Source organism: Pteropus medius, unplaced genomic scaffold, assembly GCF_902729225.1.
Source record: "Pteropus medius unplaced genomic scaffold, Ma_sr-lr_union100, whole genome shotgun sequence".
Lineage (NCBI taxonomy): Eukaryota > Metazoa > Chordata > Mammalia > Chiroptera > Pteropodidae > Pteropus > Pteropus medius.
In genome coordinates this window covers 8,843,734-8,915,822 of record NW_024344253.1, presented here as the reverse complement: position 1 = coordinate 8,915,822, position 72,089 = coordinate 8,843,734, and the positions used below count along the sequence as shown (strand labels likewise).

The 72,089-nt window shown below is 32.1% G+C and overlaps 1 pseudogene; it reads right to left on the bottom strand.

The window, feature by feature from the left end:
* Positions 1–35,238: 35,238 nt before the first annotated feature.
* On the bottom strand, positions 35,239–35,357 carry LOC120608030 (uncharacterized; annotated as a pseudogene).
* Between the last annotated feature and the right edge of the window lie 36,732 nt (positions 35,358–72,089).

The window sequence follows — 72,089 nt, the reverse complement described above, 5'->3', positions numbered from 1 at the left end:
AATTAGAGATGTTCTCAGAAGAATTAATAGGAGTCCACCAAGTTAAGGAAGAAAGAGAAGATAATAAGAGCATTCCTGAGAAAGGAAAAATATGTGCAAAGACCCTATGGTAGAAGACAGAATAGTACACTCACATATCGTGAGAAGGCCTCAGTAACTGATAAAGAGAGAACAAGAATACAGATCAGTAGAGACTGAAGAAGTAGGCAGGGATCACTTTACTTTGTCTTACTAGAAAAGTTAGACTTTGTTCCCTATCCTTAGAACAATGAGAGCCTTAGAAGAACTTTAAACTATTGGGTAAATTACTTGCACTCTGTTACATCAACTGGTCTATCAAAAAACCACTAAGACTTCAGTTTCATGTTCTGGAAAATATATAGTATATGAAAAGATGCCTACCATCATATATCATATACCAGCAATAAGAAAACAAACAACCTGATTAAAATATGGGCCACCTCACCAAAGGAGATATACAAATGGCAAATAAGCATATGAAAACATGCTCTACACATATGTCATTGGAAAAATGCAAATTAAAACAAAATGACATATCATTACATGCCTATTACAACGGTCAAAATCCAGAACACTGACAACACCAAATTCTGACAAAGATATGGAGCAACAAGAATTCTCCTACATTGCTGCAAAATGCTTCATCCACTCCAGAAGACAGTGCAACTATTCTTACAAAACTAAACATACTCTTACCACATCATCAAGCCATCTTGTATTTATCCACAGGAGTTGAGAAAAAAACACTTCACAAAAAAATCTTGCACATAGGTGTTCATAGAAGCTTTATTCACGGTTGTCAAAACTTGGAAGCAAACAAGATGTTCTTCAGCAGGTGAACAGATAAACTGTGGTACATCCAGATCATGGAATATGATTCAGTGCTAAAAAAGAAATGAGCTCTCAAGCCATGAAAAGGCATGGAGGAACCTTAAATGTATATTACTACTAAGTGAAAGAAGCCAATCTGAAAAGGCCACATAATGAAATTCTGAAAAAAAGCAAAATTATGGAGACAGTAAAAGATTAGTGGCTGCCAGGGTTTGGGGGAAGTGGAAGATGAATAGGCAGAGCACAAGGAATTTAAGTGCAGGAAAATTATTCTGTATGATACTGTAATGGTAGACAGATATTATTAATTTATTAAAACCTATAGAGTGTATAACTCCAAGAGTGAATCCTAATGTAAACCATGGAATTTGAGTGATAATGATGTCTCAATTTAGGTTCATTAACAAATGTACCACTCTGGAGGATACTATTGATAAAAGGGGAAACTGTGTCTGTATATGAGAAGGTGGTATATGGGAAATCTCTCTCTTTTCCAACCAGTTTTGCTGTGAAGCTAAAATTGTTCCAAAAAATAAAGCCTATTTTTAAAATGTACAGAACTTGTCATTTTATCATTTGCCTGTTTCATAATAGTATTGATGATTGTGTGAAGGTTTTCAGCCAAGTCTTCACCATTCTCTTTAAAATCATGATCTTCTGCTGAGATGTATTTGTCCCCAAAAGAGAAATAAATGCCTCTTTAATGTGAAAGGGAAAGGCTTATTTAGAAAGACACATTTAAGTTTTGGGGAAAGGCAAGCAGTATGTCAAGTTTCACGTCTTGAAAGAAGTGGAAGATGAATTTTTCTGGAGAGAATCGTGGAGAGGAAAAGCCTGCCAATGTTGCAGGCTCTTGGAAAAATGTAATATTTTCCGGAATTTGCCTTGAGTTAATTCCAATGCCCACAAAGAGAGATGACAGAAATTTGGAAGAATTAAATAATCATGATCCATTTAAGGACATAAAAGGAAGTTTAGCAAAAAAGAAAGGCTTAGTCCAAATTCTGTTTGAATTATAAGTTCCAAAGGTAAGAAGTGCTGTTGTATTTTGGTTCCCACAAAGGATAAATAACATGCATCTGATGGAGCACGAGTCATCAGCAGCTGACCTGAAAATGTCTATGAAACTAAGGGACTTAAAATGTTGGATAGCCTGGAAAGGTCACTTGGGGTCAGGACCAGCCAGGTGGACCAGGGCTGTCACATACAGACATTTCAACACAGATGTTATTTGGAATAAAGATTAAATGTACCCATGAAATTGAAAGGCTGAGGATGACACACAGAAGGTAAAGCCACAGTCAGAAGCTCTAAGGAGGAAACAAAGTAGCAACTAGGAGTGCAAAATGTGAGGAAGACAATGATAGTAGTTGTTTTTGCAACATTCCCTAAAATTCTCTTTTATCTTATTCAAGTTCTTGTTCCTCTCTCTCTCTCTCTCTCTCTCCTCTCACTGTTGAAATATGTCTAAGGGTGATATACTACAAAACACCAAAAATAATTTTTATTTTACTTCTCAACCTCCTCTCTTGCTATTCCTTCCCACCATCTTCATTTTCCCTTCCCCTATTTTTATTTCTTTGAGAATTGGTAAAAATATTTGCTTGACATATCCCTACCTTATCTGATTCACATAGAAACTTAAAGTACTGATATAAACATTTACTTGGCTGTAGAAAAAACTCATTCAGAAAATAATCTGGTGTAAATTAAATAACAATTTAGGTACAAAAGGTTGTTCTTTCTTCCCTCTGTACTCATGCGTCTTTTCCCTCCCTACTTCCAAATCCATTCCTATTTAGATTCCTGCTTACTTTCCATAATTTTCTGTTGCTTTTATAGGCGTTTACTCTTCCTCTGGGTGGAGTTCTGGCCCAGATTTGATAGTGGAAGTATATTTGAATTTTATTGTAGACCTTTATAATTCCATTTATGTATTTTTTTCTTCTGTCTAATTTTTAAGTTCTTAGTAAATCTGAGTTATCTGTCACAGTGATCTCCGAAGAAAGAATAAGAGCATTATTTCTAAGGGCAATGCCTTAAGACAACAAGGCGGGAAATGACATCAGCATCATTACATGGTAGGCCAGCCCAGTTCTTAAGGTGTCCAATCTCTGGACAAGGACCCAGAATCCAGGACACTGTTGCTCACTCTCCCTATTTAAATAAAATTTAAAAGGGATTTTCTTCAGAGAAAATAGATTTGACGATCATTATCTTTTAGGACATGTTTTGCTTTCTGGGCAGAAGTGCAGGGTAATTTAGGGTTGAGTGAAATTATCCTTTATGTCACAATCAGCATTCAACATTGATCTCAAAAGAAGACACATGGTCTAAGGTAGTTACTACCATTTCTTTTTGCTTTTAATGAGCATTCTGGGGGGTGTAAAGAAACCATAGGTTGTCCACACCAGTCAAAATTCTGAGGAAGCACAGAATATAATATCCCATAATACCTAGCTTTAAGGAGAAAAGGACTGATATCCTATAGGAAAAGTAAACCCTGTCTGAAATTCAGCAATGACAGAGAGTTTTATATTTTTACCTAAGACTAATGGTATCCACCTCTAAATTTTAGGAGATTTCTTTTTTCTTTCCCTCCCCTCTTTTTCTTTTCCATTATTGGCTAACACATTTTTGGAAATTACTTTGTAACTTTGCTATTAGTGTTAACTAAGCTGATTTCTGGTCAGACAGATTTTATTCCCTAGCTTAAGAAATAGAATAACAACAGCAATAACAAAAATATATTTCTTTGTCTATGGTATATCTTCATTAACCTAGGTCCCTACAGATGGACCAGCACTTCCTTGTCCAACATGACAGCACTGGCCATATGTGGAATATAAAATTTAAATTAATATTTACATTAATTAAAATACAATTAAAAATTTAGTTTCTTAGACACACTAGCCACATTTGAAATGTTCGACAGCCACATGCGGTGAGTGGCTACTGTATGAAGAGTTCAGGCATAGAACATTTTCATCATTGCAGAGTTTTCTTTTTTTTTTTTTTGCATTCTATCAAATTTTATTTATTTTTTAAATTTTTAATTATGTTTATTGGGGTAATATTGATGAATACAATTATATAATTTTCAGGTGTACATTATCGTTTGACATCTGTATGTTCTATAGTGTTTACCACCCAAAGACCAGTTTCCTTCAGCTACCATATATTTGATCCCCTTTACCCACTTCACCCTCCCCCTAAACCCTATACTTGACCTCCTTTACCCCATCTATCTCCCTCCTCCTTACCCACCCCACTAGTAACCACTAGCCTATAGTCAATGTTCATGAGTCTCTGTTTGTTTGTCCTCCTCATTTGTTGCTTTTAGGTTTATATGCCACATATAAGTGATATCATGTGATTTTCAACTTTTTCTGTCTAGCTTATTTCGCTTAGCATGATTAGCTCGAGGTCCATCCAGGTTGTCACAAATGGATAATAATAATATTCCATTGTATATATGTGCCACAGCTTCTTTAGCCAATCGTCTATCATAGGACACTTCGGTTGCTTCCATGTTCTGGCCACTGTGAATAATGCTGCCATGAACTGCAGAGTTTTATTATATAATTTTAGAGATTGCTGTAGTATTATTCCCACTTTGTAGACAGAGAAAATTGATTTACGGAATATAATCCATTTTGAAGGTTTCCCTACTAATAAAGGGCAACTCGGGGATTTGGACACTTTGATCTGCCTCCAGTGGCCTGCTCCAGACATCGAGACACCTGCTCTTCTAAATGAAGTGTAAAACTTCAAACTCTCATAGGAACTAGACAGGTAAAATAATGTGAAGTGGATCAGATATGAAGTCACAAGAAATAGTGAAGCCTGTGGTCACTCAGATATATTTATACAGCTCAAATCATTTATAAATAATTTAAAAAATAATCTCATTCTCCTGACCAAATAAAACTCATCTGCTGGCCTGAATTTAGGTCTCTGGTTTCCAAAAACTATTTTATGTGTTTACATATTAATTTAATTTCATGATATTTTTAAGGGGAATTGGCAAAGAGAGTAAGTTACTATCAGGTATTAGAGGAGTAATAGAAGGTAGAGAAGTCAGATCATGTTACTCAACTTAAAGATGAAATTAATCTGAAATGAAAATGGTATCCTAAACAGAATTATATTTTTTAAAATTAAACTAAAGCATGTTAAAGAAATTACATAGATAAAATTTTTAAAAATGAAAATAAAAGCTTTTCCTGAAAATTAGTTACAACAGGACTTGGGGTATAGGTGAGAATTAAGAGGGCAATCAAAGAATTCAACTTCTATTGGCCAAAACAAAAACAAACAAACAAAAAAAAGTTTTAGGTATCTTTCTAATATCCCAGTGGCTCTCGCTCACAAGAGAAAACCAGTTTGTATCCAAGGAAAGATATCACCTTCTATACTATATTAAAAAACACATGTTTTAATATGTTTAATAACGTAATTTAAGTGATAATCATAGTATGCATTGCTATATTATTCTTCTGCTTTTACATCCTGCGTCACTTGATAAGAAAATGTGTTCTCACAGTTCTTACCTGTTTCTAGACAAACCACTCGAAAGCATTTGGAGATAGATAAAAACATTGGACCTGTAAAGAAAAATAACTTCAAGTCCAGAAATGAAACACAGGAAATTGGGAAGTAAGTGTTAATAAGAAAATGTGAAGTACAAAGTCAGACTAAAAGAATGATATTCTACAGTTCAAATTCCAATTTAAAATTAGCTACATGTGAGAATAAATTATTTTGTAATCTCAAGTCCTTTTTTGAGCCATATTAATATTTTCAAATACCTTCCTTATTTCCTGAGATTTAGTTCATGGGGATTGTAAAACTGATGTTTCCCAGGAGCATCAAGGACAAACCAAGGACAGACAGCAGCAATATGCCACCTTCTTTATCTATACCTACCACAATTGGCTATTTTTGCTACAAAATATATTCACTCTCAGAATTCATGAACTCTTATTGCTCCTTTTATTTTTTAGATTCCTGATATTCTGAAGAATTTCCCTAATCCACTTTTTCCCTCCTTTTTACCAGAACCTCTGAAATATATACAATATAGAGAGATAGACAAATGGATGGACAGGTTTTATGTACCAAGGCCTTTCACCATAGTTGTAGTAGTGAGTTACTCTAGATCATTTACTCTTAGAGATTGACAGCCATTTTCCCTCCAGCATAGGTCAAGGGGTACCACTGAATGGAACTTTATGTGGCAAGGAGTATTTCTAACTCCTGTTACCACAGGTCCAGGTGACAAAGCCTTGAAAATCATCATTCTTCCTACATACAGGACAGCATGACAGCCTTAACTTTGATGCCTAAAGCTGTGGGCTGGGGTGAAAAATCACAGTAGTCCCTATACTCTATCACATCTTATTTGAGCTCCTTTGTCTCTGTCTAAGTTGGAGCCTAGTGTTAGGCCCCTAATTCATTCTCTCTCGCTTATTTGATGATCATGAATGGGTAGAGATTTGAAATCATGATCTAGGATGGCAAGAGAACATTTAGGAAGCCAGAATGCAAATCTCTATTCCAGCCTTGTGCTCATTAGCTTTATTATTGCTATTACTCTTGTCTTACACTCTTGTGTCTGTGCTCGTCATAATATATCTATTTGATTTCGTGGATACTACTCTTCAGTCTTGTCAGCTTAAAATACCTTGAAAACCTTCCAAAAGAATATGTTCTGTTGTATTTCAGCTTTTTCCCCAGATTCTGATGCTTTTGACCAATGAAATTAGCAACATTTCTGGTTAGTCCCTTGTCTTCATAATCCAGACTTTTCTATATCTGTTCATCTTTAGAGTCAAAGTGTTAAGAGTAACTAGAATAGAAATTGAGGACACTAGTCTGGAGTCTGCACAAGCTTCAGAGTATAATCAAATCTTCTTAGTTTTTATTCCTTTGTTTTAAATAAGTATAAAGTAAATCTCTCTCATTCTTCATTTCCTTATGAACAAAATTTTAAAAAAATTACAAACTATTTTCCTCTGAAGATGTGTTTAATTGATTTAATAGTGCATACATTTATTCATGCTTAGACTACACTATGTACTGGTGACAAAGAATAAAGAAAAAAGAAGTAATTCTTGACTATAATATGACTGTTTGAGCAGAAACCCCACCTTCTCTTTCTCTATTTTAATAACTTTATTTAGCTACCTTGTGTTTCTTTACATAGTGTCTGGGTTTCGAGAGTGTTTCAAAAGAACACTTCCCAATGTATATATGCTTATCAAGTAGCTTTTTGCATCATGCCTACTAAGTCCAAAATCAGTGTGGGAGGGAAATATATGAGGGCACAAATACTAACAAGCAAAAAAGTCTACCACAGCCACTTTTAGAAAAAAATATATGGGGTTCTTGGAAGATCTTTATGCTGACATAACATTGTTTCAATACAATTAATAAATGATAGAAATTAGTATTTTTAATAATTAAACAAAACATTATCAAAATTAAATTTTATATTTTAGTTTTGCTCAATATTACTCTTCATCTAGAAATAACTATCTCTATACATTAAATCTTTCTTTTATTCCTCCTGCATTTTTAACATAAGATTTAGGATAATATTTACTGTTAGACAACTTATATTTTAAATATTGTTAGCTATTTTTATATTTTTATTTGCTAAAATTAATAAATATTAGTGATGCAGCAAGCTACCATACATTGAAAAAGGTAAAAGTATAACTGTATCTTCTCAAAGAAAGTATAACCAATACATATGTATCTTAGTTTTTCAGACTTTTATACTACAACTTATTGGGTTTTAATTTCTTATAAAGTCTCACAAAATAAAACTTTTCATAATACTAAAACACACACAATTTTATGCCTACGACTTAAAAGCTCCTTTGAGCAGAGAAATGATCTATTTGAATGTCGAAATTGATGTTCACAAATCGCACATCATTCTAAATTAATGCCACAGTCAGATGCAAGATAAAAATTTTAAGAAGACATTACAAGTTTGAGACTAATTTCAAGTAAGGCATGATAATGGTGTTGAGAAGCAATGCTATTTCATATTTGAGTCAAATAACATTTTTATAGCACACAGATGTAAAGACAAATTCCGATGTAAGCTTACAAGGAGTAAGAAAATTCTAAAAATTTCTAAAACGTTGTCTGACTTTCTAATTATGATTGCAACAATTTTATGCCAGAAAAATAGAAATCTATATTTTTGTTTCAAATAAATCACTGAACTTTTATTTTTAATCAAAGTTTTAAATTATTAAAATAAACGTACACATTTATTAGTTAGAGATACTACAACATGTCGAGAAAACTCTAATAGATAATCAGTAAATCATCTATAACATAAATTTGTCATTGATTAAATTAGTTGAATGGTTCTTTTACTTGCAGTGTCAAATTACTCTATGTTTTATTTTTTCTCTTTTGTTCAGGTAAACACAGAATGAAAATCATAGAAAACAACAAAATCTTAAATGTACTTCTTTGATAAATTTACATAAGGTGAACATACTTGTAAAAATCACTCTGATCAAGAAATAGAATATTTTCAGAAACGAAGGTCTCCTTCATTTTCCATCTTACTTATTAATGTACTATGATAAAGCTAACAACTTTTCTAATTTCTATCATAATTGATTTGGTTTTGCCTATTGCATAAAATCATATAAACAGATCAGATACTCTATTGTGACTGACTAGTTTTCACTCTAAAATGTTTGTGATATTCATTCATGTTGTATGTACTAATAGTTCATCCATTTTCATTTCTCTATAGTATTCCATTGTATAAAGATATCATTTTATTTATCCATTATACTGTTGATGGGCACGTAAGTTGTTTCTAATTTTAGGTTCTTATGAATAACGGTGTTAACATTATCATTAATGCCACTTGCTGCAAAAAACAAATTCACACTAATCAGAAAAAAAGACACAAAGCAACTTTAAATGTAAAAAAAATCTTAAATAGTTACAAAATAAGATTTCCAAATGGTCAATAAACATGTTAAAATTTATTCAAAATAATTAGTTATTAGGAAAACATAAAATTAAACTGCAGTTAAGTATCATAATATACTCTAGTGAAAGAAAATAGAAAGTAATGAGAAATATTGGTAAAGGTGATGAGCAACCAAAATTTTCACATATTGCTAGTGATTATGTAATTTGATATAATAATTGTTTAATAATATTTAGTAAAGCTCAACAAATGCACTCTAAATCTCAGCAATTTCACTCCACGTAAATTCCAAAAAGAAATATGTTTAATAAAAGACGTGTATGAATACATTTATAGCAACACTCTTTCTAATTTTGACATTCACTTGTAGGGTATTTCAGGTCATTATAGTCTAGGCTGATATGTGCCGTTATCTTTTTTTTTATATTTTATACTGAAAGGTCAGTAGTTATTTATATTGTTTTCTTTGAAGGTAATTCATGTTTTCCTCATCTGTTAATTTGCTAGTTCAGTTTGTAATAATATTATTACCACATCTATCTATGCAGGCTTTTATTCCTAGGCAATATGTCTTCAAGTACTGCTTCATTCTTTCTCTGGAACTCCAAATACATGCATAATAGAAACATTCACTATGCTCCATACATTCCTTACTTTCTTTATACAACAATCCATGTTTTCCTTTGCTCCTCATTTGGGATATACATATATTTTTAAAAAGTGTTTTCCAAACTTTCCATTGTTTTTTCCCCTCTCTGAGCCTCAGTTTGGATATTTTAACTATCCTACCTTCAGTTTACTAACTCTCTCTTCTGTGGGATGTAACCTAATTTTGCAAACAGATTTAGTGAAGCATTATTAACATAACATAAATTCAGTCATTGTTATTGTCTGTCTTATTAATCGGAGCCATTTTAGTAGCACATAGTAGGTAATAAGTCAATATTGCATGGCTAAAAATATGGATGAATAAACTCTATGAAGAAAGTATAACCTTGATAAGAACATTTTATTAAAAATATTACTTTTACTTATGACTCTACTTGTTAAAATCCCAAATATAATATGACAAATTAGAAGTGCATAAAAATCACATGTTATGATCAAGCAAGATTATCCCAGTAGCTCAAAAGAAATCTAACATTTAATCATGTTCCTTGGCTAATCTTAGTACATAAATAACATTTTAAAGTGCCCAACTGTTAAGGGTGGAAAATTTTCAAGTGAGCCAACTAGCTAAGTCAGCTACAGGGAAGAAATATCTTTAGGTACCAGAAGTTGTCCTACTTGCTTGGGTGTGGTTTAAGAGGTGTATTGTATAAGATATGAAGATGGCCAATGTCTGCTTCTGTAATCCACTTACTTGTTAACCAGGGTGTGGTACTAGGTGATGTATTGTGCTAATGGCCAACTTCTGCTTCTGTAATCTGCTTGCTTGTTCTAGGCTTTATAACTGCCTCACTCTCAAACCCCGAGGCTGATCTCCTCTAATTCTGCGTGGCAGAGAGTCAGTCACTGGCCAGCTAATAAAGGCTCATAATTAATCTCAATTGGCTCTGTGAGTCTTAGAATCATTTGTGCCATAACACAACTTATTTAAAAATTATTGGTAATCGAGACAAAAACTCCATTATAACATAAAAGTATTTGTTACTATTTTATAGGCAATGACAATAAAATACAAGTATTGTCAAAGAAAAAAGATGTAGTATTATTTATATTCCTTGATCTTAAATAAATCTCCATTATTATCTCATACTCTTTCACTCTAAACTTTGATAAATCCAAACTACAACCTGATAGTGAAATTTCTATGCAAAAATTATTTAATTCTGCTTGTATATTTCTGGCAAGTTTTACACAGTTATAGTTTAGGCAGCAAAAGTTAATAGGCTATATTCAATCACAGTTATGTCATGACAATATTTTTCACATTACATTTTGAAATGTATATGTTAACATACTATAATTGACATTTTAACAAAACTTGGGAATGTTCACATATAAATATGTGAGAAGTGCACAAGATCACACTCAGACTCAATGATTCAATAGAAGGACTCATGGTTCACAGAAAAACTATGATACTCTTGGTTATGCTTTATTTTCAGTGCAAGGATATGGATTAAAATCAGCAAAGGGGAAAGATAGATGGAGTGAGGTCTAGGAGAAACCAGACACAAGCTGCCAAGTGTCCCCTCCTAGGAGAGTCACACAGGGACACACTTAATTCTCCCAGCAATGTCATGTTACTTTGTATGTGAAGTCTTGCCAACCAAGAAAGCTCATCTGAGGGAGTCAATCATGTGGATATACAGCACCCTCATGACCAACCTCAGCTACTCAGACTTCAGTCTTCCTACCTCAGAGTAAAAACAGGCATTCACAATAAATCATACTGCTAGAATAAACTTATCTAGTCAAACTACCACAGCAAGGCCCAAGGCTGCAGGTGTACAAAAACATTAATCAGGTGGAATACTTCGAAGAGTCAGAGATTGTCTCCAAGAAACTGGCTAAGGGACAGTCCAGAAGGCAGATCTTTCTTTGGAATGTGCAAGATGTGAACAAGCCAAGCCTTCTGATTTAACCCTTTTTTTGCCCAACAGATGTTTGGTTGTGTGTCTATAAAATATCATTAATTTTGATGATATTTTTGTGTATAAATTTTGTGTAACATATCACTGCATACTACATGTTACTTAGTAAAATATCAAAACAAGGATTTTAGCAATATTCATATTAAGTGCATGCTATTTTTGTTAGAGATTCTACTGATTAGAATAATTGAAAAATTCTAAATCATGGAACAAACAAACCATCCCTGTCTTCTGAACTTCTTCAAAATTTTATGATATAAAAAAGTATTTTTGACATAAAAATAATGACAGAAGCAGTGGGAAAGTACTTATCCACTAGAAACTGAAAACAAACATCACGAACATCATTCTTTCACAGAAATATTCTAGAGTCTAGAAAAAGACAAGTCTCTTTGTTTGCCATCACAGCTAAAATGCTGGGTTTTTTTAATACCCTGTAATAGAGCAGTTTTAAGTTAATAGAAAATTTAGGTGGAAGGAACATAGATTACCCATACAGCTCCTTCCCCTGCACATGCATAATCCCTTCCCCCATTAACAACCCCACCAGTGTGGTGTATTTGTTGCCTTTGATGAACCTACACTGACATATCATAATGACTTAAAGTCCGTTGTTGACCTTAGGGTTCACTATTATTGTTGTAATATAATATGATTTTGTAGTATCATACAGAATAGTTATACTGCTCTAAAAATCTTCTGTGCTCTACTTACTTATCCCTCCTGCCCCCACTAACTCCTGGAAACCACTGATATATTTTTTTTTTATCTCCATAGTTTGTCTTTTCCAGATTGTCATATAATTGAAATCATATAGTATATGGCATTTTCAGATTGGCTTCATTTTTTTAGTAATATACTTTGAAGATTTCTCCATACCTTTTCATGGCTTGGTAGCTCATTTATTTAGTGCAGAATATTTCTTTGTGCAAATATACCAAAGTTTATCTATTCACCTACTGAAAGGTATCTTGGTTGCTTCCCAGTTTCGGTAACTATGAAGAAAGCTGCTATAAACATCTGTGTGCTGGTTTTTGCATAAACATACATTTTCAATTCCTTTGGGTAAATACCAAGGGACATGATTGCTGGATTTATGGTAAGAGTATGTTTATTTTTGTAAGAAACTGCCCAACTTCCTGTATCATTTTTCACTCCCACTAGCAATGAATGAGAGTTCCTTTTACTTCACATGCTCACTGGCATTTGGTGTGTTGTCGTATTTCAAATTTTGACTAGTCTAATAGGTATATATTGGTATATCGTTTTTGTTTTAATTTTCATTTCCTAATTGCATATGATGTAGAACATCATTTATATGCTTATTTGCTATTTTTATATCTTCTTTGGTGAAGTATTCATTTCCTTATTGTTAAGGTTTAACTGTTTTTGTATATATTTTGGATAACAGTCCTTTAGCAGATATGTCTTTTGCAAACATTTTCTCTTTGTTTGCCATCGCTTTAATGTTCTATGTTGTCTTGTAATTACTTTCCAATAGACTAAAACATAATAACAAATAAGACTTTAAATACTGGAAAGGAATAAATAATCATTATAATTTGTGACTTATACAGCAGTCAACTGATAAACAATATACTGGTTGAAAAATTTTTAGGTATTATGTTTCAATTTATAAAACTCACTAGTTTTCTTATTCATCAGTACTAATTTAAAAAGGAAAAAAGAAAAAAACAAGTGGAAGAGGAGGTGCTTTACAAATGAAATAAAAGCCTATAAAAGACATAGTAATAAATAATTTGAAATATGCAAGCCCAAGGTGATAAATAATTAACGACGAACAACATCTCAGAAAGCTAAATAATGGAAATAACTGCCAAATTAATGCCTCAAAGTATTCAATATAATAAGTCTGTTTCTTTTTCACATTTAAAAAATGTTTCGAACACTTCAAGGCATTCGAAGTAAACTTCTAACTCTAGAAGAGTTATTTTATCTGGAAGAGAAAATGTACAAAGAATAACTAAACATTTTAAGACTAGTGAAGTTCCTAATTTATCAAGTTATCAAGGCTAATTAAAGACATGTCTTCAAAAGGAAAGAGCCTGCAAAGTGCTAAACCAAATAAAAGCACTTTTATTTATCAGATATCAAAATATACTAATAGCAATGCTAAATAAAACCACGTGATATTGATGCTAGAAGATACATATAGAAAAATGTAGTAGAATAAAATAACCATGTTAAAACTTAGATGATAGATAGATAGATAGATAGATAGATAGATAGATAGATAGATGATAGAAAATCTAGAGAGAAAGAGACAAAGGAACAGGAGACAGAGAGACAGAGAGAGAGACAGAGAGGGAAGCAGAGACAAAAACAGAGAGAGGTATAGTATAGGTTAAATGTGATATTTAAAACAATGTAGGAATGATGGGCTATTTAAAAATTGGCCTTGGGAAAACTGTTATATAACTGTTATACATATCTAGAAAAATTGAGTTAAATCTCTAATTCATATCAGACAGATAATATATTTCAGTTTGTTAAGGCTCAGATTATAAAACACAAAATTGTAAAGAGAAAAAAGGCATAAATAAAGAAAATACGAGATAAAAATGTAATAATATGGAATTAGATTTTATATTCTAAAAATATAAAACCCAAAACTTACAAAGAAAAAATGTACATAATCATATTTTAAAAATCTGCTTGACAAAAGAAACAATAAAAGGATTAACAACAAAAAGAAAAAGATAAAATCATTCTAAAATCGATGACAAAATTATATATGAGACAGTTTGGCAAAGGAGATGAATAGATAATTAAGAGAAGAATACAAATAGCCAAATTAACATGCATGAGCATATTTGGCCTCACTAGTAATAAGGAAATGCAAATTAAAGCCACAATAATATAAAATCATACTCTTATTATATGGGTCATAATTATAAAATACTGTAATATCCCCTGTTGGCAAGTATGTACTGAAATTATTATTCTTTATACATTAATGTTCAGAGAATAAATTAATACAATTATTTGGAGGGGAAGTTTGCAGTTTCCTTAACAATTAAAAAAAAATACATAGCCAGTTCCTGTTTAATACAACAAATAGTCCTCATACTTCCTTTTCTTGCTTGCTAAAAAATCATTGATATCAAAAGAGGGAGATGTCTTAAAAAGGAATAAATTTACTAAAGCACTGAAAATAATAAAAGATATTTCAAGAAAACAAATATTATAAACTTCAGGTTGAGAAAAAAGATTAGTGGAACAAAATTCATTGTTAATTCAGAGCTCAGGGGGATGGAGCACAGAACGTGTAAAGAAAAAGCTAAAGCAGGGGACTGGCAGCCAAAGTAATCTAACTGGAGAACTGACTGCAGAATCAATGTGGGATTTATCCCTCACTGGCCCCCAACACACACACCGATTACTTCCACGGTTAGCATTCACCCACCATTGGAAGTCAGAGAAATAATTTCTAAAGAAATGAAACCAAGTATTAGAGTGGGAGGGTGGAGGCTGGGACTCCCAGAGCCAGGGTTGGAGTTCCATCCATGCTTGACATGTGGGGTTGAAAGCTCATCTCCTCTGTCCGATTTCTTGTATTTTGTTCAAGTAAATTATAACCTGTCAAAAGATAAGAACCCACACACAGAGAAAGCTCCTCATCCAAGATGAATCTAGTAAAGTGTTTAGGAAATCAATTTTTAATGCTTTAATTAAGGAATTCTTTAAATATGTTCAGGCATCACCAGATAATTGAGGAAAATGGACAATAAACATGCAAATGATCAACATAAACAACAGAAAACTTGTCCAGACAATAAACGGAAATAAGTTACTGAAAATCAGAAAATAAGTATGACAACGAAAATCTAATTAGAATTCTCAGGAACATTTTAAAATATTGCAACCAGAGAAGAAATCAGAATATGAAAAGAAGGCAATCAGAGGTAAAGAAAGAAAACAAAGACGTGTAGTTGACTCATTATAGCCTTAAAATATCTGTCATTCTTCACTGGGCCTGCAGGACGTTCATTCAGGTCTGTTTCCTACCCACTAACTTCAGGCTTGGTCTTCTTTTGTGAATTGCTTTAGGCAATAGAATGTGAGCAGAACTGACAAATACCAAATTGAAGGAGAAACTGTGGTAGATATTGCATGAATCAACTATTGTTCTCTTACTGCCATGAAAACAGCCGGTCCCAGATCCTGGGTCTCAAAGCAAAGAAGAAGACACATGGAGCAGAGCCATAGCCAGTATGCAGCACTGGCCAAAACCAAACCCCAGTAGTGGTAGGCCATTAAGATTTTAGAGCTATTTGTTACTACAGTGTTAAATAGAGAAAGTTTGGCAATGTAAACATTTAAATGAATATTGAGGAAAAAAAGCCAAGCAAATCACCCAGAAAATAGGGCCAAAAAATGAAGAGATAAAATACATGAGAAAAAAGCTAGGAGTCATGGAAATTCAGAATCAATTCAGAATGCCAGTAATAGGGCACCACAGGGAGGCAACAAGGAAAGTAAAGAAATAACGTAGCGATTGCATGAAGAGCATTTGCCAAGGCTGAAGAAAGATATAAGTTTTCACATAATAAAAATCACAAAGCATCAAGTAGAATTTTTTTAATACTAATTTTCATAAAATTTCAAGGACAATTAAGGAGTGTAAAATCTTACAGAGAAGAAGAAAACAGGCTAATTACAGAGAGCAAAAACAAGATCGAAATGGCTTTTTAATATTAGATATTAGAAGGTAATGAACTAAGTCTTCAAATTTTTAGGAAAAAATATTTATAACACAGAATTCCAGACCAAAGCAAACAACAATAAAGCTTAGGAAAGTAATACAAAAAAAAAAAAAAGAGTGAGACATGGCACCCTAGATATGGTGGACCTAAATCTGAGAGTATAGTAAAATGAATTCGGAATGTGACAATTGTAAAGCAGGCTTAGAAATATCCTGTATGTACTAAACCATTTAACAAATAGGTGACAATACTCGACAGCTATTAATACTTGATATAAAAAAAATGTATTTTCTTTCACTTGCCTTTCAGCATGAAAACAAAAGACAATTAGAAGTACTAGAGAAAAATTATTATGCAAGAAAAGCATGTTCTAAATAGGAATATTAAAATCGTATGCATTGAAAAAAAGAAGAATCCATTCATTTTGATACTTAAAACAGCTCTGGCATGAAATTAGTTACATGATCATATTTTATTCTCCATGTATCTATTCAAAGTACCTTATCCTAAAGTGAATAATATTTATTAAAACAATATTATAATTGTTTCTTTTTATATATTTTTTCACTTTTAAAATTATTATAAAATAATTCAGAAAACTCAAAATTTAAAAAACAATTACATAACACTTCTATACCCATTATTTAGATTAAAATTCTAATAGAATTTAGGCCTTCTATGTACAAGCCTTTCCAAGCTCCTTCCTCTTTGCTACATTCTCAAGAGGAACCAATACCCTCATTTAGTGTTTACCATTTTTGCATACTTTTATAATGTATCAAATATGTATAATTCTATAAACATTAAATAATAAAAAAGTTTTAAATTCCATATAAATTATTCCATGCTGTACTGTGAATGTATAAGCTATTTTGCATTCCATATTGTTTTGAGAGATACATATGTTAATACTTATAGATTTGATTTATATATTTTAATAACTGTATAGTGTTGCTGGTATTAAAAAAAACAAAATTTATCTATATGTTGAGAGATAGGATATTTCCAAATTTTAATCACATCAGAATGAACATTCATTATGATTCCTTGCTCATATTCATAAAAATTTCTACGACTGGTTCCCAATTCAGTCAAATGAAACACCCTCTTTTTATAGCAACTATTTTGTCACATACCATTACTCTCTCTTAAAAATACTCATAGATAACATAACTAAACTTATACACATATCTGGAAATAATAAATAACTATATACAAGAAAAAATAAAACTAAGGTAAGCTAAAATAAAGAATATGTATTTTAATATGTAAATATTCAGGGACAATTACACTTAAAAAATAAAATGAAGTAAGGAGATAATTCTGTATATATATTCATTCTGAAAGAAACACGATACTGTAAATAAACATTGCTTTAAGTTGTAAATATACATTGATGCAGAAGAGTAATTATAGATTGCAAATATGTTGTAAACATACATTGATACAGGAAGATTGTATTAGCAGCTTAAATACCATGAGCTGTTTTATTATTGGTGGTAGTTTCAAAATGGTGAACGAAAGCATGGTAAATTTCTAAACAAAAGAAAATTCACTCCTAGGAAATTCAGGGTATATTAAATCGTGCAAAAATAATGTTTTATTTTTTAATGCAACATAGAGTTACAATCTAAGCTCAATTTACTTAAAACAGACATTTCACCTAGGTAAGTGTACAGGAGGACATTTGAAAGAAAATATAATTCATTATTGTATGAGATTGTCTGGTGCATTTCCAGATGTTTAGCTCTGGGTCCTACCCACTTTCTACAAGTAGCATCTTCAATCATTGTGGCAACTGCCAATACTACATACATTTCCAAAAACATAATAGATTGAGAACAGCCCAGATACCTTCTCAGGAGAACTTCTAAGGATATACTTGAATTGCTATGTATCTAGGAAAAGAATTGCTGCATCATAGGCAGTACATGCCTTCAAATTTCTAAGTAACTCTTAATATTTCTCCAGCAAAAGTATCCTAATTTACACATCAACCACCAGTGAGTTACCATTTATCCACATTTTCATCCATATTTAATGTGGGTAGAATTTTTCATTTTTGCCAGTCTGAATGTGTGAAATATCACATATTTTTTAAATTGATATTTCCATGATTGTCATATTGAACACTTATCCTGTATTAATCAGCCACTGAGTGCTTTCCCTTCTTTGAATATTAAAACACGATTTATAAAAATGTTGACAACATTTACCAATAGAAACAATTAAATAAATTATAACAATTATACTATGCAATTGTTAAAAATAAGGAGATAGAACTGTAAGAACTGTCATGAACAAATTGACTAGACACAGTGATGGTAGGAAATAAAGGTCCAGTATATTATGAAGAATATGAACTCATTTAGTATGCATACATATACCTGTATGTATATAAATTTTAGAAAATTTTAGAAAAAGTCTTAAAGAGATATAAGTAGTGCTATCTTTTGGCAAGAGAAATTGATTGGGTAGAGTGGCCCTTCAATCTTTCCTCTATATTGTTTTATTTGAAATTGATGGAAAATGTAATTAAGCATCACATTTAAATTTTAAAATAACAGTAATTAGAATGAAAGGAAATAAGCATTTTTGTTAAGAGTAGCAATGGAGTAAGAGAGAGGAAAATCTCAGCTTTTCTTTTTAGTTGTTATATATTCACATTCTTTGATGCATAAATGTTGGAAGTTAACTATAATGTGACTACATAGCTAAAAGGTAGACAATAGGATAAGGAATAGATGCGAGAAACCCAATAGTGGGTGCTAGTACAAGTCACACGTACCAGAGAGTCAAATATAGAAAGATAATGTTATAAAACAAACAGCCAGATAAACTTTCATATTCAGCTATAATATAATAAAAATATTCTCAAATTTCTTTATTAGAATATCAAGTAAAATTATTACCTGCTCAGTGTTGGATGATGCTACTACTATATTTGTATATCTTAAGCCCTCTAAACTCCAAAAGATATGTTTACATACTAAATAAGTATCTTTAATGGTGGTAACACATTCTCTTATCAGAGCAAAAAGTAAAAATTAGCAGAATTTTATTATTTATTTCCATAATCATTACTGCTATTGTGTTGTTGGCATCTGTCTTAATTTGAACCACTTCTTATATTATCATCTTGCCCAAGACTATATGCCTAGTGAGATGACAAAACATATTTATTATTTATTTATATTAAATTTATTGGAGTGATATTGGTAAATAAAATTATATAGATTTCAAGTGCACAATTCATTAATCCGTCATCTGTATATTGTATGGTTTGCTCATGACCCCAAGTCAAATATTCCATCACCATATATTTGACCCGCTTTACTCTTATCCATTCCCCTCCATTCCTTGCTTTCCCTCTGATAACCACTAAACTGTTGTCTGTGTCTATAAGTTGTCTTGTTCATTTGTTGCTTCAGTTTTGCATCCCACATGTGAGTGAAATCACATGGTTCTCAACCTTTTCCATCTGACTTATTTTGCTCAGTATGATTATTTCAATATCCAGGAATATTAGTCAGCCATAAGAAGACAAAACATATTTAAAGCCAATTAATTGGGCTGCAAAATCTTATTCCTGTTTCTTTCTCATCATGTACCTGGGGCATATTTCACCTCTCTGTGACCAACAGTTTGTAAAACTAATAGCAGGTAGTGCAGATAGTAAACATTTTCTTTTCTAAAAAATTTCAGGAGAGATATGTGTAATATTTAATAATGATACATATTTAATAACTAATATTTAATAATGCTGCATTATTACATATACTTCCATTAGTTTGTCAGTGTAACTATGAGGCTGTCCCTGGGTGGGAGAGGGTATATTTCTTTGATTTTCAGAAAAAAACTAAAGAAATGTTTTTCTGTCCAGTTCCTCTTTCGATGGGCATATTGTTTGTAATGATCTACCAAAAGCTCAATGACAGCAATATAAATAATAATTCTAATAATATTTACAAGACACCTATTATTTCCAGGCACTATTTCTAAGCGCGTTATAAGTATTGACTAATTTAAACCTCCCCAGGAAATGGATACAGTCAAATTATGTAACTTTGTCCCAGGTCACATGGCTGGTCAGATATAGAGCAGAACTTCAAAACCAAGCAACATGATCTAGTCTTCTTTCTTAACCATCAAACTATAATGCCCATAACTAAACCAGTGACTGCAATGCTATGCTATCAGGACTTTACTCTTTACAAGGCTGCTCTTTGTTTTTCTTTCTCTGGTGGATTCTCCAGTGGCTAATTACCTCTGCCTCCAAGACTTTCTTGAACAAACGTCGTTCAGGGACTTACCCACCTACTAGGAAGACTGCTGAATAGTTTAAGTAGAAAAGACAATGTTTAATTTTATTTTTTTCTGAATGAGACTTCGTGGAAGTTTTAGATGAGACAATTAATGAAAATAAAATATTGAAGCTCTTCTCACCATTCAAAAGGAGACTTACTCTATTTTCCTCGCCCACTTCCTGCTCCCTGGAAAGGAAACAAGATTGAAAAAGCTGACTGTTTTCTATCATAAAACTTGGCTAAACACTAGCCAGTTCTATGTCAATATTTCCTTTATAATATTTTCAGGAAAAATTCCACTTAAATCCTTATCTCTGATATTATTACGTAGGAATCATAATGACACCCCTGTACTTCTGCCAACATTCATATTATACAACTATTATTATTTTAGAAGTTGTTGTCTACTCTCTCCACTCATCATTTCAAGCAGAAATATTTCTCTGGAAAGAAGAGAAATTGAGTATGTATGGTAATCTTAGATTTTTTAACCCTCATTAATATTGGCCAAAATTACTCTTATACTTTATCAGAAAATAATTTTATTTATAGCAGTGGGAGAGCTCAGAACAAAAATGGTTTTCTTCATGACAAAGCCCATTATTATAAAGCAACAAAACTATACTATAGGGAATTATTAGAAAGTAGATGTGAATGCACATCCATATTTATTTCCTGTCTCTAAGATTATCATTTTCTGCTCGAACTGAGCTGTCAAATAGAAAACATTTTCATTAAGACAGAGTGAGTCTTATAGACATTTCTCTCCTAATGGAATCTGCTACTTTAATTTATTTTATAATTTTCTTAATGAACCCATCTTTCTTAACCAGGAATCTTAGACAAATAAGTTGATTTAAACTCAAGATACACAATTGATGATCATTGATTTGATCCACTGGGAATTACTTTGCATGCCAGCACAGATATCTTACTAATTCACAGAGATTCAGCTAGTTGCCTACACCGTGTACAAGCAATTTCTGTTTAGTGTGGCCAGCGATGCAATATGGTTATATAAAGTGCTACTGTTTATAATTTAATTTAAAGAATGAAGGAATAAAGGGACTATTCTATTGAGTTTAGCAATATTGCTTTTAGGTTAACTATGAGAGTTCATTGTCTCTCGAAACAATTTAAGTTCAGCTGACAGAGTAACTTTTGCAGTGGCTGAGGCTCTGAAGAAGTTGTCTCAACTATTTTAGATCCTAGAATATCATTTAGGGCAATGTGTCATTCATTTAATTGAGAAACAAATAATAATCTCACATTCATCAATTTGTACCACAGCAGCAATCCATCGATTTCCAAGACATGAACAAAGGGCTACAGAAGTGTTAAATGGGGTTTCTCACCTTTCCAATGGCATAAAAATACTCACACTTCAAGTTTTTAATCATCTTCTATATTAGAAAAAATAACTGAAGAATAAAGCAACACTTTAAACATGTGGGGAGTCATATTTATAGCAACACTCTTCCTCTAAATAAAAAATGGTGGTAGAGAAGATAGTTCAGACATCACCTTATTATACCGAAAAGCTTTCTCAAAGAATCTTAGTTTTACAATTCTAAAACTGACATCATCATTATAATTGTGATGATGCCAAAGATAATTGCATGGATATAATTTCCAGAATATAATTTATAAAATCGCTTTCCTAGATTCCACTGTAATCTTCCAATGTAGGCATATCCATATAACCTTTATTTAATGTCTCTACCACCCCTGTCAATTGCACACTTCTGCATATCAATTAAAAACGTCATCATCTATTCACTTGTAACTTCTTCTGTTCTCTTATCCCCTAAGTACGATTAGCCAGCAAACATTTCTGAGCCTCAGTTTCTGATATGCATCAACTATATTCTTTTCTCCCATTCTTCTTTTTGGCTCTCTTATCTTTAATTCTAAAAGAAAAATTCCTAAAATTCAAATCGTGCTTTTAGAATACAACTCTAAAGAACGAGAGTTACAGAGTAGCAATGGGCTTTTTAGTGGTTTAAGCAAGGACACTTCAGAAGTAGAATAAGCAGGTTGGGTAGCTTGATTTGGGGACTGCAAGGAAAAGAATAATTTATTAATGATACCTAGGCATAAGCTATCACATAACCATCAGCCCAAAGCAATATTGTGCTGCGGATGCATCATATTTGTTTTAAATAACTGAAAATTGCTAGGAAAATCCCAGGTCTTAAATCACAAGGGAAACTGCCAGTTTTTAATATGATGATTTGTGCATCTTCCAAGTTATTCAAAATTCTTCACCAAAACAGGCATGTGATTTTTCTACATTTGAAACAGTAGAAAGGCATTTCACTTTGACATACTTGTAAGTCATCATCCGAACTTTATCCTAATAGCCTTTTCAATTTGTTTTATAAGATAAAGATCTGTACTTTAAGTCATTTTGAAATGAAATACTTAAGGCTTGATACCTTAAAAGTGACTTGTCAATATTGATAACAGAATCAGTTCACTATTTAGATTTTGGAAGACAATTTATAATTTGACAACACCTAAATAATTACTTTTCAGTAAATCTGCAAGCCCATGTTTTCTTCCTTTGATCCTTTAATAATGTACTTTTATTTCCCCTTTCTTCTGAATTTTTATTATCTCTCTTATACTACTACTCAATTCTCTCCTACCTAAAGCCAAGGTTATTTAAGAACATGTGTATAAAAAGGAATAAAAGGAAGTAGTTTAAAATAGTACTCTGTGGTCCCCAGTGCAAGAACAAGGGGTGAAATTATGAGGCTATTAAATATTAGGACCAGGAAATCCAGGATTTTCTAAATATTATACCTCAGACCACAATCATATATCCCTATTTGTCCTTCAAACACACATTATGTTGCAGAAGTCACAATTGCTATCAAGTGAGAGAAAAAAAATGATCTTAGGCTGCAGCCATATAACTCAAAGCACAGAATATTATTGAGGCAGACTATACTATGCAAATTTGTCCTATAATATTTTAGACCAAAATAATCTCAAGCTCAAAAGAAAATGAAGACTACTCTGTCTTTTAAGAGCTGAACATTCACTGAGTATTGGGTCTTACTAATTCCAATAGTACAGCTGGGGGAGTTTGTGAGGGATCTCAACCCCTTTCCATGGAGAAACAACCCCTGGCCCTTATTTTTCCCTCATGTAGAAGGAAGAAATGGAAGAGAAGTCACAGCTATGTACCCTGTCCTTCTAATACATAGCGATCCCACCTACTTCAAAATGTGGACCAAACAGTGACCTATAATATAACCTAACAGAGCAGTGCATTTCCTCCTCTACGAGAAAACAGGATGCCTGTGGGAGGATGTGTAAGAACATCTCATATGCAGATCTTTTGACTTATATCCTGCTGTCTTTGTTACCTTTTACCAAAACCAGCTTCTATACTTCATTTAATTACCTGTTAAAAAACACAGTAGGCCTTAAAATAATGTTTCATTCAATGTCATTTCAATATGACATTGATAAGATGTCATAACATAGGAACTTAACTCTCATTGATATCACTTAGCCTGTAGTGAATTGGTTTTGTAATACTTGTTTCGCTTAAGGTCACATAAAGTATTGATGACATTAAATGAGGACTTTCTGATGCATTCAAGTGAGTTGTGGGAATAAAAAAAATTGCAGGCAGATACTATGTTTATGGAGTTGAATGTGTGAATTTTTTAATGCTGAACATATAAAGGATGAATATTAAGACTTGAGAGACAGATAAGATTACTTTTTATTTTATCCCCTCAATTTTTACATTGTTTGAATCAATGTCCTAGTTTAGGGAGAAATAACACAAAACAAATGGCCTTATATTAACCTAGTTATTTTTATTCCTTTGAAAGATTCCCTTTATTATACCTCTGTTATATTTTATCTTTCCCCGTAGATCAATTTTTCTTTCCTCCTTAATGGAAATCTAGATGTCTCCTCTGATATATAACATGGAAAGAATTTTAAAACTTTTGAAACACATATCGGCGACTGAATATTGCAGAACTATGACTTAGTTGTTGGTGGTAAACCACAATTGTTCAAAAGAAAATCTTATCTCCTATGAAAATAGCTCTGCCTGAACCTTTTTCTGTTTATTATGGGTTCTAGATTATTCTGGTGACCAGATGAGGAAATTCTGAGAGAAGTTAGAGAAAATAATTAATTTCAAATTTTATTTTTTTTAAATTAAGTTAATTGGGGTAACACTGGTAATACAATTATATAATTTTCAGGTGTACATTATAACTTGACATTTGTATATTCTATTGTATGTTTACCACCCAAAGTCCAGTTTCCTTCAGCTACTATATATTTGATCCCCTTTACTCACTTCTCCCTCCTCCTACCCCCTATATTTCTATAAGATATTTGTGAATGTTTTCTTTTTCTATACATTTTAAATAAGACAAATCTTATATCAATATTTCCTTTCAGTTGTCATGATATCAATAAAAGTTCCTGATATTCATTGACAAATAGTGACAAAACGGTCTTTAAAAACATTATGAGGAAAAAGATAAGACTTCTTTTTCAAAGAGATTTTAATGGCAACACCACTCACAACAAAGCAAAGCAAAACCTAATATTGATTTTGTGAAGAGGGTATCTGCTAACCTCATTAACTTTTCAACACAGTAAGATAAGAATCATATGTTTAACAATATTTCACTTTATACACCTAAAACAAACCCAGTTTTTATGAGCAATGTTTCGTTACTGTGGATAATTAATATAAGCAAAAGAGAATACTAGTATATAAAACTGAAAGAAGATATGGTTGTATTTTTTCTTCTTCTCAAACCATTAGTCATGTACTTCTGTCTTCATTTATTCTACTTCCCATCTGTAAAAACTAGACTTCTTGGGAAATACGTCTACATATTTTATAAAATCTTTAGAAAGATAAATGTTTTATTGAAGCACAGAAATGCTATTTGCATCATAAAGGTATATTAAAACAAATCTATTCATTCTTACCTTATTAACACAATAATGTGATGCAAATTCTCAAATCTAAGGAAGTTGAAAACAGACTATAATTGGTTTTATTGATTTTTGACCAATGTTCTCACCTCAACAGCCTTATTAGTTCAATTTTATCCTGAAAAACAGAAGATACAGATGTCTATTTGGTAAGTTAATATATCTATGTCTTATAAAATCTAGCAATTTTATTTCCATTTTATTTAAAATCCCTCCAAAGGAGCTAAAGTTAATTATCTTTACTGATCCTACATGATTTCAGTTATTTATTTTTTTTAGGTATTATTATAAAATCTCTGAAGAAAAATTATGCTGCACATTTTTCAGTAATAACAAATCAACACAATAAAAATGTCTTAGTTCTTAGGCTATAATCCTTAATCTATTTCTCTATTTTAAAAAATGAAAGAATATATCATTTTATCCACAAAACAATAAAATCTAATAAAGTTATAGATTTAGTTATTTTGACAGAACCATTTGACAAAAAACATGAGTTTTGTTCCAGAGTGATAAACATAACATATGACTCATCTTACTATAGGCACCATGATCTATTCAGTGTTCTAGTTTTGAATTACCTGAATTGATTTTTTTCTGTTTTCACTTTATAATCTTTTAAATTATATTCTTTAAAAATATCTTCAGTCTGAGAAAAAAGTTCAAATTAAAATGTAGGCCATATACCAGTAGATATTCTTGACAGAAAAATTTATAACTAAAATTCTAGGAAAACAAAGCAGAAAGGAATAATTCTTGGAGAAAAATTGTCCACTATGAGAAGACAGACTATTGCTATTTTCCCACATTTCCACTAAACAACACTTTTTTTTCCATTTGGTTGGGACCACTGAAACTTTTGAGTGTTCTCTTATAATGGATATGATAAATTACTATTTCGACATCTGTTTCTATCTTGGTGTATATTCCTATATTGCACATACTAGAAAGCTAAACAAATGAGGTGTATTTATGCAAGACTTGCATTAATTGATTTGGGGAAGAAAAAAGGATATTATATTCAAGGAATCACTTTGTTAATATAGAACTAGAATAAATATTCATGAAAGACCTCTGATCTCAAGATCAAGGTTAAACTGGTACGATGTAGTAAGGAGCAGTTGGACAGCAACTATTTGATTTCCCAGTTTACTGAACATGGTAGAGGTGGCAGTATTCTTGGTTAACAACTTTTGTGGTATTTTCTGTGAATCAATTCTGGAGGCTCAACTTAAAGCCTCTTCTCCAGCTATTCAAGAAATTTTGTAACAACAATCACTTGTATTAAATATTGTTGTGTTTAATATAGAACAAATATTTTCTGTTATCTGAACTGAAGTTTGAGTTCAAATAGAGTTAGAATGGATAACAATGTACAAAAACTGGAGCTGAAAGAATCTAATGATTCTATGAGAAGAATATTTAAGAATCCATCCTAGAAAATAGCTTGAGTATCTCCTGAGCCCAGGACTCATTGTAACCTATATTACTATTTGGCTCTCTCCTCTTTTTGAAAGATTCGACACTTGAAAACATTGTGTGTGTGTATGTGTGTGTGTGTGTGTGTAGACATCATATACATATATACATAATATATGTTTCATATATGTGTTTTATTGGTTTTGTTTTACTCTTTTTGTTAGAATAAAAAAAATCAAGTGATCTCTATTAAAAAATTTTTGACTATTCAACACTCATCTATTATACAAACTCTCAAAAAACTATCAATAAGAGGAAATATTCTGTTACAGGGCATTTGAGAAAAATTTATAAACTTTACATGTAAGTTTCACCATAATTAATGAGAAAAGTTAAATGTTTTCCAACTAAATTCAGGAAGAAGACAAAGATATCCCACTTCCCATGCCCTGTCAAGAATGTACCAAAGGTCTGAAGTGAGATAAAACAATGAAAAGAAATAATGGTATGCCTATCAAAAGAAGTAAAGCTCTATGTACAGATGACAAATTATTCTAAATAATTAGTCTATATAATTATTCTAAATATATTAATTATTCTAAATAACATATAATGAAAAGACTAAATCTAATATTGAATTTACCAAAGACAATGGCAAAAAAAAAAATCAATGTAGAAAGTCAAATGTAACTCTATTTTGTAGCCCCAAACAATTGGAAACAAAATAATATGAAAAGTTAATATAGAGTAATATTAAAAATAAAATATTTAATAGTGAACTTTTTAAAAATGTAGAAAATTCTAAATTAAAACTAAAAAGCATTGCTAAAAGAAGTTAAAGAGCTAAAGACAGAAATATACCATGTTTATGGGTTAAAACAGTGTTCTCCAAACTTTTTGGCACAAGGGACGGGTGTTCCTATGAGAATCTAATGCCTGATGATCTGAAGTAGAGCTGAGGTGGTGATGCCAGTGCTGGGGAGCAGCTGCAAATACAGATGAAACTTAGCTTTCTGGCCTACCACTCACCTCCTGCTGTGTGGCCCTGTTCCTAATAGGCCATGGACTGGTATCAGTCTGTGGCCTGGGGGCATTTAGGACCCCTGGGTTAAAAGACTTATTATTTAGATGTCAATACAATCTAGATGTTTAATGCAATCTCAATCAAAATTTCAACTCATTAAACTTTACTAAAAGGCTATAGTAATCAAAACAGGATGGTACTGGCATAAAAACAGATACGTAAATCAATGGAACAGAATAGAGAGTCCAGAAAGAAATCCATGCCTAGATGATCATTTAATCTATGATAAAGTAGACAAGAATATAAAATGAGGTAAAGACGTTCTCTTCCACAAATGGTGTTGGGAAAACTGGATAGATACATTAAAAAAATGAAATTAGATCACCTTTTTATACCATATACAAGAATAAACTCAAAATGGATTGAAGACTTAAATGTAAGACTCAAAACCATAAAACTTCTAGAAGAACACATAAGCAGTAAACTCTATGCTATTGCTATTAGAATTTTTTTTTCTGATATATCTCCTTGAGCAAGGGGAACAAAAGAAAAAGGAAAAAAGAAAATCAAACCAAAAAGTTTTTGCACAGCAAAGGAAACCTTGAACAAAACAAAAAGTTAACCTACTGAGTGGGAGAAGATATTTCCCTATGATACATCCTATAAAAGGTGACTATCCAAAATTTATAAAGAAATACAACTCAATGAGAAAACAAAAAAATCCAATTAAAAAATGAGTAGAAGACTTGAATAGATATTTCTCCAAAGAGAAAGTACAGATGGCCAATAGACATATGAAAAGAGGCTCAAGGTCACTAATCATCAGAGAAATGCACATTAAAACCACAATGAGATATCACCTCACACCTGTGAGAATGGCTGTCACCAACAAATCAAAAAACAACAAGTGTTGGTTAGGATATAGAGAAAGCGAATCCTCATTTGCTGTTGGTAGGATTGCAAATTGGTACAGCCACTTTGGAAGACAATTTGGAGTTTCCCCCAAAAAATGAAAAGTAGAACTACCTTTTGACCCAGCAATTGCACTTCTGGGTATTTATCCAAAGAAAACCAAAACACTAGTTCAAAAAGATTTATGTACCCTTATGTTCACTGCAGTGTTATATACAATAACCAAAATATGGAAGCAACCTAAGTGCCTATCAATAGATGATTAGATAAAGAAGTTATGGTACATAGATACAATGGAATATTACTCAGCTATAAAAAATTCAAAGTTTATCATTTGCAACAACATGGATGGACCTGGAGGGTATTTTGCCAAATGAAATAAGTCAGACAAAGATAAATGCCATATGATTTCACTTATATGCTGAATCTAAGGAACAAAAGAAACAAGCAAACTAAATGAAAACAGACTCACAGATACAAAGAACAAACTGGTGATTACCAGAGGAAAGGGAAGTTGGGGGTGGGGGAGTGAAAAAGGTGAAGGGATGAAGAAGTACAAATTGGCAGTTACGAAACAGTCACAGGATGTGGAGTACAGCCTAAGGAATATAGTCAGTAATATTGTAATGGCTGTGTTTAGTGCCAGATGGGTGCTATAATAATCAGGGGGATCATTTCATAAATTATATAAATATCTAACCATTGTATATATACCTGAAACTAATATAAAATAATTTTTAAAACTACAACTCATTTTTCTTTTAATTGATATGTTTATTCCAAAAATTATATGTGAATGCTAAAAGCCAAAATGATTTACACAATCTCTGTGAAAGAAGAATATAGTTTAAGCTGACTGCTCACAGACCTACAGTAATCACACAGAGTGGTATCAAAATACGAAGCGACAAATAGATCAATAGAACAGAACAGTATCCAAAAATAGATTCATATATAAAAAAAATTGATTTTTAACAAAAGTCCTAAGATGATTTTAATAAGGAAAAGAACTCTATTTTAGCAAATGATGCTACAATAACTAGATACAAAGATCTTAAGAAATTATGTATTCAGTTATTGGGTACTTTAAATATCCAATAAAATGGCTCAGTGTTAAAAACCTATAAAGTTTTATGAGAAAATGTAGAAGAAAATATTTAAGAGCTTTGGGGTAGGCAAAGATTTCTTAGAAAAAACACACACATACATAAACATTAATGAAAAAGAAAAAAGCAATAAGTTGGACTTCATTAAAATTTAAAACATCTGCTTACTATTAAGAAAATAAATCATTCACAATATGTATAGACATAAGAAAGGAATTGTTTCCAGAATATCTAAAAAAAACTGCAACAAAACAATATTTTTTTAAAAAAGAGAAAACAACATCAAAGGCATGATTCATGAAAGAAGTAATCGATAAGCTGGGCTTCATTAAAATTAACACTTCTGCTCTACGAAAGACGCCAACAGAATGAGATGAAATGCCACTGACTAGGAGAAAACATTTGTGAAGCACTTATTTAATAATAGACTGTTATCTAAAATATAAAAAGAACTCTTTAAACTCAACAATAATGAAATACACTCTATTAAAAAATAGATCAAAGACCTTAACAGACATCTCACCAAAAAAGATATGCAGATGGCAAATAAGTATGTGAAAATATTCTCTGTGTATTTAATCAGGAAAATCCATATTAAAACAACAAGGAGATACCACAACATACTTATTAGAATAGCCCAAATCCAGAACACTGACATCAAATATTGATGAGGATGTGGAACAGCAAGAAGTCTCATACTTTGCAGGTGGGAATGCAGAATGGTACAGCCTCTTTGGAAGACAGTCTAGGGCTTCTTACAAAAGTAATCTTACTCTTACCATATGATCCAGAAATCATTCTCTTGGTATTTATCTAAAATAGTTGAAAAGTTATATCTACACAAAAACCTGCACATGGATGTTTATAGCAGTGTCATTCATAATTGCTAAAATTTGGAAGCAACCAAGCTCTATTTTAGAAGGTGAATAAACTGTGAGACATCTAGACAATGGAATATTATTCAGTGCTAAGAAGAAATGAGCTATCGAACCATGAAAAGACATAGAGGAAACTTAAATGTATATTACTAAGTGAAAGAAACCAATCTAAAAAGCCTATATACTTAATGATTCCAACTATATGACATTCTGGAAAAGGTAAAACTGTGAAGACAATGAAAAGATCAACAGTTGTCAGAGGTTGGGGTAGTGATGAACAGGTGGAACACAGAGAATTTTTAGGACATTGAAAATACTCTGTATAATATTATAATGATGAATACATGTCATTATACAATTGTCAAAACCCATAGAATTTACATCACCAAGAGTGAACCATAATGTAAACTATGGACTTCGGGTGATTATGATATGTTATTGTTCATTAATTGTAACAAACGTATCACTCTGGTGAGTAACATAGATAATACAGGAGGCTATGCATGTGTGGAGGCAGAAGGTATATGGAAATCTCTGTATCTCTCTCAATTTTGCTGTAACTTAAAATTTCTCTAAAAAATATGAGTAAAATTATGGGTATTGAGTGAAAAGATTCATGAAGAAATTTTTTGAAAGATGGAAATTTTCTGTATCTTCTTGATAAAATAAAACATTGAATTGTACATTTGAGATCTATGTGTTTATCTGCATGTGATTTTATCTTCAAATAAATGATTAAAATAGAAAAATAAATTAGAAGCAGAAAAAAACATTTCTAATCCTAATAAGGGTCCTGAAAGGAATTACAGATATAGTCTTATTTATAATCTCCTTTATCATTTAGGTTTTATTTGTTTGCTTGTTTGTTTAACATAAGTGGTGAAGTTCATCTTTGAAGCAGAGCCTTGTGGTATGAAGACCAGTAAAATATTTGAACCTGATCTCATAATAGGAAGGAGTCAAAGGATATTCCCCAATGATCTCTCTCATATTTTGACTACTAGTCTTCTTCTGTTCAAATGACTTTTTACTTCAAACTTCAAGCCGTCATAGGAAATTTGAGCCAATGGAGTTCTAAAATGCCTTCTATCATTACAGAGAAAGCAGTGAATTCAGCTGCCTTTATGAAAGAATGTTGATTTTCACCTAGGTAAGGCAAGCAGAATGTATGAGGGCACTTACTTTAGAACAACCTATAGCAGTGCACAACAATCCTGAATAAAGAAAAAATGGTGCCAATGGATTTTTTTTAGTAAGAGTATATGCAAAGACAAAGATTAAACAAGAAGAGAAAAATCAAAAACTACCACTGAAGAGGAAAACTTTAGTTTAGGTTATTATTCCCAGAATTCTGGCTGCTGGTAATGGAAAGTAGCTCCCGCTGAACTAAGCCTACTGCACAATAACCATATGTTGATGATGTCATAAAACTTCTGTCAATCTAGGTCCCTGAAGGACAATGAAGAAAAGACCTTCCCACAAATATTTTCATGCTTTTATGTGAGCAAGAAATAAACTTGGAATATGCTTGAACCAATATTCACTTTGGGGGGGGGTTCTTTTTTCTAGTATTTATCCAACAAAAAAAGAGGAATTCATAGCATGACAAAAAAATAGGAGAGGAAAATACCAAAAGGAGAACTATGTCAACAAAGGAATTTGACTGGGATTCAAAGAGGAAGTTGGAAGGTTCTAGGAGAGTGACATCCTAGAATAAAAGGTATTCGATATAATGAAAGATATGAGTAAGGACTGAAAAATGTGAATTCATATTTTAAATATAAAGAAAAAACAAAACTGTCTAAGAAACCATGAAACCATGATTCAATTCAAACCTAGCTAAAAATGTGGATGGTTAGTCAGAAAAGTCTTTTTCTAAGGGCATGATACTTAACCTGTGACCTTAACAACCATAGAGATTTCAGAAATGAGTGTTTCAGACATGAGTTACAGCAAAGAGGGTAAACCTTAGCACAGTAACAAGCTTGCCATGAGATGTGGAAAAAAATAAATTTATAACATGTATAAGGCTTGTGTGAGTGGAAGACAGTGAATATGAGCTAGAGAGGCATGAGATGACGTCAAAAAGGTAGGAAAGAATAAATAGTCAGATTACGGAGCATGGTAGGAATTTTGTTTTTATTCTATGTTCAGTGAGCAACCATTTAAAAGATTTAAGCAGAGTGATATATATTTATCTTTTACACGGTGAATTTTCAGTACCTATCGATTAGATGAGATCCTCTTTTGATATCATTATAATTCTTGCTGTCAGATCCAAATATTAGTCATCTTTGATGTGTGATGCTATTCTGTTCCACGTCTAGTGAGTCACCAAGCTAACTAAAAAATTCCAAATCCTTCCTCTTTTCTCGGTTCTCACTGTTCTTTTACTGGATAGGGTCCCTATTTTCTTTTCTTAGGTTATTATGTAAACCTTTTGTTTACACTCTGGATCTTCTCTATCCAATTTATTTTTTCATGCACAATTCTCTCTTCAAAATCTTTCCCATTCTCAAAAAATATTGGCTGCCCACGGCCTATAGAAAGCCCAGAGACTGTAAATCTGAGCCCTCCACAGGTCATACTCTGTCTGTAAGCCTTGACCCATTAAATGAAATATCTCAGTTGTACTCAAATATTGGCCTAGGACTGTGGTCAAAGAGTGATGTGTTGTCCTATAGGAAAGACTGAGAGCCAAAAGGTGAAATGTACATGTAGGCAGATTTCAGCTCAGTATTCAAAAGATATTTTAGGGAAGTAGAACTATTTAATACTGGAAGAGATTGTCTCCTGACAAAGGAAAATTTAAGTACAATTCAGTGACACTATGTATGATATAACGGAAAAGGTCACCCTACTTTTATAAAAGAGGATAAATTTGATTAATTTGATTTTTTCCAACTAAATGTAACTTTCAATTAAACTTAAGAATTCAAATATCCTATTTTAGAGTTTAAGGAAATAATAAAATAAGCTCTTCATAATGCTTCTAATATAAAGTGTTTTCATTTTCAACACCCTATTCTGGCATTATTTAATTCAAACAAAAAGAGAAAACATCAGAATTCACAATACTGTGATGTGTGTGATAACATATTATCTACAGCCTTTGAGCTCTTTGAAGATAAGTTGTTGAATAATGTCACTACATTATTATTATAGTTAGAATAAAAATACAGGTTTAGCATCTTGTCAAAATGATGCAACTTTCAAAAGAGTACAAAGTGAAACATTCTCATGTACAATTTTAAAGGAGGTAATAAGATTCAAAAGATTAAATCAAACAAAAGATATATTGTATTTTATTAAATGAACGCTTTTTGTGGAAATAAATTATAGAAGTACACATAATTAGATAAATTAATTTAAAATTTAAGTTTGGTTGCTATTTACTTAATGGGAGAGAATGTTTTAAGTATTTCTGGTGACCTTAATTGAAATGAATTGTATAGCTGACTTATTTACATTTAGATCAATACTGGTATTTAAACTGGATTTTTTGGTAACGTTTATTTTAAAAGTAAAAATTGATCATACTAATAAGACTTTATGAGATAATTAAATATTATGCTCAAAATAAAAAAGACAATAAAATTTTAGAATTTTTGCATTGCTGCTTTTAAAGCAAAGCGATATTTTCCCAGGGTAGAGTCCTCTAATGTAGGTCATTAGGGTTAATCCTCAAAAATAAACAATTATTTAATTACCGCAAGGCACAGAATCCACACCACGAATTTAAAACATCGAAATGGGGAAAATATTAGTCTTTTGGTATAATTAATTTGTCTACTAAAAATTGGGCCAAATTGTAGTTTCTACAATTTCTACAACTCAGAGGCCAATTTTCATTACACTTCTAGTTTGTAGATGTAGTTCCAAAGATAAGTTATATCTTTACATTTACTGTCACCTGTGAAAACACGGGACAAATGGAAAGGAAAGCTATACTCAGAAATAGACATTCATTGCAAATTTCAGAATTGTTTATGCTTTTACAAACTAGATATGGCTTAAGAGACATAGAGCACTCGATAGGCATTTTTAAAAGCAGGCAGGTTTCTTTATACTGTACTTTTAATTAATAATGTTAACCACAGAGTTACTGAATACAATACAGAGCAAAAGACATAAAAATTAAAAATTTTCAAAATAAGCTTTAGAGAAAAAAGAACATTATTAGCAGCAGAAATTGATCATTTCACCAAATACCTGTTAAAATGATCATTTCACCAAATAAGCAATTCAATAAAAGATTTGTCACTACCTTTACTTAATTTAGTAAAGCACTGTTTCTTTTAACAATTTATAAATTTTATACCAATTCATATTTTATTTATTTATTTATTTATTTATTTTTATTTATTTATTTAGCAAAGCAACCCTTGGTTGACCTCACATATTGCAAGGATCTTGTCAGCTTACAATTTCTTATTTTTTATTTTTTTACTCTTACAGCACCTGGTCTTCCTAAGTGGTCTCCCATCCAAGTACTAACCAGGCCCGACACTGCTTAGCTTCCAAGATCATATGGGATCAGGCTTGTTCAAGGTGGCATGGCCATAGACTATACCAATTCATATTTTAATAACTTTTACAGGTTTTTGCAGTTTTCAATTCGTCTTCATAGTAGCAGTTTGAGAAATGTTTAATTTATCATTGCTAAAGGTGTTAGGTAAGTTTAAACTTCCTGTCTGTATATTTGGTATTCATAAAAACCTATTTTTTTCAACTGTAGGCTAAATTTAAGCATCATTTTGCAGAAATTTCAAGTTTTGCTAATCTATTTTGAATCATTTGCAAAATAATTTGCTGTTTGTGAGCCATGTATCATGATCCGGATAAGTTCTCCAATTTTTCAAAAAATATGTCAATCTTAGTTTTTCATGTATACCATTCAGAAGTGAAAATTCACTGCACCTGGTTTATTTCTTACATATGAACTATATTTTAAATTTTTTTAAAAAAATTCCTAAATAATACTTTCCTCACCATTTTTTATGTTTGAATTATGTTGTTGATATAGTAATTCTTTCTAGGAAAATCACAAGGAATAAACATAGTAAAAATGGCAGGATATGTAGAAAAATGAACATTTACTGAGGCATGCAGAAACAATGTAAACATATGTGGGTCATATTCCTTTCTTGAGTAGGAAAATAAAATACAAAAAAATCACATTACTTCTCCCTTTGTTCATCAGGACACTTACTGTGAAAAGTAACATCAAATCAAATCAAACTGTCATTATAGACAGGGGTATTTATTGGCTCACATAACTGGAAGATTAGAAGAAAATTGAAATCAAATTTGGTTAACTTATTGACTTATGTTGTTAGCTTTATTCTATGTGTTTTTATTCTCTCCTGATTACAATTACCAAAAGCTTCCTGAACTATAGAATTCCTGGCTCACTTTGGAAGTGGGGTGATGGGAAAGGTATGTCTTTGACAAACTTCAAATAAAAATCCGGAAATACATTCTAATGTGTCAGAATTAAGTTATGTACTACACTAATCACAACTCTTCACTAATCACATGTCGAGGAAAATGCCAGGTGATGATTAACTTAAGCCAATAAGGAGATATCTTTGAAATCTGAACCAAACCTCATAGCTATTATCCAAGTACAATAAAAGGAGTGATATTGAGAATGGAAACAAAATTCCCTCCCCAATTTTCAAGTCAATATATATCTATTGGAAAATAAGTGGGATTTGAGGAATTTGACATACTTATTCTCATGTTCATCTAGAAAAATTATTTCTAAATTTAAATCTTATAAGTTTCAATTAGTCAATCTAAATAACAAAATCAAGTCAAATAAAAGGGCATTTACAATATGCAAAAATTAGGGTAAACCTGTCATTTGTTTTCCTACCCAGGACACTTGTAAGAATATAAAGAGGCACCATTAATTGTTATTCAAGGTACTACTATTAAGTTATAACCTAGACTATCCCAGACAAACCAGGACATATATGTTATCATCTTCTCACAAGAGAACAGCCTCCTAGTTCTTGTCAATTGTTGAAATATAGGGAATAGTCTCAGTATCATTGGATCTTCTAATATTTCAGAAGAAAGAAATCATTCAATTTGTTGTAAAATATCCTGATTTTAAAGTTTGGGTTTATTTTTTAAAATACCTAGAAAAAAACATTTTTTTTCTGCCTTGCAACCTCTGTTCTAGGAAGTAAATGAGTAAAAATAGACTTTTTATCTAAAGAAAAAGACCAAAAGATCAGTTAGTATATTGCCAAATATTAAAACACACAAAAACTAATATAACTAAAGCAGTTTGGTATTGATATAAGAATAAGATGATATTTCAACAGATTAGAATACACAAATCAGAACCAGAGCCAACTACATGTAAGCATTCAGTACATTCGGTATATGTCATTTCTCAAATATGTTTCTTTCTGTACATCTACACTACCCTCATTTCAGGTACCATTATCTCTCACCTACATTACTGATAAAATCTCTGAGCTGCACTTTTTATCTATTCATGCTATTTTTCAATCTAGTCTAGAAATTATGGCTAGAGTTTTTAAAGGGGAAACCTGAACTTATTCCTTTCTTAAAGCATATCAATAACTTTTCAATGTTTAGAACAAAGACAAAATTTCGTAACATCTGTAATGAAATCCATAATGTGGTCCTTACCAGCTCTTACACTTGAACTTGACCATGCTCCAGCTCACCAGTCCTTAAAAATTGTTCTTTCAGCTGATAAACTTGAAAAACTTAACGTACATATAAGCTGGAGAAATTTAATAAATAGTGTTACATGCGAGTCTCAAATTCAAGAAATACTAACTTAGATGGGTAAACTTTAGTCATCAGCATTCTTATGTGCTTAAAGCAATGAGACTAAAGGAATACAGAGGAGAGGAAATCAGTGGTGGCTTGGGCATTCATTTTAAAGGTTAGAAAAAGAAAGGAGAAGCAGCAGGGGAGAATGAGATGAATTTGCCAGCAAACCAGGGAGGAAACCAGGAGAACATGCCATTTCTAGGAAAGAAGTAAGGGACATAAGGTGGTCCAACCAGTATATGCGTCAAGAGCAAGTTATAAAGTTATGGAGATTATAAATAAAGAAGTAGAGCTGTTATGTTCACAAAGTATATTACAGTCTACATAGAAAACTCAATGGAATCTAACATTTTTATAATTTATGAGAGAATTTAGCAATTTTGGTAAACATGCAATCAATATACAAAATCAGTATTTTTCCATCTGCAACAACAATGTAGAAGCATACACAGGTAAATTCTGTACTATTATTGCAACTTATTATGAGTCTTAAACTATTTCAAAATTAAAAGTTATACAAAAATTTTACTCTTCTGATTATGTGTTTCATCATGCAGAAGAGACCTAAGCAAGTATTCCAGAAACTTTTTTTTCCTTCTAAAGAAGCCTGAGCATCTTTTCACAAAAACACATTTAAACACTATCTACATCAATAAATAGTACTTAGTCTAGTCATGCAGCAGTCTTTAGCAACATAAGGCTTCTCTGAATTACCACTAACAGAAAGTTATTATCAGTGTGACTTTGCCTCCAAAGGAACTTCAACTCACGCGCACACACACACACACACACACACTCACACACACACACTCGCACTCACAGCAGGAACAGACTGAAGCCTGCTGGGCTTTCAAGCGCTAATGTAGTGAAGAGAGAGAAATGCAGCATGGAGGAAAAGGGAAGATGTAGACAGAGCTTCATTCACATGCATCCCTGGTTACGGTGTATTTGGCTTGTTATAAATTTTAGATATTTTTAATAAAGGCAAATCTATGCAAACCAAGATATATTTGTATCTAAAAAAGCCCCAACGTATAAATTCCCCGTATATGTTGATTTGCATTTATTGAAAACTGAACACCCCTCCATTCGTTAGCAGTTTTGTTGTCTTCAGAAAAATCATGAAGAGAAAACACTTAATTAGTATTTCACCTTAAGTGAATAGATTGAATAAGAAGCCAATTAGTATTTAGATAATAGAAAGTCTAATTAGCCACTAAGCATCCAACAGAAAATCTTCATTATTTTCATTTCTGTAACTGAAGCAGGAGGTACAGAGCAAATCAGCATCTCAGGAGCATCTGTTCTAATCCGTCTCCTGACACTCATTTATTGCTAAAGGCACAAACAAGTAACTTATTCAGGAGATTAGGCATTTGGAAAATATCCTTGAGGCTGGTTCTGCTTTGGATGAGTGGAATGTGTTTGGGAACACTCTAGAAAACAAGCTTACTTCTACATATATACTAACTAGCCTTAGTATATGATTATTTTGTGAAGAGGAACAGAAGAAGCAAATACCAAAAGCATTCCACTGTGTGTGTGTGTGTTTGTGAGTGTGTGTGTGTGTGTGTGTGTGTGTGTGTGTGTGTGTGTGTTCAACCAGGGGCAGAAGCAGCCTGTAGGGCAGAAACAGAAACAGTAAACATGAAAATTTATTAAACTCTGAAAATTTTTAAAGTGACAGAATACATAGAATGGGAATTTGTACTTAAAGATGTGTAACATAGGTGCTTGCACTCCATTCACCAATCCCCCGCTATCTTACCCCCCACTCCCACCCCTGCCCTATGCGTCAATTCTGCGAGTTTGACTGGTTTTCCCAGAATGTTCTCCAGATAGTGTATCAACTGGCAAGCTACTTTGGTGAGCTTCCATGTGGCAGTAGAAGCAAGAGAAATCTCAACATCATAGGCAGGTGACTCTAAATGTGGAAGTACCATGGCTATTCCCATTCTCCATGATAAGTACTCCTCTGTGGATGGAGAGAGCTAATGCCTTCTTCATACCTCCTGTGACCTCATTTATGGTTCATCTAGAATAAAGAGAGATGCAAGCCCCCGCTGAAATTTAAGGAAATAAAAAAATATAAAACATCGAAAACATTAAAATTTCCGTCAACGTATTTGCTATGGATTTGCTAATAGCCACATTTTTCATATTTCAGAATTGAATGTTTTCATAATATATTTGTTTCCATGGGCATTGCTTGCCTTTAGGAAGTAATAAAATTATAAACTTTCAATCCTGTCTCAAGTGTTTTAACCTCTTTGAGCATCAATTCTTTATCAGTAAAACGAGAATAACAATGGCACCTCACAGAATTAGATGTGATGGGCCTACGTTTTAGGAGGCATAAGAATATACCATCATTAGCAGCCACAATCCTTAAGCAAGGATTAATAGAGATTACATTGATCTTGTGGAATCCAACACATCAAAAGTGCGTGAGATATCCAAGTGTGGCTTAGATTGGGAATCTTCCCAAACACTTGATAAGAGTCCCCAGCCTATATTCCAGTATTTTTGAATAGTTTTGTAACTCTGCCCTCTCCTCCTACCGTGGAACTGATACCCCTAAATAGAAATAAAGAAGTTGGAAAGAAAGTTTGGAGTGTTTTTCTTTGGAAGGCATATGCCATTCTTTGGCACGCGTGAGTCCTAAGTATGGAATTCCTGTGGCCCTGTGCCTTCCTTAAATTCTAGGTGGGAGCACTATCCCTTTTCTTCTATGCCACCCTTTGATCACAATCACAAGTTCCAAATAAAAAATGCTTTCTGACTCTCCAACCATCAGTTGAATAGATGAGGATCATTATTGAAAAGGAGAGCTTTGAGGCAGCAAAACTAAATGCTGAAAGAGGATAAGAGGAGAACCAAAGTGCTAAGCTCTGATTTCACCCAATTTCTGTTTGAATATGAGCCAATGCATAGTGAGTATTAGATTGCTAATAATAATATGTAAAACATAATGCGATTTACCTTTGTGCCAGAGCCTAGGGTTAGTGGTGTTCAATATATGGTATTTATTATCGTGTGTGTGTGTGTGTGTGTGTGTGTGTGTATTCACACTCATACATACATATAAAATATTAATGAAGTTGAAATTTGCATGTGTGCCTTTGTGTGTGTGTAGTGCTTTTCTATATCTATGGAAATGAACATAGAATTTCTTGCTTGTTTTTTGTTTCCATCTACTGGCACGGTGAATTATCACAGCATCAGTATTAGCCAAGTTCTCCAGAAAATAGAAGAAGAGAAGGCAATAATTACAATGCTAATACTTTAGTTGGGAGCTAAAAACCCAAAGGTGCTGAAGGTGAGGTAAAAAGAGAAATACCTTAAAGAAAAAATGGATACAAAGCAATTGGATATAGTATATGACAGTATAGGCAATTGTTTCACAAAGTATCGAGAACAAAAAAAAGAAACTTCAAGTCCTATAGCAGGTGCATTCACTGGGCACAAAGGGCATCTGTGAATAGACTGACTAAAAATCTCTCCACCAAGCAGGTTACAGAAGGGAGAATTTATTAACTTAGCTTCTTCTCCTCAAGTATTTTATTGGTTAAATTTGCCCTGTCAGGAAGCTGACTCCCCACAAGTGCAGGTCACCTATCTATTTCTAAGTGGCTGCTCAGAAGTCAGATCCTATGCTCTACAATGGATCATTTTATCTAAGATCAAATGTGTCAGGACAATTAACCCAAATATGGCTTGATTGTGGGGCTTGAACGACACACAAACATTAGGCTTCATCTTAGACTCCATCTAACTAAAAGAGCTGTACAAGGGTGTTGAAAATGGTCCATTCAGAGTGGGAAACAGATGGAGCTCTCAGAACAAGTTGGTTGAAAAACTGGAGGAAACACACAAAGTTGGATTCCTATGTAGCCTAATTTCTGCACTTCTCAACTACATCTGAGCACTCCTGGTTCCCACAGTAAAATATGTGCACCTGTATTATTTTTCTTGTGATATTGAAGACAAACTCAGACCTTCTCTGGAATAGAGGTACTAGTTCAATGATCCACAGTGTATCTTTAGGAAGGTGGCAAGCATCAATATCATTGAACACTGAGGCAAAAGATTTCGCAAAGTAAGACACCATGGCTGCCTAGAGTATGCATTGTTCCTTCCAAAAACAGAATGGAGCATTTGCTGAGGTAAATAATGTTCACCATTAATGCATTGGCCTTAAGCAAATTGGTTCGGTGAGAGTAAACAACTTAGAGACCTTGAATTTTAATTACCCCTGTTCTCATCAGTATTTTGTTTACATCGTCTGCAAAATAATAATAATAATAATTTAGCAGGCACAAAGAAAAAATCCAAAAAGAGTAAAAAATAAAATGCAACCCTCAATTCTTTCGTATGTATATTGTGTGTGTATATGTATATATAATACACAATAAATATCTAAATGGAAATGCATGAGAACAAAACACTGTAGATACTCTCAGTTCATCAGTTTGACATATTTGTCACACAATATCTCACATATCAGCGGTCCTTGAATCAGAGATGACAATATAAATGCTTAGTCAGTTATTACCACCTTATCAATTCATGACACTCACAGCAGAACAGAAATTTATGAATTTATTTTATCCTTCTTTGACAAGCAATGCATAAAGCTTCCACTTTTTTTCTCACATGTTGTCTCAGTCTTCTTGGACTGTTATAGTAAAACATCATAAACTGGGTAGCTTATAAACAACAGAAATTTACTGCTCACGGTTCTAGAGGGTTGGAAGTCCAAGATCAGTTGCTATGAGTTTAGGTGTTTAATGAGAGTAAGCTTCCTGGCTCATAATCCTCTTCTCACTGTAATCTCACATGGGAAAGGGGAAAGGGACTCACTCTTAGTCTCTTTTATAAGGGCATTAATCCCATTTATGAGAGCTCTGCCTTCAGAACCTAATCATCTTCCAAAGGCTCCACTTCAAAGTATCATCACATTGGGTATCAGGATCCAACATATGAATTTGGGGGGAACTCAAGCGTTTCAGATCATAACAGATGCATTTTCCTACAAAGTACTCAATTCTACATGTTGCAGAGACCCACTCTCTGTGAGTAATTAAAAACCTTTCAAAAAAATGTTTGCATTTGATTCACACAACAGACAAGGTAAACTGCTTGCAAATGAGGCTACAGAGAAAGATAGATTACAGCCATGTTTCCTAAGAACTTTCACATTACTGAAAAGGCAGACAGATGAGCAATTCAACTATACAGCATTGTAAACGCCCAAGATCAGCCTTAGTAGAGGTGAAGAGTAAAATATCTCAGAGCTGGTCCTTGTGCAAAGTCAGAAAGGACGGAGTAAATCTCTACAGGGCAATCTTCGTCTCCTAGTCAGAAAAAAAATGGTTTATTCCAAATATAAGACAAAAGGAAACATGGCACTGTCTAGAGTTGCAGGCTTTTCAGTATAACTGGTTTATATCAGAGAATAGTGTGAAATTAGCCTAGAAAGGTAGCATAAAGAGTCTTGATGGGATGCTGCAGTTGGGCTGGTTAAGAGACACTGCAGAAGAATGTGTATTTTATTTTTTTAATTTTATTTTTTAAATTATGTGTATTTTAGAAAATTCATTTCAATGCCTGTGAATGACACATTAATAAAGAAGTATGGTGAACACACAATGCAATATATATACAACAAATGGTTGACTTGTACACTTAAAACTTATTTGATTTTATTAACCAATGTCACCTCAATAATTTTTAATTTAAAAAATAAAATAAGATAAAGAAGTATGAATGGCAGATATAGAGGATACTATAATGGAAATAGAAGAATAGAGAGCATGTAGCTCAAACTGCAGGAGAGAGAAGGAAGAAGAAATTAGGAAATGAAGAAGATAGAAAAAATCAATAAAGTAAACATTTTTCAGAAATAGAGAACAAATCTGTGGTTATAAGTTAATGAGTCTCATTTCTTGATATGTAATAAATTGTCTCTAGAAAACAGTTCTATGTTGTGAAACTTTATAGAATACATACTCTCTCAAGAAGATTACATGAAAGTACAATAGTTTTCTAGATGTATAAGATCCTGTGGACTTGTTTAAAATTAATCTCATTCCTGTTTTTGGAATGCATATTTTATGCAGTCATTTATTCATTAAAATAACTGATATAAAAAGTTATATTTCATAAAAATTGTAATTATTTTTCTCTAAAACAAGGATCAACAAAGTTTTTCTGTGAAGGGCTAGGTATTAAGTATTTAGCCTTTTCTGTATAAGATGCAAAATCAAGGCCATTATGTGGTACTTAAACAGAAAGAAAGAAAAAAATTTCCCCAAATATTAATTTTTTGTTTTCTTAAATTAATTGGGGGTAACATTGGTTAATAAAATTATATGTTTCAAGTGTATAATTCAATAATACATCATATGTAAATTCAAAATTTTATTTATAGATATAAAAATTTGAGTTTCATGTTATTTTCACTTTTTGTTAAACATTATCCTTTAATTTTTTTCAACCATTTAAGACTATAAAAATCATTCTTAGTCCACATCTGCATGAAAAAAGGCAGTGGGCTGGCTTTGGCCCTCAGAGTATTGTTTACTCACCTCTGCTCTAAAACAAAGCCAAGAACTCTCTTTGAGATAATCAACCATTCAAGAGAAATTGAGATTTTAATAGTGAAATGTAACAATAGAGAAAAGAATAGCCTGTGCAAAGATTAGTTGCCAGATACATTTTTAAGAGCACATATACACTGTGTGTCATTTGAAAAGAAAAAAAAAATGAAATTGTTAATGTGAATGAGAAGGTGATTCAAGAAAGGAAACAACCTTAACTTAAAAGCAGAAAAATTGCTTAATCTTTAATTCCATTATTGTTTGGAAAAAAATATGTAGTGAGAGAAAGCCAGCTAACCAGAATAAATTTCTCAAAGTGTAATGCGATGTCGCTAAAACTCTTGTAAAAAAAAAAAAAAAGCCTGCAAAAAATCATCAAAGAAGCCCTTCTGAATTTTATAACCCTTGTGATTTATTGCATTAATTATAAATTTTAGACTGATATTGTAAAGAAGAAAAATTTAAGTAATACACATTATGGTAAGGCAGATGACATTCAATTGAATGTCGGTAGTTACTGTGTTACTTTGCTTAAGGTACTTATATACCACCTTAGTACTTTATAATAGAGTGCCATAAAAGATACTATTTCTTTCAAATAAATAATATTCTGTTTCATTTCTATAGTAGGTTGGACTTTAATGCTTTAGTTAATAAAAGAATCATTATTAGATTATTCTTTAATGCTAAATTTTAGACTTTATTTTTATTATTAACATTTACAAAAATTAAATTTCTGGAAAAAAATTGTTCAAAACTGAAAAGACTCTCCAAACCTGAATTCATCTATTTCATTATTCTCCAAATATGAGCCTTAACATTCATTCACTATTTACATTTAATGATTTTAAAAATAAGACTTTAAGTGAAGCAAACACTAATTCGAATTAGTACATTTGCAATCAGTTCACTTCAAAAATTTCCTCTTTTTTCCAAAATAAATAGGCTCTATATGTGATGTTTATCAGCTTTCTAAATTAATCCTTGTCATGCAGAGAAACATCTAGCAAATCAAGCTCATTAAATAATCACAGAGAGGCTTAACAACTCAGGCAGGGATAAGATATCCAACAGCATGCTCTGCATAGACCTTTCAGGAAAGTTACCAAAAGCCGTCTTTGCCCTTAAGTTCAGCTCTTGCTCAGTGCATGTGTAGGTGTCATTTCTGAGCATAGCAGAGTCCCAGATTCTGTAACATATCTTGACAGTAGTATTCCCCTTAGTTTTTTCCAATTAGATGTCATACAAACTTAAAACATTAAAGTAAAAGCTTTAAAAAATAAAAATTATTTAATGAAATGTTATGAAATATAAGAATAAGTATGGCATCAATAAAAATATTCAGTTTTAAAATTAATGAATAAGTACCATTAATTTAACACTTACCACATGCTAGCCATGCGCTAGAGCCCTACATGCAAAATCTCCTTTGATCCTCATTAACTATATCAAGTAGATATTGCTACCTCAATTTATAGCAGTTAAACTTCAATAACATAAAACCTCTAGTCATTTACAGCTCTGTCTCCATCCCCTTCAGTTACTGTTATAAAAAATTACATCTTTGTACATTTTGCCTTAAAACTTAAACTTATAAATGTTTTTAATGCATTAGTCTCTTAAATTATGTAGAAATCACATGTGGAGTTACAAAATGTGGAGTTACAATATTACCTTTTACACTAATAATTACTGGTTTTCAAAAATGTATTAGTCTTTTAAGTCACATAGAAAAAAAAAGTGGAGTGCTGAGATCTTTATTTATTGAAATGACTTTGAGGTACTGTCCAGTGTTTTTTATTTCAACCTAAAGGACTCTCTTTAGGATTCCTTGAAGAACAGACCTCATGGTAGTAAACTCCCTCAGCTTTGGGTTATCTAGGACTGTCTTCTTTTCTCCTTACTTTTTAAGGACTTTTTTTTGCTAGATATAGAATTCTTAGTTGATAGGGATTTTATTTTTCTTTTAGCACTTTGAATATATCAGCCCATTATCTTCTGGCTCCCAAACATTCTGATGATAAATCTGTTGATTTCTTACCAAGAATCCCTTGTATGTGATGAAGCACTTCTCTGTTGCTGCTTTCTAGATTCTTTCTTTGTTTTGGTCTTTCACAGTTTGATTATGCAGTCAGTCCTCACTTAACATTATAAATAAATACTGTGACTTTCAGCAAAACAATGTATGACGAAATCAATTTTTCCAAAGGTTAAGTGATATAAAAGAGTTAAGTTTCTATGGGCATCATTATAATGAAACAATGTTGAACTAAAAGGCGTTATTTGAGGACCTGTTGTAATATGTCTCACTGTGAATCTCTGATTTCATTGTACTTAAAGTGTATTGAGATTCAGGGTTCTTAAATTTGTGTCTTTCATCAAATTTGGGAAGTTGTGGGCCATTATTCAAATAATTTTCCTGATTCTTTCTCTTTTTCTTTTCCTTCTGGGATTCCCATTATGAGTAAGTTGGTCCACTTGTTAATGTCCCATAGTTCTCTTGGATTTTGTTCACTTTTCTTCAATTATTTTTCTTATTATCGCTCACTCAATAATTTCAATTGCCCTTTCTTCAGATTTGATGATTCTTTCTTCTATCTGCTCAAATCTGCCTCTAAATTCCACTAGTGGAATTTTTATTTCAGTTATTGTAATTTTCAGCTTTAGAATTTCTTTTTGGTTTCTTTTCAGGTTTTCTATTGATATTTTCATTTTGTTCACACATTATTTTCTTGACTCTCACATCTTCCTTTAGTTCTTTGATCAGATTAAGATAGATGATGTTTTAAAGTCTTAGTTAGTAGGTCTGCCATCTGGTCTTTCTCAGGGTTGGTTTGTGTTGATTTAGCTTTTTCCTTTAAACGAGTCATACGTTCCTGTTTTGCTTTATACCTTGTGATTTTTTATTTATTTTTTTATTTTTTATTTTTTTGGTGAAAACCAGACATCTGAATATAATAATGTGGTAATTCTGGAAATCAGCATTTTCCCCTTTCTCGGTGTTTGCTGCCTTTTATTTTTGATTTTCTGTTTTTGTTTTGTTTTGTTTATTTATGTTTGCTGTCTCTATGCTGAGCATCAGCCTGAGGTGTAAAAACTTAAGATCTTCTCACATCTCTTCTGAGCCCGTACTTTTCCTGGGCATTTACAGTGACTTTCTATATTCCCTTGTATATGCATTTGCTTTTGAAAGTTCTAGTCTTTAATGTCTCTCTCCCAAAAGAAAAAAAAATGAAGTATTAAGGGCATCAGCCCTTTAAATCCTCTAGATGTTACTTCAGTTGGAGGAGGGGTTTTTAACAATTGGAAATTCAATAGCTGCCCACTTCTATGTCTGTACCTCTCTAATTAAAAGCACTAGTCAAAAATCAGGATACAGATCTTCAATATTTGAAGAACAGGGTTCCTATTGCCCAGTATGTTTTCTGCAAACAGTGTGTAAGCTGCTTCAGAAACATGTGCACAGCTGCCTGTCACAGGGCTAGGGGTGTGGTATGGGTAGCTGCTACAAATAAAACCGAAAAGAGACATTTTTAGTTGATTATATAAACAATTCAGATTAATAAAAATATTCAAGGAGTAATTACATTTTTAAGTCTAGAAAACTCAATTATTTTCAAATTATATTTTCTAATGTTAATTTTAATCATTCAATTTTTCTCAGGCTTATTTTGTATGTCTTATGTTTTCTAAATGATGTATAATTCATGCATGAATTCCATTAGCATTAAAACAGTTTAATTTGTATAATATTAATATAACAATATCTGCTTCTCGTAGAATTTTAAAGCATAAATTTAAAAGTTTATATGAAAGATAAAAGTATAAATTTAAATTATCAAGTATGCTAATATAAAAGAAATATGGATAAAGTAACTTTGTATATATGACTGAAGCATGTAGTCATTAACAAATTATACATTATGATAATGACATTAAATCCTAGAGACAAGAAAAGAAACATTAAATGCAAATAACTGAACTAAGAATGTAACATCACTTAAAGAGGTATTACAAAAGGCAATCACACCATAACTAGTATGTTAAAAGGCAAAAATTATTGTTTGAGTGAAGCTCTTTCCTAATTAATCAATCATTTATTCATGTATCTTCTGGGTTACATATTGAATGGAGAGAGGATAAATGGACAAGAAAAGGAACACAGGTCATATTCAGGCTTATGTTTGAGGACTAAAAATTGGAAATAAGCAATGACAGGGAAAGAGTTATTTCTTTAAAACGAAAAATGATAAAGGGTCTTTCTATGCCAATTGTTCGTGAAAATGTCAAAATTTAAGGAGGACATATACATGTTGACTCATGTGCTATATAAATATAAAAATTTATTATTATCTTAAGGAGTGCTTGCTGTAATAATTAAATGAATTTAACTGAATATGAGGTAAAGAAGCTTCTACAGAGAGTTAACTTTGTTATTAGAATGAGTCTATTTTGGGCAGAAAATAAATCATCTCTTCCAGTGTTAAACTACATAATTTTCATGGACACTGGTAAATTAAACAAAATTCTATTTTTATGTTATAAAATGTACCAGAATCTTCATGCCCTTATTAATCCACTTTTGGCTTTTTAGCTTTTTTTGCCATCACCAAATAAATAAATGAATAAATATAAATAATTTAATTAATTAAAGAAACAAATAATCCTAATTTTATGTATAGTTTTCTTAATTTTGACAAATATTTATTTCTCAATAAATATATAAGCCCACCCACCTATGTTTAGGGTACTTAGATAATTTAGAAAACAATTAGATGTTTTTTAATAGATCATTTTAACTGTCCACAAGTCATTACTGAATATATTTACGAAATCTCCCCTAATAATTAAAGCATTCCATTATATCCAAAAAGAGCACTAAGCCCACGATTCAAACCAGAATTAAGATATGCATTGTTGCTATTGTTGCTGTATCATTCAAGCAAAAAGTCTTGCAGTATATTTGCCCAACCAGAAAACATGTAAAAATTATTTTGACTCTCTTTCCATAGCAATATGCAAATTTAAAGAGAAATCTAGTTATCTTTCAGGTCATATTGATTATTTTTGGCTTTCACTGATTCATACAGGGTAGATCAATGTGGGATTTTACACTTTGCTAGAAACAGCTTCAGCAAAACATGTTATTATTAGCTTCATTTGCAATTATAATTTCAAAGCTACACTTTGCTGGAACAAGAAGAGAGGCCAAGGAAAATAGAAGCCATAAATGAGAGATAGCCTGGTCATGGATTCAGGTACCGGCAATTTATTCAGTTCATTGGATTCAGATTGCCTCTTCCATTTTTGTGAATAATTCCATTTCCCTTGCATACCCTTTATGAATAAACTGAGTAATTGTTTTAAATAAATTATAAATGTGGGGAATTCCTTTTTTGACGACTAATGTACTGGTACTGAGATATTCATGACTACCAAAAAATTGTTTAGATTTTCCTCATTTGTATTCTAACCCCCTCCATAAATATGTAATCACTGTTGTTAATCCCCCATTATAATACAAAGAAGTCTGCTATGTCTAGTGCCTAGTTCGTAAGAAATGAATTTTTTGAAACTATGTGACACTTCTATCTTTGGAATCAAAGACGCAGGGTCTTTAACTCATAGTAATGGTCTTTTCTCCAGGTTAATTCAAGATTTGAGGTTCGTAGGATCTTTTCTAGGAGTTACTATTTATGAAACATAGAAATACAGGTAAATTCTAAAAATTTTGATTTGTTTTTGTTTTTTCTTTGGGCCCTGTTAAGTACAAAAGACACATAAGACATAGTTAAAATATGTGTATTTTGTGTCAATGAGATAATAAGGGACATTTTTTAAAATGTACTTTGGATTTTTTCCTTCCCATGAATATTGGGTAACTAATCACTTATCACCACATAGCTCTATTATGAGAGAGGTAATTATTGCAATGTACTTAGCATAAAAATGGATCTGGTAACAGCTTTAGTAACAATAACAGTGGTAGTAACAACTTTTTTGTTGTTGTGTTGTTATTGCTACACTTTTTGAACATGTATCAAATATTTAATTTATTGATTAATGAAGAAACCAGCAAGAGATTGCAACTTGATCATGTTCCTAGTATTTTTACTGAGCTATCTGCCTTAGCTTCTCACTACCTTTCCATTTCCCCACTGGATTTGGAGTCTTGGCTGATTCTAAATTTATTTGTTAATCTGTCTAAACTTTGACACAGCTTCTCTTTAGGGGAGAATTCTGTTCTCCATTATCCAAATGATTTTCACAAAATCATAAAGTCCTCACCTACATAATTTTAAGTGGTGCCTCCTTGAGAAATTTGTCTACTATATCTCACCCATCATACAGACTTTTTACATTTTAGCTACTGTTAATAGACCAAGATGCTATTAATTTCTGCTCCTATTCATTAATGGCCCCTTAGATTCCTACTAGCCACCTCACTCAAGGAAGAGCCATTCATTTTCTAGGTCCAGTCTTAATAAGTTCTACTTTCCTCTGCTTTCCCATCAGTATTCTGTTGAGATTCTGGTTTACTCTTGGTAGATTAAACATGAGGCTAACAAGAGCACAATGATAAAGAAGGACGAGGAGTCAGGTTCGCTGTTCTGAGTTCCATGTTCTTCCAGGGGTTCCTCAACAGTTATACACATCTGGTAAGTTAGTAAGCCACACGTAAATGGTTTCCCATATTGCTAATAAAAACATACAGCCATGCTTATAACTAAACACATATAACAAAAACCTTTGTCATATTTATCCAACCAACCCACAGGAACCTCTGGTTTAGGTTAACTAAAAATGAGACAGTAAAATTTGTTTCTCATATTTAAAAATTGAACTAAATTGAGCAAAAAAGAAAGAAAACTTCAGAGTAAAACGTGTGGTCATTGTGCTTCCACCAAAACGAAAGAAGGTCAGTGGGAGCCTTGCAGGGCGACAATACTTTTCTTGCTCACTTGCATGTCTACCTTTCCTTACTGAGTTTATTAATATGTGTCCAAGGACAATGCAAAGAAGAAATAAACATTAAATGTACACGATATTATTATATTTGATTGAATTCATGATTCCTCCAAAACTTTAAGTGCCCTATGGTATCTGACCATTGCTTATATGCTAGCCTAATTTTACACTAATTTCCTATTACCCTTGATTGAGTCAGAGTAAGTTTATCTAAGTTCATCAAAAGTGCCATCAAATTTCCTACCTCGGGGTCTTTGCAGAGAATGCTCTTTTCTTGACTCTTAATTTAATAAATTATACTTTAGATCTCGGCTTAAACATGATCTATCTCTTCAGAGGGGCCCTTCTCTGAACCTCTCCTCCCCCCCACTACAAACCCATACATCATTATAATTGTTTTATATTCCTGTTCATGAACCCAACCAAAATTATTCATTGTTACATATAAAAAAGACTTAGCATTTTGCAGCATTAAACAGAGATGTTTTGTCCAGTCTATTTCAGCAAACAAGGAAATAAATACCACCGCAGATATTATCAACTAATCTAAGAGCCATAAAAAACACAGCTTTCTTCTGAGTACCTGATGGGCCAATCACTGTTTACATGAAAAGTAAAAGATAAATTCTCTCACTTTTTTTGACCTCGGTTGATATTTCTGACCTTTCCAGATACTAAATGACTTCTGTTATAGTTGAAAACCTCTTTTGCTATGATTTTTTCAAAGACCATTTAGGATCTTTTCACTAATGTAAATTTGATTCAATAGATTCTACTATAATAAAATGTCAATCTTACTTTTTTGCCTGTATTTTTAGATACATATTCATCACTTGATATTATCTCTTCATATCCATGCAGCAGATATAATACTTCTAGCGACATGTGTGAGCAGAGTCTTCAAATTAATTTGGAGAACATTTCCAGACAGCATCAAAATGGGAGGTGTCCTTGCCTTGCCACCGACAGTGATTGCTAAAGAAATGAGCTATTGTTAACACCACTCCATGAGAGAAGAAAAAGCAGCTTCAGTGTCATTATAAGTTACAGTCTCTTCTCAAGTACTGAACATAAAATAAATATACTAAGACAGGGAAGCCAGTGGTTAATGAAATGTCTACCTTTCTCCAGGAAAGACCTGTAGTAAAGTTGCAAAGTAAATGAACTTGGTCTTTCACCTCTTGCTATATCTCCTATGGAGATCTAAGAGATTCCTTATTAACCCTATTCTAATCCCCACTTTGAGAAACATTTGTTTTGCCAGTGCTAGACTTTCAAAGCTTATTTCTATAGCATTTAAACTTATCTTTGCTTATCAGTTGGTAAACAATTAATGAGTATATATACATTTTGATAAAGATTTTTAAGACAAATATCCTTGACATCTTGAAAAAATTACTTATTGATAAAATAGTAGAATTTCAAAGAAATAAAATGCTATAGAATATTATCTACCACAAGCTTTGTGCTTCTGGTTGCACAGTCATGAATTTCTTTATGAAGAACTCTATTTCTGTAATTCTCTGGGCCATCAGGTAGCCATCCTTAAATCCTATCTCCACCCATACTTTATCACACAGCTCTGATAAACTCTAATAATGGCTCGCAAAATATATTTGAAAAGCTATATAGAAGATTCAAAAGAAAAAACTTTACTAACTATATCTAAGCTTTAGAAAGTAAAAGAAACATTTTAGAAAAGCAAGGAAAACTGGTTAGCATGCTGTATCCATTCTATAGAAGGTTATTAAGTAGCAATGTTTGACTGTAGATTCTATTCTACAGTTCTGCAATACTTATACCAATGTGCTGGCAGATTTCTCTTTTCTTCCTAAAAAATCCTAAGAAATCAAGGATCTGAAGAAAGGAATTTTGGAATAGATTTTATTAATCACGATTTTGAATAATTTATTCAATATTCAAAAATGTTTTAACTAGACACTGAATTGTTGTTACAGAGAGAAGTCATGTGCCCAACCTGAAAAATAAATGTACTTGTACTCAGCAAGGGTTTAGAAAAAGCTATAAATGACTGTAGAGTAATGTAATTTGTTACAAGTATCTCAAGATTACACACAATGCTATAAGAATTCACAGGAGGAAAGGAGGGAACATGCAAAGGAAAAAGATCAATACACACTGTGTTTTTCTTTTCATTAAAAGACTTTTAATTATATACAACACTTCAAAACAAGACACTTATGCTGTGTTCTAACGAAATCAGCATTTGAATTCTTATTGCAATTTTCAAAGGTCTGATTTTTTCCTCACATTATCACTAAGTAGATTTAACTAGCAAAAATGATCTATTGCTGGCTGCTATGCAGGTATCAGCAAACTCATTTATTTCATATAATTCATAGAATTCCTAAAATAGCAGTGCACCACTCAGAAAATTGCAAAATGCATATGAAGACTTAAATGTTATTAGTCAGATAAATCCTGATTTGATATATAAAATAAAAATATTATTTTATTCTAGTTCTTTTAGCCTAATATTTTCTCATTTCAATCTAGATGAAGTTTTTTTGGCATTTTCTATGAAGATATAATGACTGATAATCATTATAATACAGTCATACATTACTTTGAATATTAATTTTCAAGATGCTTTCACAGTGTTACATCTTTGTTTCCTGATTACTTTAATTCACTTTCTTTGCAGAGTGGTATAAGACCTTGACAGTGAGGCATGTAGAAGCCAGTCTGCCTGCTTGCTTCTGCTGTAGTTCGCAGGGGAAACAGTGGTTCTTCTGGGGATTCAGTCATGTTCAAAATATCTATTCATCAAAGCTGACAGTGAAAACAGAAAGACTAATGGGCAGAACACCAGGAGAGCTATGTTATCGACTCAGTCTTCCTCCCTATACACATCCTACTCAGACACATGCTTGGCCAACTCTGTGTATTAGTTCCAGCATTTGTACTAAGAAAGTACCATCTCTATGTACCTCATTAGCTCATCTTGAGAATAATATAATAGAGAAATGCTGTGTAAAAAGTAGACATAAAACAACAACAAGGAAGATGTGTAAGAGATGTTATCATTGCTTTCCAGAAATATATGTTTGCTTCATTCAGAAGTTCAGAAAAAAAGCAATGCTTTCTATAAATATGAAAACAAATTTTAAGAAAACATGGCATGACTAGACATTTATTTCCAACATGGTGCTGGAAAATTAGCTTTGTGCTTTCCAACGAGAATTTATAGATGTCTAAGAATTTTTATGACTATAGGAAAATAAATGCCTTTACCTAAACAAGATGAACTCATGAACTGAGTGCATATCCCAAAAGATGCTACTTAGGGTAAATGGAGACTGGGCTTAATCCCTAGAGAGGCCAGCCTCTGTTCCCAAAGTCAAGCAAAGACTCCGTTTCAATGTGTCCAAGAAAACGTTCTAAGGAAAAAGGTGAGGGGGAAATTGTCTCTTTTCCTTTTATAAATGAATAAAAATTATTTTCATTTACCCTTATACCTTATAAATTGAGAAACTGTATTGCCCATCTTCTAGGCCCACCTTCCTTCTCCGGCACCCTTCTTCCTGTGCCCCTGATATTTATTGTAAAGTATTATTTAAAACAAGATTTTGCTATTTGAGATGACTTTAGACACCTATGAGGACATCGATGTTTGGTAAATCAAATTAATCACAACATAGATTGAAAAATTATTAGTAACTCTTTCCTCATTGCAGATTTTAGTGACAGAATAGCCAATCTAAAATAAAACGCACCTAAAACTTAATTGACTATCACAGATACAAATTTCAACAAAGAATTACTAGTATAAAAGATCAGAAAAATCATGTTGCAAGAAAACTAGTACAAAATCAATGCATTGGGTTTGCATTATTGATTTTGTATATCTCAATAAAATATCCTTTTCATTTACTAAGAGCTTAGACTTGATAGTTTGGGTTCAGATCCTGGCATTGTGACTGCTAGGAGTGCATTATCATGGACAGTTTTCTCAGCATCTATTATGTCTTAGAGATGTGTTTGAAGATTAAATAAAAGATTATAAGTAAAATTCTTGGCATAATACCTGGAACTTCAGTATGAGGCAAATCGAGGGCTAGATTTTAAAAGATTTGATTGGAATTCATTAGCTAGAAGTGGATGAGGATACTCTAAGTGAAATGGATCCCATAAGAGTATGTGTAAGAGGTCTGTTTCATATTGAACATTTAAGAGAGTAGTTCTCAAATATATTGAATATCAGAATCACCCAAGTATCTTTTTTGTAAAAACATTTCTGATTTGGGTTCTACTCTCAAACCTAGAATTCTGATCATTGGTTACATTTGGGAACCAATGCTATTGAGTCTGCAGAAAGAAATAGTGAGAAGAATACTTGAAAATTTGGGGCACATGGTAAGAAAAATATTGAGGGATTGAATACCAAGTTAAAGAGTGTGGACTTCACTTACTATAGCTTGGCACACCATGACACATTTTTTTTAAAACGAGAGAACGCCATGCTCAGAGCTTTACTAAGAAAAAAATGAGAATAATGAGCAGTAGATGAGGACAAGACTAGGCTTGGAGTGGACTAGTTAGGATTCTACTGGTAGACTGGTTAGAAGTCTATTAGACTAGTCCAAGAGAAAATTAAGAATGGCTGGAATTAGAGAGATGGTACTAAGCTTCATGCAAGAAACCAGACAAAGTTAAATGAGAGGCAAGTTAGTTAAAACAGGCAAAAAAACAAGGTAGTGGAAAGAGGACCAAGAGGAATGAGTATGTGAAAATATGAAATATAATTTAAATAAATACAAAGCTTACAAGTTAAGTAATATTAAGAAATTACCGTGAATCAAAATAACTCACAGTTTGAATCAAAATTGATTATATATAAAGTTACTAGCTCCTGCATGGAAAGAGGTTTGGCGAGTTTGTTGCTGCTTTGCCATGAGCTCCAATTATATACCATTTCTCCTCCCCATTTAGGTTATTTGTAAAACTCACAGTCACTCCTTTTCATTTTTTGAGGATGTAGAAACTAAATTTATTCATATGAATGACTGATCAGACACCTCCCCAAAAAACTTCTTCAGTTCTTAGACTTTAATAACCCATACTTCTGCTACACTTCAGCCACCCACAGATAAACTTTTAATATCAAAAAGCTAGTTTATGGCCACAATCTCCTATCCCTTTAGAAACTCATTATTAACATCAGTCTCCCTGTGACTGCTTTTTCTCTCAATCTGACATTGACTTTCTCCATGACTTTTCTTTTTTGTTATACTGCCACATGCTTTATGGCTTTTAAGACATCTTCTCTCTGCATTGTCATGCCCCTGTCCTTGTATCTTGTTGATCTGCCCAGATTATTCAGTCAGACCATCTTTTCTTCTCCTATAACCAAACAGCAGGATATTACTGCAGAAACTGTTTGTGACCAAGTTGATATCACTACAAATTTATGACCTCCACTTAAACTGGGCCATTAATATTGCTAAGAACATTTTTAAAAATATGCCTAGTAGGCTTCCTTTGCCATCCACAGCAGTAACAAATCATCTTATCCCAGAAAATAAACTTACCTACAAATCCACAGTGAAAATTGAGACTTAATGGAGTACTATTAGTTTTAAATCTCACACCTATAAAAATATTGTATATATTTACTTCTTTTCTCAGTGGTTTCAAAGGAAAATTGTTATTTCTTGCATTTAAAGATAATGCATCAAGCAGATCTATTAATCCCATCTTATCTCCTCAGAGAATTGACCCTTCAATTATTCATGCTTTCTCTGTGATTTCTACATCACAGTGTCTCCTGGCTTACTCTGTATAGACTGTCAACATGTTAAAGTTTTCTCTATCTTAAAAAAAAAATTTATTCTCTATAAACTCAAAGATATTTTGATGAGTCAAAAAAATTAAACATAAATAAGGACATCCAGAAACAATTTGAGTATAAATATAGTTTTTAAATAAATATAGTGGATGTATGGAATTATAAGCATTAAGATAAAGTCAAAATTAAGGAATCTAGGTCATCACTGACATCAAGTTACACCACAGAAAATCTGCTCTTACTAAATTTGTAATTATTGAATGAGAGAGAAATTAATTATCATACATATGTCACCGTTTTCCCTGGCATTCATAGCCAAATCTAATCCTGCTCAGTATACAAATCTGAATGTATCTACTTTTACCATGTTTTTATCATGTTTACTTTCATTTACTTTTTTCTCTTGGACTTAATGCAATAAGGCTTTCATCAGCATCACTCCACCAAAATGGCTCTAGCTAAGATCATTTCTAATCTATCAACAAATTTAATTAATGTCTCTATGACATTTAACATTTGTTTGACTTCTGTTTGAGCTGCTTCCTTCCTTCCTTTATTTATTCAAGAGATATTTACTATCTAAACATTATCTTGTGCTAAGTACATATATGTAATGATTAAAAATTCTTTTGCTGCAGGGGTTAGGGGTGGGCAAAATGGATGAAAGTGGTTTAAAGATACAAAATTGCAGCTATAAGATAAATAAGTCCTGGGGATGTAATGTACTATAGTGGTGACTACAGTTAACAATACTGTGTTGTATATTTGAAATTTGCTAAGATAGTAGATCTTCAAGGTCCTCATCACAAGAAAAAAGATGTGTAACTAAGTGTGGTGATAGATATTAACTAAATTTATTGTGGTAAACATTTTGGAATACATACATATACAAAAACATTATGTTCTACATCTGAACTAAAATGAAAACTAAAACTAGCCAAAACTGAAAACAATTAATGGTCACCAACAGATGAATGAATAAAGAAATTGAGATATATTCATACAAATGGGCTATTATTCAGAAACCAAAAGACACGTACTCAGAATGTTTTTGAGTTCATCCATGTTGTTGTGCAAAAGAAAGATATGCACAACAACATGGATGAACTCAAAAACATTCTGAGAGAAAGACAGAAACAAGAGTATAAACCATATAATTCCACTCAATAAAGTTTGGGAATAAGCACAATTTACCTCAACTAATAGAGTTCAGAATAAAAGTTGCCTCTCCTCAGTGGGAGAGACTAGATGAAAACGAGCAAGAACTTTTGGGGGGAAGATCAAAATATTCTATATCTTGATTGGTCATAGGTTGTATGAGTGTAATCATGTATCAAGAATCACTGAATTGTACATTTAAGATGCACACTTGTGCAATTTACAGTACATAAACTAAATATCAACTTAGGAAGAAAATTTAGAAATCTCATGTTAGAAAGAAAGTAATGACCTACGAAGAGTAATAAGAATAGCTGAGTTTTCTTGAGCACTGTTTTGAATGCTGAAACCATTAGTATTCTTTTATCGAACAGAATCCTTCCCTACTAAAGCATTTAGATTTGTGATATCTCATATTAAGTGCTCAGCTGACAAAAGCTATTATTATAAATTTGGAAAATATGTGGAAATATTTGGAGGATGAGGGTGTCATAGTATAAATTCAGGGTAGTCACAAAATAAAACTTTTCTCACTCTTTTATCAAAATGGGGATAATATAATTGCAATCATACTATGATATACTTTATAAGATTTGTTTTCATATAACATCAGAGTTTTTTGTTGTCCAATTTTTTTATATTTGGCACTTTGACTTCTGGTAGCTACTAAAAATTTGAGATGCACTTTTATTTGTGACAGTGAAATAAAAAAACTGACTAAAGCTGAATGGGTCAGAAGAGTTAAACCAATTTTACTAGCTTTTATAAAAAGTTTAAAGAAATAACCTTGTGAGGCTAGGAATGCCTTTCTCTCTAGAAATGAAAAAGGCATCGTGAAAGGACATTTACAGGGTTCATAAAATTCTGATGAATATATTATTACCAAGTTTCACAATATCGAAAGACAGAGGAAGAAAGGAGAAATGAAATACATGAAAGCAAATTAAAATTGATCATCAAAAAAGCTAGAAATAAAAGCCCTGCAAAATTCATTGGTAAACCAATTAGAATTATATTACAGTTCAAATGATTACCATAAAATCTAATATAATTTGAGATTTCATCGTTCCATTTCCCTGAGAATATGACAGAATTTAGACAAGAATACTTAAAATTCTTGTCATTTATCATGTATCTGATAACCTAAAATAAATCAGACTCTGAAATGGTGATGTGATATGGTTATTCAATAAGATCCTGGTTAATTTGAGTAAATTTATGAACCCTTAATTCATTTTTCATCTAGTAACTAAAATGAACAAAAAAGCTGTCATTTGTATCTGTATCATTAATCATCATTTGTTGTTATTGTATGTCCTTGTAATCAGTTTAGTTCTATAAAATGGAAGCAGAAGCCAAATGAAGCTTCTATTACTTATCTGACTGATATCAACTATAAAATGTTGTAAGAAACTACGACTACCCATAAAATCCAGCCTCAGGTAGACTACCAACCAACAAAATAACCCCTTCTCTTCCATATTGGCAGCTCTTTGTCATTTATGTACTATTAGAGGAGCAATCATTTCTTTTAAGTACCTGGCTATAGAGTTTTGTACCCCTTATCACATACTGATATTTCTTCAAGCAACCCAATAACAGTGCTATTTCTATAATTAATTATCTTCATGAAAGCAAAGCTATTCAATGCAACAATGAGAAAATAAAGATGAGCTTTTAAAAATTAATTGACTTTATTTTTAGAGCAGTTTTAGGTTTACAAAAACATTAAGTATAAAGTACATAGTCCCCACATATACCTTTCCTCCCATGGCTCCCACAGTTTCCCCTATTATTAACATCTTGCATTAGCATGTTACATTTGTTACACTGTATGAACCAATATTTATACATTATTATTAATTAAGTCCATAGTTTACATTAGTCTTTACTCTGTATTGTAAAGCTCTATGGGTTTTAAAAAATGCATAATGTCACATATTCATCACTACAGTATCATACAGAATAGTTTCACTGTCCTAAAAATCTCCTGGGTTTCACTTGTTTATCCTTCTCCCTAATCTTTAACAACCACTAATCTTTTTACTCTCTCTAGATTTTTGCCTTTTCCATACTCATATAGTTGGAATTGTATATTAAGTAACTTTTTCTAACTGGCTTCTTTCACTTAGTGATATGTATTCGAAGTTCCTCGCAGCTCTTTTTTTTTGTTTTAATCACTGAAAAAATATTCCCTTAGATGGATGCATCACAGTTTATTCATTCACCTACTGAAAGATACCTTGGTTATTTCCAAGTTTCAGTAATTATGAATAAAGCACTATAAACATTTTGTTTATAGTTTCATGTGGACATAAGTTAGAGTTTCGTGTGGACATAAGTTTTCAGCTCATTTGCGTAAATACCAAAGAGCATGATTGCTGGATTTTATGATGAGATTATGTTTAGCTTTGTAAGAAACTTCCAAACTATCTTCCAGAGTGATTGTACCACTGAGTATTCCACTAAAAATGGTAAGAGTTCTTGTACTGCACATCCTTGCAAGCATTTGCTGTCATCAGTGTTTTAAATTTTTGCCATTTTAATCAATGTAATAGTATCTCAGTTTTACTTGCAATTGTCTAATTAGATAGGATGTTAAGCATCTTTTCATATGCTTGCTTTAACCAGATCCATATGAGTTCATTGCTGAATTCTGCCAAATATTTAAGGTAGAAATTATACCTATTCTCTACAATCTGTTTTTGAAAATAGAAGTAGAGCAAATACTCCTTAATTTTTTCTATGAGGTCAGCATTATCTTCATACCAAAACAAAACAAACAAAAAACAGAAGAGAAACATCTATACTATAAAAGATAATAACCATAAAGGTAAAAACTAAAGCTAAACCAGTGATACTCATCTATGGCTATAGATTAGAATAATCTCAGAAGCTTTTAAAAATTCCCAGTGTTCATGTCCCACCCTAGACCAATTAATTCAGTGTGTTTAGGCATGAACTGATCTCTCACATAAAGAAAGAAATATATAAAATATTCCAATGAATAAGCAAACCCAATATAACAACATAATAATGAGAAAAATATGTAAACTAACAATTCACTGAAAAAAATGTACAAATATTTTTAATCTTATTAAAAATCAAAGAAATGTAAATTAAACAGGTATAATTTTTATTCATTACATAGAGGTGATTAAATAACAAGACTGATAATACCCAGCATTTATAAATCTGTAGGAAATGGAAACTCAAATACTTTTGATGGAGTCACAAATAGTTTGGAGAAAAAAAAGTAATTTCATCTATGAAAATCTTGTCATCAAACTCTTTGAAACTGTAATTCAACTTTTTGTATACAGAGAAAGCATCTGACAATGTTCAGCAGAAGCTCTTCTGACCTCCACTTAGCTAATAGACCAGGTTAGCTGACATTCTTTTTCATTTGTAAACCACTTGAACAGATGCCCATGGCTTGCCACATACTGACAAGCCAGCTTCTTTTTAATACACTCAGACAGATCTGCTCATACCAATGAACTTAATGCTTACCAAGTCAATTGTGTTTGCTCCCAAACCTGCTATATCATTGAATTTGTAATTGTAATTATGTAATTTCATTAAATATGATACACGCCAGAAATAACATAACACCAGAAAGAAAGAGAGATGGTTGTTTCCATTAAAAATGATTTTTTGAAAGTTTTGAGAAGACCTGAAAAAATCAAGGCACTAAAATATATTTGTCAAATTACATGCAAAAAAAAATAATAAGGAAGAAATATCTAGAATTATTCTGAAATTAAATATTTTTAAGTGTTTAAATATTCATGGAACATTTTACAAAAGTCAAACTATATGCAAAAGAACAGTGGATGCAAGGAAAATGGCAGGGAAATACAATTGGTGTTGGTCTAATATTAGAGAGTAGAAAAAGTTGTGTATTCATATACATTCACATTTAAAAATTAATATCTCTATATATCATTTCTTTTATTTCTTTATTTAACTATCTTTCCAACCTTAAATCCCTACTGCACTGAATAACAGTACTATTATGTGCACAAGTATTTATTGTACCATGGTTGAAACAAGAAGAAGCTAGAATCAAAGTTGACAAAATAAACCATACCATTGTAAAGAATCAGTTACATGAAGTCCCTAGAAATGATATAGAAAATCAATTGCTAATTAGAAGTTCAAAAAATAATTTATAGGATATTAGATAGAATAAGTCTCTAATTTTTTTGAGACAATGATGTCCCAATATAGATAGAGTAAGGTAGCGAAACAGAATAAAAGGTTGAAAAAATATTTATCTAACTATAATAATGGTTTATATTGCTCTTAATTTTTTCTGATATGCTTTATTATTTAAACACATAATTTGTGAAAAAATAGTATCTGTTTTCAAATAATTGACAATAGTTTAAAATCACATTGCCCTTTTTTGTTTTTCTGAAAATGCTTTATCTAAAGTTATTGTATTTGTGTCAAACTAATAAAATGTATTTCAAGTAAGTGACATTTACTTTCTCTTCAACCTTTATCTTTTGAAGACCAATGATTGAGCATATAAAGTTGTGTGGTAAAGCCTTAGACTTTAAGTAACATGTCAGTCACTTAAATTGCTGATTAATTTTGGCTTGGCACCACTTATCATTTTAGATCAAGTGCTTGATGAAATAATCAGTCATCTGTGGCTGCTTTGAAAAATCAGCACGAACGTTTATTTGTCAAAATGTCAAAGTGAGTCTTTAATCCATAAGTACTGTCCTGGGTAGCATATGTCAACGTTTCTCAACATTAAGAGACTAATATTCTCAAAGCAAGGAGAAACAAGACTCTTTTAGCAAGACCACTTTTGAAAAACTTCATGTATTTTCATTAGAAATTAGGTAGAGCTAGAGCTTCAGACTGAGGTGATGAACTCAGCAAAATGTTCATCAGAAGTGATACTAAACGTTAAATGGGTGTTTCTTTTTTTTTTTTTAAGAAAAAGCTATCGACATTCTTTTAATTAATAAAGTTATTAAATGTAAAACAAAGTGCTATTCTAGGTATTGCTGGAATGAACCAGAAAGTATTCCCATTACTAGGGGTAGGAAGTGGGGAGTTCTGAGTATAGAGTGAGCTCTTTGAAATCAAACCAAATCAGTAACTATCTATTAATATTTATTGAGATCATTATATGTGTAAGACTATAGCTCTAAAAATACAAAGAAAGTTGATGACAAAATTATATAGAATTGACAGGCAGAAATTACAATAAATGTCAAATTTCAAGAAAGGAGCGGTGTTACTATCCCACAAATAGTAGGAGCTAGGGTTTTAAATATATTTAAAATGGAATTTATGCTGATGCAATGTACTGTTCTTTGCAAAAATAATTCTATCATTAAAACTTATATCTTTATTCAGTTGTCTGTTTGTGGTAAACTAGCAAAAATTTTACCCTTCTCTATATTACCTGTGTCTTAAATATCCTTCTCATACAATGTATGTAGATAAAATGAAAATGATGTTAAATAGGAATTTATGTTAATAATTATTTGAAAGTAGATTAATATACTTCCATAAAGGTTAAGAAAGTTAAATATACTTGAAAAGAAAAAACTTTTTTTTATTACTGGGAAATATAAAGTGAGAGATAGTTGTGTGGCAGTTTCTAACTTTCACAAATTTTATATATGAGATAAACAAGAAAGTGTTGAATACAAGATAATATAGTTAGGAAACATCAGAAAGAAGAAGTGATACATAAAGAAATTGATTCTATAAATAAATATTTATTAAATACTTATTATGTTATTTTGTTTCAGATACCTGGATGCTCAGTAAATAATATCTCCCTTCATGGGGTTTACTAATATAAGTATTAAAATTTACAAATATACTTGCATGTGCTGCTTTAGCTTATCCCATAATTTGATATGTTGTATCTTCTTTATCATTCAATTCAAATAATTTTTAATTTCTCATGTTACTTATTCTTTTACCTATGGGTTATTCAGAAGTTTGTTGTTTAATTTCCAAATATTTGGGATTTTTCTAAATATCTTACTGTAATTTAATTGAGTATCAATCAAAATTAATTGATTTCTAATTTTGTTTCTTAGTGATCAGAAAAGATGCCCTGCATGATCTCAATCCTTTCAAATTTATTGAGTTTTTTTTATGGTCCATCATATTGTCTATCTATATTTATAAATGAACATATGCCTTTGAACTACAGTTTTTTGGGTGACAAGATTTACTGGTTACTTGATTGAGGATGAAATAGAGTAAAAAAATAATACCACCTTCTCTAGATAGTATTGCCTCTCACTGGAATAAAACAGAAACAGAAGTTATATTAGAGGTATGAGATGTGTTAGTGAATTAATGTGGCACATACGCAAGCATGCTGCAGAAGAAAAAAAATGGTAGACAGAGATCATAGACATGCTGAATTTTAGCCAATGAGAAACCCAAGTGTAGATGTCCGGTTATAGTTTGCTAAGCAGGTATCATTCAGATAAGAGATTTAGAACAGAAATATTATGAAAAGAAAAATGAAACAAGTCCAAGTGAGGTTATATATGTTTGAAAAATCAGAAAATAATAATGCAAAAGACCAGATTTCCTGGCTCAAATAGTAAATTTTTATTTTAATAAATTTATTATTTAATAATTTATACTTGCATGATACTGAGCCATTCTGGCAATTTTAAAACTATTACTATTATTTTTAGTTTTGGTATATAGTAGTAAACAACTCAGGGAAAAGAACTGATAGGCCAAGTAAACTAACGAATTCACTCTTGGGACAATAACTATTTTTTAAAATGTATACATACATACAGACACACAAATATAATTAAATATCTCTTGTAGAATTGTCATTATTTTTATTAGAATTTAGAACTTCTTGTCTTCTGATGAGAATAATCATTAGCTAGTTACAACTGTGACAATATTTTAAAATTATTTCATGTGAGAAAATATAACGACATTTTCATGGCATAATGTAAGAAAAAAATGGCAAATATGTTTAGCCAGAGTGCCATATTTCCAAAGGCTTTTCTTCCTAGAGGTACAAAAAAAAGTAGGTTCCTCTATCAGGGGTCTTCCTTTCTAGAAGAAACAAATACGGGACTCATTGAAGAAAGGGAATGTCAGCTTAGTCACCCAGAAGAACAGTTAATCCACACGGTGATCACTGAAACCACACATGTACCCCTTCTGGTCTTTTAAACATAGGTTATATAAGCCTCATCATTTTATTTAAATCATAGCTATAAATATTTTTTCAAGGAAAATAAAAAACATTAGTCATATCCTCCTTAGGCAAATATGCTTAAAGTCCTTGAAATCACAAGGCAATTACTCTAGGTTTGGAAGTAGTGACATCTAATTAGAATGTTAAATTAAGTTCAGTAGTGATACTGTACTTGTTTATACATTCAAACTAATTTCAGTAAAGTAAATTTAGCCAACAGAGATTATTTACTTTGTCACCACCCATTACAGTAAAATTATGAAGGAGATTTAGATCTTAGGTGATTACTAGCTAACTCTTCCAACTTCCTGTTGAAAGATTCATTGAGAAGGAGGAAGAGGAGGAACAGGAGAGAAAGAGGAAGAAGAAGAAGGAGGAGAAAGAGGAAGAGAGGAAGGAGAAGAGAAAGAAAAAGTACACCAGAAGATAAAGTTCTGAATCCCTTGGAAACCAGCAATATTAATCAATGCTTTGTCAAGTATCAAAGAATTTCTGCTACTCAAGGCATAACTGAGTTCTTGAAAACAAACTGGCAAAGTCCCACGTATGTTCCTATGACAGCAATAGAGAACATTCACAGGCCCAAAAGTCTCAGCAGGCAACCTTCATCCACTTCACAACCTTTCCCAAAGATTTTCTTTGTTTCTCATGTTTATAGTGAGAGATCTATGCACACATCAGCTTGAATGTACTAATTAGCATTTACTTTGTGCTTTTACAAAATGAATCAGGCCTCACCTCAATCTTTCACAAAGGGAACCACCAAATGTGAATCAAAGAAAGAAAACAACAAAATAAAACTCAGTAGATTTTATTGTGGAGGTTAAGTGATTTTGTGGGAGTGTGAAATGGAGCAGACATCTGGGATCTTTGAGGTTGACATATTATACAGAGAGAAGTTGGGAGAGTCAAAGAAAGGTGACTCTCCAGCACAAAAACAACTAAAACCAGGGCGGGACCTTATGCCAAATTCTCCTCAGCCAGTAGCCATCAGTCCAGGCAAATATTATTGCTGATCTCTGAAGAAAATCAGAGATCCCTAGGAAAGAGGCAAAATCAATTCCATTCAGAGCTTGATTTTAGATGAGTAGGATTTCAAAATCTCTGATGCAAAAGAGACAACATATAGTTAGTTGTCTGTAATAAACTACAGTGTTAAGTGGAATACTACACCTTCAAGGTTGTACACTTCCTAAGATTTCTCCATCCATTACCTTAGAGTCTTTACCTCTAGGAAAACTACTATCACAATGCATCCTATCACACTACCCACTCCTAAAATTATGGTTTCCTAAGTGTGGTAAGTAGACTCAGGACATGCAAATTCCTGTGAGCGATTTCAGTCTTCTTCAATCCTGAAATTTGAGAGAATCCCTTTTTCCTTCTAAGCAAAAGGAAATTTAAGATGTTTTGTCAAGGCAGTTCACTTGTCGATTTCTTTGCTCTATTCCATTATGATTCTATGACTGGATGGTGAAAGAGAAATAGCTCTTTAAGAATATTTCTAATTCTTCAAATACAAATGCTTACTCAGTGAAAGATGCGTTCTTTAACCAGCACTACCCTGTACCAGTACTGAGTAATTTGTCCAAGTTCACAGTTCGTAAGTGGCAGAGCTGGTATACAAACTCTGAATCAGAAACCCAAATCTTCAACTACAATTTCAATTCTTCCTACTATAGGATTTGGAATGAGAAATAATTTTAATATATGTGTGCATTTTAAACATTTCTAGAGGTATTATAAATTTTATATCTTTTCCTACTTGATGCTTTCCTGGTCTTAAGAAAAAATATGTTAAGAGTTCTTTTGATGTTTCTACTTTCCTTTCTACCATCTTAAAAATCCCTACATTGAATACTGAGACTAAGAAAGGTTTCAAGTGATTCTATTTATACTTACATCCTAAACATATGTTCTATTTTTAAAGAGATTTAGATATACATACTGAATCTTTTTTCTGTTCAATAGAAAGTCCTATTTTTCATGATAAGTAACAGATATTTGTATATTTCATTTTATGCCAATATCAATGCAAAATATTTGGTCAATATCAATGTCATCTAAACAACATTACAATTATATTGAAGGGTAAACTTAAATAAATTTATGAATTTGGTTTAGGGTACCAAGTTCCTTAATTTTACACAACTTTCATAAATTTAGCTCACAAATTTCAACATTTTTCTCTAATTTCTCCACTGAAATTTACTTGTTCAGGCCATCCTGAACTTCCAGGCTCACAGAGAAGTCTATTATCAAGCCTGAAATGACTTTTTGGTAAAGTAATAAATGTATACCATGCCTTATTGTATATCTTAGAGACTCATCTTAAGAGATGATACCAGGTAGATACAAAGGGCGTTACCACCATAGGACACAGGGAATGTTTAGGAGGCATAGTGAAATATTGAATGAGTAAATTTAATCAGAGGAATAAAGTGAAGACAATCCAAAAAATGAATCACTACCTAGAAGTGCAAGCCTTGAAGAGCCCCAGGTCTCAAAAACAGAGCTTGGAGAAATACAACGAAACAGTGAGAAAATGAAACAATGTGTCATTGGAAAAGAAGTTTAGACAAGTAAATAGCTCTGTTACAAATATGCTCAAATGGTGATATAGTGTTGAACAAGTGGGCTGCCACAGTCTTTACATGTTTTGCTATAACTTCGCAAAGCAATTCATTCCCATCTTCCTACTTTGTTGAGTCTTTCTCTCCTTCCCTATTTTTCTGTCCTGAATTGCACTCACTGCATTTGATGATGCTGATTTCTGAACACTGGTTTGATTATAGAAAAAAAGTGTCATAGTCTTACCTCCTTCTTTCTCCTAAATAGTTCTCAATTTCATTGCTGCCTGAGGTACCCATTTATGACCCCCAAGGTATATTCTAAGCTACCTGGGCAATAGCAGAGTAAAAGAACCTCTTGCTTCCAGGTTTTTTTTTTCCCCTCAATATGCTATTGGCCTTTTTCCCCTGGTACAAAGAGATCCATTTTTCTGTCTCTCTTCTGTCCATTTATAACCAAATTTTAAATAGTTCTCTCCCAGAATAAGCTCTCCTAGCACAAAGATCATGAAATCTCAGCTATTAAATTGAAATAGTGTCTTAAACCAAAGAAAAGTTTAAAAAAACGTAAATTATAGATATGAAACACCTGGGGAAAGAAAGGAAAATTTGGAGAATTAAAAGAAGAAGAGAAAGTTTATAGAAGCCATCTACACATCTTCCCTAATTGATTTGGGGAGGAGAGCATGGCAAAATATAATTACTTCTGTAGATTTGAGAATGTAGCAGTAACCTGTTTCCTTCCTATGATTTTAGAATCATTTTATCAATTCCTATTGTAATTTTTATTAGAATTTCAAAGTCATATATTTCATTGTTTTAAGCCACTTGAGTGGAATCTTTAGTTCCTTGCAGTTCAATGAACAAACCAAAACACTTCATTTTAAGATATGTCAGTTTTTCCACTCATCATTACTTAGCAGAAGCAAAACTTACCACAAAAGAGTCAGTGGGTCTCTAGCTAGGTCATTAGAACTTCATCCTTTCCTACCTTCTCCCTCATGTTGAAGAAAAGAAGGACTGCTGATGTGTATGTTTACTGCCCTCTTCCTTAGTTTTCCTTGTTCTGACTCCAAGGTTCTCCATGGAGAGAGATAGAAATTGACCTACTCTTTGCCCAAACATGAGCTGTTGTGAAATGTTCCTCTGTTATCTCCTTGGCATGCTATGATAATTTTTGATGCTGTTGACAATTTCTCTTAAGCATTTGTATTGTAAAATATTCTCCAGTAAACTAGTTCTAGTCACCCTCCATTGCCCTCAACCAACTGTCTTTAATCCCTTAAATGACAGTGCTTTGCAGTCTCCAAACTCTCCCTATTCTGGGGCCCTCCTGACTCAGATTTGAGAATAATTTGTTGTTTGTACTTTCACTCAAATTGTATTTTTTCATCCCAAACCTCTTGAACCATTTCTCCAAACTGATCAAGGTCAGTCCCAAGCCAGTGCCAGGAACAAAGTCCTTTCATTTTCCCTTCAGGAGCTTCTGTTTCCTCTATTCCTCTCACTTGATTACATTCCCTGCTGCCCCTATCCGGCCACCTTCCCTTACTAACTGAAATTTAAATATTTCTCTTACCATCGTCATTACTATTACTACCATCCCCATAGTAGTTTGAAAGTTTAAATTTATATGTTCCCCATTCTTTACTTTAAGACATTTAATCTTCTGTAGTAACTCTATTAATGGCCATCTAGTATGTTAAAATGAGAAGCCAGTTTATCCTTTCAGCCAATGTATATTAAATATTCTCTGTGTTATATGGTGCTAAAAAAAAAAAACACTAAATGTTGAAAATAATGTTGTCTTTAATTATGCAAAAATGATCTACTTTCATTTTAATATTGTGGGATAATGGAGCTTTAAGTATGTGTTGTTACTTACATAAGGTTCACTAAAATTGGTTAAAATGTGCAAGCATATCACTCACTTAAAACAATTATACATTACTTTCTCAAATTTGAGATATTTTAGTCAATAATTAATATATTGTGAAGATTCACATATCATTTAGAGCTAATAGTTTTTTTTTAAGGCAAATAGAATTCTATCAGTTAATTTAATAAAGTATCTATATATTGAACGGAAGTAAATACTAATTCTAAAGTAAGCTAATCTACAGATTAAAATATATTCACAAGAAATACTTTTATATACCATGTATTACCATTGCCAATATCTGAGATTTTTCCATTTAAAAGTTACAGATTAAATATTTGCTCCTTGGTCTTTGGAACTGCTATTATAAAAAAGTAACAAAGCATCATTTTATCTCTGTGAATTACTATCCCTTATTTTTCTGTGCAGAATAGGAGAAGATAAAACATAAGAGAGATCACCATTTAAAAGTAAAAAAGAAAGTGTTCCCCATTCTTTACTTTAAGACATTTAATCTTCTTTCCTTTTCTTCCTAACCAATCTTTTAACCTGAATTCTTATGTTCCAGATTGGAAAAACATTTTATTGTTCTCCTTTTAGGGTTAGTCACAGAAGCCATCCCACACTATCTCTCAATCTTTTATTGAACTGAATTATGACCCACACATACTTTTAAAGTAAAATTCTGAGAATTAAAAAAGAAAAGTTTTTATTTTTGATTACCCGCCACTAAGAATTTAATAGCTCTTAGTGGAAAGGCATTGCATGTGACGTTGTAGATAGATAATTACAAAAATTATCACTTTGCTTCTGCCCAGAGCCACCTGATACCTTAATACACAGTGAACTGAAAATTTTATAATTGTCACTGTTTTATAAGGTGATAATTTAAGTAGTTACCCAGAGGGACTATGTGGTCCCATCAATTGGCAAGATGTGATGCCAGTGCACACCTGAGGATGAATACAGAGGTTGTCATGGCAACACTGAAATTTGGCAAACACTTACAAAAAAGCAAAGTGTTCCTGTGAATCTCAGAAATGCATAACTAATGGTTTCTGCTTGCAAGCCTTACTGATCACTTGGTCAGCGTATTGCAACTGAGACGTAATCAAGTTCTCAGCTGTATACCTGGTTCTAATGCCTTATGATTCTCAGAGAAGCTCTGCTCCTTTTGACCTTCACTTCATTCACTTCATCACTACCACTTTGAGTATTGGGAGAATACACAGTATCCAGTTAATATCAAAATGGATTTTTGACTTCATTTATAGCAGTGGGTGATTTAAAAAATATCTATAACAATGTTAACAAAAATGACATCAGAGAATGTATTAGGAATATAGACAGTTAATCCAAAGGTTACTGTATTTGAAAGACAGTTTTGTGTTTTTTGTTTTTTTCTTTTCTGGAGAATGGGGAAATACAGGTGAAACGAATTATTTTCTAGACTCATAACATTTTAGATATGTGACCAAAATTATATTAATTGTTGATCCTATATCTAAGTAAATACATATTTATAAATGAATGTAAAAGGCCTTGAAAAGCAACAATCTAACTTCCTTTCTTCCAAAATGGAAGAAAAGAGTAAAATTTTTTGTAAAAATGCAATTAGCATGCCAACACAGTCCATGCACTCTATTCAATAATTTCTAGCTTTTTCTAGAGTAAAATTTAGAGGATTTTTCTAGAGCTTTTGAGATGTAAATTGTATTATACTTTCTCATCAAATCGTTTTCAAAATATCTCTAAGTCACCAAGAACTGACTATTTACTATGAACTGGGTACTACTCGATCCATCCTCTGGAAACAAAATCCAACAAGGTAGCCAGACATAATCAGTCGAACAACTCTTATAACATACAAGTACTATACTAAACCACTAGTCCCAACCTTTTTGGCACCAGAAACTCATGCTCCTATGAGAATCTAATGCCTGATGACCTGAGGTGGAGCTGAGGAGGTGATGTTAGCACTGGGGAGCAGCTGCAAATACAGATGAAGCTTCATTTGCTGGCCTGCTGCTCACCTCCTACCTTGCGGCCTGGTTCCTAAAAGGCCACGGACAGTACTGGCCTACAGCCTAAAACCTGGGGACTCTTATACTAAACTATAAGCATTTTACTGCATGGCTCTTTAGAGAAGAAAAGAGACAAGATGCAGGCAAAGGAAAATGTGAACATACAGACAAAACTGAGGCAGTACAGGTGCAGTGTTCACCGAATCGTCTGGTAAGCAGTAAAGAGCAGTTGAGGTGTAAGACCT